Source organism: Lactuca sativa, chromosome 3 (assembly GCF_002870075.4).
Source record: "Lactuca sativa cultivar Salinas chromosome 3, Lsat_Salinas_v11, whole genome shotgun sequence".
Classification (NCBI taxonomy): Eukaryota; Viridiplantae; Streptophyta; class Magnoliopsida; order Asterales; family Asteraceae; genus Lactuca; species Lactuca sativa.
The window spans coordinates 248,498,012-248,570,100 of NC_056625.2; the positions used below are offsets into that span (position 1 = coordinate 248,498,012).

Below are 72,089 nucleotides of genomic sequence, written 5' to 3' on the forward strand. Positions count from 1 at the left end.
CCAGCAACTCAAGTCGAAATTCTGCACTCTGTCGACCCTACTCGCCGAGTGCATAAACCTACTCGCCGAGTAGGTTGAAGATACACATGAACTCGACGAGTCCTCCCCATGGACTCGCCGAGTCCATCAGTCAGACAGCAGAATTTTCGACTTTCTTCAACTTTTAAGCACAAATAACAAACAAACAAGCCTAGGCTCTGATACCACTGATGGGTTTTGAGCATTCTAACACTTCCTAAGTGTACATGCAACCCTAATAACCTTGGATCTATGTTTGTCTAATTATCATGCAAAGTTGAATTCCAAGGTTATATTCCTATCTAGCATACATGGGGAACAATTTTAACTTGAATCATAGATAGAATAACTTACCTTGTTGTTGCTTGTGTTCCTTGAAACCTTGTGAGCCTAGCACCCCAAGTGTGATGCCTCAAATGCTTCACACAACACCAAATGCTCTTGGAAAGACTCTTGAGATAATACACACTTCTCAAAATCGGCCAAGCCCTCTAGTTTCTTATGTCTAGCCGATTTTGGTGGAGAATGGGACTCTTATATAGTGTTGACACATCTAGGGTTACACCATGTAAACCCTAATATGTCATGACTCTTCATTTCCATGACCCATGGGTTTGTAACTCCCATGGAGCATCCATGGAGCATCCTATGGGTAGAACTCAACTTGATAATCCATGGAGCCTCTTAGCCCACTATACAAGATATGAATGATTTACATAATCAACCCATATATTTAATTAGTTATTCTTTGATCACTTAATTAATTCCAAATTAATTCTTTGATCAAACTAATCAAATAATATTATTAATATATTAGAACTTATAATATATTAATAATCTCCAAGTGTTATTTCTCTCATTTAGTCTATCCAATTACATGGTGCCATGCAACCCAAATGGACCATGCCGGGTCGGGTCAAGTACAAGCCCGAAATAGTTATGGACTTAGACACCTTATCCAACACTTGTTAGGTTACCTTCATGGAGTTTGATGCTTGTAGGTCTCCTTGTTTCATGGGAAAGGGGTGATGGGTTTTAGGTAAAACAAATAAACTAGAAAAAAACAATTCCTAAGTTCACATGCAACCTACTTTGGATCTATGTTTTAACTATTGAACATATAACTTTGAATTGCAAAACAAGAACCCTAAAGGAAGAGGCTTGTAACACCCCAAAATTTAGAGCCAAAAATTTCATTTTGAATTAGGTAAGTTATAAAAATAGTAGTCTGGAAACATCATTAGTATCATTCAAATCATATTCAAACCCAAGTGTCAAAAATCAAAACCATAACATTTCATAATAAAACAATATCAGAGTACAATCCCCAAGGATATCGTAATGCGGAAAATCATAGTGTGATTCACTGTGATCAAGCCAACTCCTTTCCTTTTGAAGAAAAAAGTACCTGAAACCAAAACTGAAAACCGTAAGCACGAAGCTTAGTGAGTTCCCCAAATACCACATACCATACATATCAACATATTGCCTAGCATATCTGGGTGTTGGCCTACACCTTCGATCTCTTTCAAACGGATACTATCTAGCATATAAGAACATAAATCACATACTGTCATAGATAACCATGAGTCATATATATATATATATATATATATATATATATATATATATATATATATATATATATATATATATATATCATAATCAATATATATAAGAACATAAATCACATACTGTCATATATATATATATATATATATATATATATATATATATATATATATCAAAATCAATAAAGATGCTATGTGCCGAACATAGTCTTGCCATTATGTCATGGGCCGCCACGTGGTCTTTCTTGCCAAGCCGGGGGCCACCCCCTCGGTCTTACAGACAAGTGCCAAGAGCCACCTCCTGGTCTTCCATGCAAGCATCACACAGACAACTAGCACATATATTACTCTACTTAGCCAATTAGCATATAGTGTTCCAGGAGCCACCTCCTGGTCTTTCATACATAATGCCTACGGCTAACCCCGAGTCTTCCTACCATACACAATAGCAAACTGTGTGCTAGGAGCTTCCTCCTGGTCTTTCATACATAATGCCTAGGGCTAACCCCCGGGTCTTCCTACCATGCATCAACTAAATGGGCTGACATTGGTGCCTTCAACCCATACTAATAGTGAGAAGACTCACCTCGCACTGCAGAAGTCCCACGAATAAATCCCTGGCTACTGGCTGACAGATCCCCGAACCGTCAATCGTGAAAACAAAACCCAATTAACAATCGGGTTCCAATGTGTAAGCATAAGTCCATACTTGGGGTAAAAAGACCATTTTACCCTTAACCTAGCTTAGTCTAAGACCAAGGCCCAAACTCAAATTTCGGAGGCCCAAAATCCAAATAATAACTCAGTGCCGAACATATTGCCCAATTTTCCAAATTGGGCCCAAACCTCTACATGGTCATCATGTGAACTCACCAGACATCCTAAATATTTAATATTAGATATTCAGTCCCCATATACTTCATTGAATTTTAGCTCTATATTGATTTAGAACTAGTTACACCTAAGTTCAATGAAATGATATCTCATATTTATAACACAATGGTTATTCTTCCATATACTAATAAGATGTAAGTTATGATCCATTAAAGCCAATCCATGGATTTTATTTTATGTAAATATATATATTTGATATTTAATTCCTATCATAAAAGTTTCATAAGATTATAACATTTCTATCAATTAATTCATTATTTAATTAGTCCATAGATGATCTCCAAGTCCATTTATACGCTTCTTTGAACATTTCCCTTATCAATTGGATTATTAACATCAGCCCATATGTTAAAATATGAAACCATGACATAAGGCCCATTAATTTGTATTTTTAAAACCTAATACTAGTCGATATACTTCAAAAGATCAAGCATACCTGATTTCTTTTAGCGTCGTACATCAACCCTCTTTGGTCGACGACACTTCTTCTCCATAGCCACAATGCATCTTGTCCATGAGGATTAAAAGGTTCAGCTCGCCGGAGACATAGCAAGGCCCGCACAGCAACACCATAGCGCAATCGTGCCTCTCTACCAAGAGATATCCCTAAATCATGTACCTATGTCGATTTCATCCAATCATAGAACACTAGAGATGGCAATCGTGTCGTGTCGTGTCGAAACACTAAACGGGTTGAAAGTGCTTGACCCTAACTCGACCCATTTAATTAACGTGTCGTGTCGTGTCAACCCGTTTATTTTCGTGTCGAGTTCGTGTCGGGTTTCGGGTTAGGGCTATACCTTGAAATATGTCGTGTCATGTGAGGTTAAAAGATTGATCATGTTGAAAGAGTAGGAGTTTGGTAGGCGGAAATGAAAAACTAATTATGTTGAGGCAGAATAGATGAAGTCATAGCAAGTTTAGATGACAAAATTAAAAGAGTGGGAGTTGGGGAGGCAGATGGCAAGGTCGTGAGGATGTGAGAGTGGTGAAAGAGACTGGGTAATTTGGGGGAGAATGGAAAAACTGAAATGAAATCTTGATCTAGACGGCTAAGTCATTTCAACATTACAAAACAATTCAATTCGAAGGTTTTCTTTTACTTATGCTTTTGGTTTTGTATCTTTCTAGTTTATTTAAATAATTCAAAAAACTTGCATATAAATAAACGGGTCATTTTCGAGTTGAAATTCTCAACCCTAACCTTACCCATTTAATTTTCGTGTCGTGTCAACCCGTTTATTTAAACGGGTTGAAATATTGTACCCAAACCCGTTTATTTCGTGTCGGGTTCGTGCCGGATTTCGTGTCGTGTCAATTTTTGCCACCTCTATAAAACACCAACCAAAGCCTTCTACTTATTCATTGTTTCTAATGTAATTTGAGTGCTTGTGCTTTAATGTATACATTATTACCTTTACTGCGTAGGAGAACAACCTGTACTCGTCGGAAAGACAAGGTTCGTCGGAGTTCGCATATTTCAGTGTCGTCGGGAAGACGGGAAGCAGCCACGGGAAAAGAAACGCATCGGGGTCCATTTACTCATGATATCAACCCCATGAACAAAATGAACACCACATATCCTCTTCCTCGCCGTTATTGTCGGAGAACATAATTGTATCTTTCTTTCTCCCCCTCTATTACCACTAGCAGCCAAGCCTCGCCAAAGACCATGGCTGGACCCTTGAAATCTTGGCACTCTTTCTTTGGGCTCTCACAATGCAGCTCCATTTTACCCTAATCTCGATACTATGTTTATAGATAAACATATACAGCTGGGAATCCTTTTACTTTTAATCGAAAGGAGATATGCAGGTTTTAAAATGAGAATGGTATGACCATAATAGCTACACCATTGGTCGAATAAGAAATCATACATGTTTCATTATTTGGTAGCTTAGGTCCCTGAGGTTCTATCTAATGCCAGTAATTACCCAATCTTGAAATCTCTCCACAAAATCTTCTTTCAACTTAAGTCCTAATCTTACCAAACAACCCCTGACTTCTGAAAATCTTAACAAAATAAATCCCAGAATTACACTTTAACCCCTAAAAATCCAAATTATATCATTTGGCTCCCTGAAACCAACATCTCGCTAAATATTATGGATTTCAAGGCTACTATAAAATAATATAAAATATAAATTTACATCTTGGAGTTCAGGGTTTATTATTTAAATTACTCAATTTCAAATGGAATGTTACCAGGCTATTTTCAAAAATAACTAATTAGGGTTTTAGAATCGCATACCTTTCAATTGTTAAAGTGAACAATTGATAATCCTTTTTGATCTTGATCTTCTTGGAAGCCTAGCCCCATAATTGTAATGTCTCTAATGGAATCTCACCCAAGAGTTAGCAAGAAGGAAACTCGTGAGGAGTGAGAGGATAGGGTATGCAATTTCGGCTTAGGGTTTCTTCAGGAACAGTGGTGGTCAAAATTTGGAGCTAAGAGGCTCCTTAAACAGTTGAGGTAGCTAGGGTTTCAGGGATAACCCTAATGTTCCTTTGCTTAAGGCCCAAGCTAATCCAAAGGCCTTATCCAAAGCTCTTGGACGAAATCATTAGGGTTTCCCCTAAGAATTCCGTCCACCTACTCCAAGGAGGTTCTGGAATGTTCATTCCAACAATTTAACAATTGCAAACTAGTCCCTGTACTTTACAATTAATACAATGAACCCCAAAATTAATTCCACTTAATTTATGGTTAACTATTAATCAAATATTATGATTTCTAATTAATATATTATTTTCATAACACATTAATAAATCATTTATATTATTTATTAATCTTATAATAAATTAATTTCTCTCATTTCATAATTTCCTTGTCCAGTTGCTAGGTTTGAGGGAAATCCAAAAGGATTGTGTTGCTATCAATTCAAGTATATACCAATTATAGTTATGGGATTAGACACCTAATCCAACAAGAGGTAGCCTATTATCAGTATTTGTTGGATCGTCAATGTGGGGAGTACCTTTCTCGCCGGATTTTGTCCAGCGGAGGCCAAGTTCAGATTTGCAGTGTGTCTGTTGCGCGATGAAGCTAGGGTTTGGTGGTGCAAAGTACTTATGGGCCTCGAACCAGGTGTGGTCAAGTATATCACCGCCAAGTTCAAAGAGAAATAGATATCATTTCTTTTCCCACAATATGTAGCTACAGAGGAGATGGTGTGACTCACTACCATTATATATTGAGGATGGAGATCAGAGAGTTCGTAAGCATTTCTGAGCATAAGACTATTTCCTATCTAGTGGAGGCAGACGGGGACAGAGACCTGGAGTTGGAATTCTAACAATAGAAGTGAAATCAGGATCAAGATCGTGCATTAGTATCAGCCATGAAGAAGATCATGGTGACTGACGTTCGGTCTGGAGATCTAGGGATTCACGGGTTATGTGGTGTGTGTGGTTTGGCACACCGGGGTATTTGTGGTGCATCAGTTTCTGGGTGTTTCAAATACGCTTAGGAGGGTCACTACAACTAGGACTATAGTCAGAGGGAATCGAGGGTATGTTCTTTTGCAGTCATCCAGGTCATGTTAAAGTTGATTGTCCACAAAGAGCGGGTGGGATGGTTTTGGATCCAACACCTTTAGTTTGGCAGTTACCGGATGGATGGCATGGGACATTTAGAGTCCCAAGGGATAGGGTTTGAGTTACCTTTCTTCAGTTCGGTGGGGTGCATCATTCACTAGTGTTATCTGTATCATTTATGATCGTTGTTTTATTGTAATCCTGAACGATCTGTTGAATGATATTTATTTTATCGACTTTGGTTCTGCATTGAATGATTGTTTGCGTACGGTTTTCTTTTTGTTGTGTCATTTGGCCCAGAATTTTGAATGGTTATGAAGTTATAGGAGTCTAGTTAACTCCAAGTGGGGGGGGGGGGGAATTGCTTATTCAGGACGCAGGATTGTAAAGTTGCTAGTCATCTTAAAGTTTATATTCAAGGATGGAGGGTAGCATGTTTTTATTTTTGTCAATGATGAAGCTTTTTTAAGGAATGTTATTCACCAATCGGTTTATGACCAAAGAAGAAGATGCCAAGGATTCCGGGTTATCTCGTTGGGAAGACTAGGAGCATCGGTGGTGACGCATGATAGAGTTAGTAATTAGGATTAGGATGAGGGTTGTGTGAGAGTCTCTCTGCCTATTCCTATATTATGAAGGCTCTGGGGTTCGAAACACGACCCAAACACTTGATCAGGTCTAGTAGATTAGGGGTTCGTTTTATGTATGTGTATGTTAGATTATTTTTTTGGTATTGCATGAAAGACCATGGGTGGACCATGGAAGGAAAGACTGCAACTGGGTTGTAGCAATGGAAGTGATTATAAGACTATGGGTGGACCATAGCATTCTATAGAGTCAAAGGTGTTGTGATATACCGATGTCTTAGGTAGTAGTTGAAGTTATGTTTAGGGTGTCCATATCAAAGGTCTACATGACTTCGATTCAATATGTATTTTATCAGGAATTTATGTTGTATCTCTTTTAATGTCGAAGTCCTGATATACTTTTTGTATCTGTCGAGTACACTATAAATAGTGTAGGTACTCAAGTCATTTGTAACTTTTGGTAACATTGTGCTTTCATTTACTCTCAAATGTACTTGTACCTTCTCTAGATAATATAAGCTAAAACTAGATTATATTTACATCATTGTGTTCATATTAACTCTGATTACTCATTCGATTGATTTCGTAACACTTCATTTGGTATCAAAGCAGGAATCGACAGATCGATTGAAGAATATTTTTTTTTGTTATCATTGTTTTGACTCAATTCTTCTGATTCAACATTTTTCGCAAGTGAAAACGTAATTCTTTGATTGATCTTTGTGATCCAGTGATTATTCAATCATTAATCAATCGTTTATATCAGATTTCATTCTTTTCAACATTTTCTTCTATTCAAATCAAATTAAGGGAAATTTTGAATGTGAATACTATGATGAATTTCTTTAGTCTACTTGGTTCATCCATGAAGATTCTAATGTTGCTTCCGGAATACTATGACCAATGAGCTAATCGAATGAACGATTATCTAAACGGAATCGATGAAGGTTTGTGGCGATCGATTGATAAAGATCCATTTCGTGAAGATCGTGTTCAAGTAGTGGGAATAGTAGGTCAAAATGAAGATATGATTGCTTTGGGTAACACGAACAAAGCCAAAGATAAAAGATACATTCACGAGTTGCATGAAGCCTTGCCATCGATTGTATATCATTATATTCGTGGTTGCAAGACTGCACAGGAGATTTGAAAAACTCTAAAGGAGAAATTTCAAGGAAAAAAGCGAACGAAGAAATTTTTGGTAAGTCAATGCTTGTCTGACTTAGCTGATTTCAAGTAGAAGGAAAATGAATATGTCAAATCATATTATGAGCGTTTCAACAAGTTGATCTTCAAGTGCATAAGGTATAATTTTGTTCGTACTACTCTATAGTTCAACATTTCCTTCATATTTGGCTTGAACAAGGAGTGGAAGAATATCTGCTTGATGATCAAAATGCAAGAGAACTTCGACACTTACTCGTTGTTGAAACTCTACAACATACTCAAGGTGCATGAACTTGAGTTGAAAGAGATAGATGATTAGACAAACAAAATGAATTTTGGTGGTCCTTTAGCTTTAGTCTAAAAAACAACCATGAAAGAGGTGTGCTCTGATGGTTAAGTAGATGATAACAAAAAAGTTTTGTTGATGAATTCTGATGAAGAATTTGTGACCTATTATTCAAATAATAGTGTTAAGAAATTTTACAAGAAACCTATTGGTGGAAATTTCAAAAATAGTTCTTTTAAGAAGTCATCTTCAAATTTTGGTGTTCAACAAAAGAGTGTTGAGAAAGTTGAAGAAAAGAAGGAGAAGAAGTTGATAGGAGATTTTGGTTATAATTGTAACAACTACAATGGAAAGAATCATCTTGCTAGAGATTGTATACTTAAGAAACAAGAGGAGAAGAAAGAGAAAGTGAAAGACGAAGCTTATTACGCAATAAAAATCGAAGAGCTCCGGGAAAAATCGAAGAATCTTTCTTTGGTGGCAAAAAATTCAACTGAGGAAGAAGGCACCTACTAAATTTGGTCATCTAGATCAGATGACAAAGAGACGTGTTATCCAACGCATGGTGTCATATTCGCTAAGCATCATGGTGATAATTTGGATGAGAAGAGGGTGTGGGAAGAGTTTGATGATGGAAGTGATGGAGAGAGTGATGAGGAAGAAGAAGAGATGATCGAAGGAAGAGGCTTCGTTTCCACCACTTCAAAGTCTCATATGACTGAGAAGGTATGTGATCTCTTAATCTCTCTTAACATTCCTTTAAATTCTTACAAAATTGTTTTATCTAATATTGATGATACTTATTCTTATTTGAATGACATGTTGATTTCCATGAGTAGTGAATTGGAGAAAACCAAAGCATTTATTTATGAAGCCAAAAAATAAGATTGAATAGAAAAATTATAGGATTGAGTGTTTAGAGCTGAAAATAATAAATATTATGATTGATATGGATTCAATTAGGATGGACAATAGTCTGCTAGTAAAACAATGAAACATTTATTTTAATAAAACAAAATGTTTGTATAGAAAACTTACTCTTCTTTACCATTCTTCTAATATTTGTAAAGAACAACATCATAAACTTCTTCCTTTTATCAACCTTAAAAGAGAATCAGTTGATGAAATCACATATAATTGTTAAGGTAGCTAAGTTTGATCAGGTACCAAACGATCTGTATGCTTATGGAATAGTCAATATTGATGAATGTTTGGATGTTGATAATTTTGTTGATATTGTGAATGATACTTTGTCCAAAAATGAACAAATGAAAATTTTGAACAAAGCTAAATCTTCGACACAATGTTCTCAACAAAATTTTGTTGATATGGAAGATGATTCTGACAATATCAGTGAAATTGAGGAAGAGAAATGTGTTGATTATTTGAATTTGTTTGTAATGAAGATCACTTCTTTAGCTAAAAGCGAAGATAATATTGATTCAAAATCGAAGATAAACAATGATTCATCTTCGACAACCAAAAACAAAGAAACTCAAGAGTTTGTTATTGTTGAAAATATACCAAACAATGAAAGTGATTTGTGATAGTGATTCCAGTGAAAAGGAAATTCCACGAGTGTTTGAAGCACAAATCTTTGAGGATACAAAAGAATATTAAAAAATTTTGAAAGAAAAATGAAAACATTTTCTTGAGCAAAATTTTGTGCTCTATCCACAATTCAAAGAATTTCCAAATCAAGTTTTTGTCAAAAAAAAGAAATGGTGATAAAGTTGATCCAAAGTTGAATGAATTGTTAAAAGAAGATAATTTGAAAGTGATTGATGAGGGTTTTCACTCGAATCAAAATGTTTATGGAAATGGTTTAAATTAAAGATCGAAAACTTTTCAACGACAAAAGAGTCAAAAATCTTTTTCCAAAGAAGATAAAAATGACAAATTTGGTGTTTGGTTTGTGAAAGGAACTCAATCTTCTGTCGAAGCTAAGTCAAAATATGTTGACATGTCTTTAACAGATGACTTGAAGATCAAGAACCTAAGGTTCAAAATGTCAAAAAGGAAGTTGACAAATCGGATTTGATAGAGTCTCTTTTAAAACGAAAAGCTCAGAATAAAGCTTATTGGAAGAAACGAATAGATTCTCAAAAGAAAAAACAATCACAACATAAGTCACCACAAAATCAACAAAAGAAATTTTCAAATTCTTCTAAAATTCATTTTTCAAAAGAATCATCAAAAGTTTCTCACAAAGGTGTGATCATTATTGTTCAAAACAAAAAAAAATGATTTTATTCAACGATCGAAGCTTGATCAAGATCATAAGTTTCAAAATCATGGTCAAAGAAATGTACAAAGGATTTTTTTTCGCAAAATCACATGTAACACGCAAAAATTTCAAGACAAATTTAAACTTTTTAAAACACTTCAAACCATTAAAATCATTACAACTTTGTTTTCAAAGTGTATATTATCAGAGTTTTCCTAAAAACATAAACAAATCACGAGGAGTTGTACGATCATGCCTTCGCCTTGCCGCAATCCCCTGATATACCTGAAACAATAAACAGCAATTGTAAGCCCGAAAGCTTAGTGAGTTTCCCCCAAAATGTCAATCTCATATAACCATAATCATATCACATCCATAAATACAAATCAGCATGCATAATGAGCCTTCAGCCTGACTGGACTGCCTCGCAGGGCCTACATCCTATCTGGACCGCTCCCGAGCCTTCGACATGATTGGACCGCCTCGTAGGGCCTACAGCTTATCCGGACCGCTCATTGGGTATATTGGACTTCAGCACAAAGCAGGATCGCCTCAACCCAACCCCCAATCGAACAAACATGTGCACATAAATATCATACGCTAGCTCATATCATCTAACAGTCAAACCGATCTAACAGATCACTAATCATAACAACATCCCAATAATCGGGATACAGACCTAACTAGGTCACTAAGCATAGCATCATCCTATTGTTGGATTAATGTCTGAGTCCATAACTATAATTGGTAAGACTTGACTCGACCCGGCATGGTCCATTTGGGTTGCATGGCATCATGCATTCGGATAGACTATAATGAGAGAAATAAAACTTAAGGTTGGTTAATATATTATAAGTTCTAATATATTAATAAGGTTATTTAATTAGTCTTGATCAAGAATTAATTTGTAATTAATTAAGTGATCAAAAGGTGACTAATTAAATATATGGGTTGATTGTGTAAATCATACATTCTTATATATGTGGGCTTGTGATCCAAGATTCCTTATGCTGGACTAAGTCCATGGGGTGACGCATGGATAATCCATGGAGCATAAGTAATGGGTAAAGTTATGAGTTACATGGTGTAACCCTAATAGCCACCATATAAAAGAATCTCATGGCTCAAGAAATCGTGCACTGGTGTGAATATGAGGGCCAGACGATTTCAAGGAGTGTTCCATTTTCTCTCAAGTCATTCCATGTGCATTTGGTGTTGTGTGAACCATTTGAGGTGTCACACTTGGGGCACTAGGCACTCAAGCTTCATGAAGACATTCTACATCAAAGAGGTATGTAATTCTAACTTGATATATTCATATGAAATACCTTGGAAAGTTCATATTTGCATGTATAATAGAGAAAACATAGATCCAAGGTACTTAGGGTTGCATGTACACTTAGGAGTGTTAGAATGCTCAAAACCCAACACCTATTACCAGGACACTGACGTAACCAGGTCACTAAGCATAAGCACATCACCATCCTAACTACCAGGATGCAAACTGATAAACATATCATGCCATAACTGAATACAATCCATAAAGGGTTGACCTTGGTGCCTTAGACCCGGTTGATATAATGAGGATGACTCACCTCGCAAGTAGTGTTCAAGTAGTGCAAATCTCTGACTGCTGTCTCCCCGTGAATTCCGCACTATCACACCATAAATAATAAATTATTACTCATCATGACCTTCTTGACTCAATGTCCCCACCATGCTCATAATTTCATAAAATACCCCAAAAGTCCAAGAGTCAACCCTTGGTCAAAGTCAAAGTCAAAGTCAAGTGCCAAGGTCAACAGTCCATGTTGACCTCAACTCGTCGAGTACCCTCAGCTACTCGCCGAGTTGCTTGCATAACTTGCCAACTCGTCGAGTCACTCAACTGACACGCCGTGCCCAAGGCAATCTTCATCGGACTCGTCGAGTCATTCTACTGACTCGCCGAGTCTACGACAATCTTCATCGGACTCGCCGAGTCGACCATGCCACTCGCCGAGTCCCTTCGGTCCTTCATCCATACAGATGTTTTTTAAGCCATACTAAGGCTCCAAGTTGCAGATCCAACTTCCTCATGCATGCTTATCACGTAAAGTTGCAAACTTTACGTGCATGCAAGGTTCTAATGACTCAAAATGCCAAATCCAAACTTGAAATGGGGTTTAACTCAAATGGAAGGCTTCATACATGACAAGGCTAGAAACTTTATGAACCTAGATCCCAAGGAGGGTTCATATCTGAAGTTTCAACTTCAGATCCAGCTCATACTCAACAATAGCTTCATAACCAAGCCAAAAAGCCCTAAACTTCATCCAAAGAGATCTAGCAAGAAATGAGGCCAAGTTCATGAATTGATACCTCAAATGAAGCTAACTGAGATAGATTTGTAGATCCACATGAGTCCCTTGCTGCTAGCTACTTGACCTTCAATCTCCTTTCACAAGTTCCACCTTCCAAAGCTCAAAACAAACACACTCAAATAAAGCTCTCACGCGAAATAGGGTCTGTTGGACTCTCTAGAGGTTGTAAGGGACTAGGGGAGGCAGAAAATTCCTTAAATAGGGTGAAAAACCCCGGAAATTAGGGTTTCACTCTCCAGCTCCAACTCGTAGAGTCACTCTTCCGACTCGGCGAGTTGGTCACTTAAACACATGGCCCCAAACGCGCTGCTACTCGACGAGTCAATGCACCCAACTCGTCGAGTAGACCTTGAAACTTGAAAATTAAAGTCATAATAATAATACCTGAGAATCGGGGCGTTACATCACAAAATTTTTCAACAAGGATCACGTTTTGGGTATCAAAATCAATATCAAACACGTTTTCAACAAACACCACATCAATCTTTTTCACAAACAAGTCAATTAAAACCAGTGAGTGTGAATAAGAAAAATATACCATTTAAACCTGATGGTCCACGATTTCCAAGTCCTTATTCAATGCAAAAATCAAAAGTTTCATTTGTTAAAGGAAAGAATGAAATGAAAACTTTCAATCATTCATTTGAGCATAAAGGAAAGAAGTACCAATCAAAAGAGTTTTCTCAAGAAAAAATCAAACATGCTTATGAGAGTTACTTGAGTGAATCAATGAGTGGAAGTACTTCGTTACAAGAATCATTATCGAAGACATCAAAATGGAAAGCAGTTAAAACAAATACCAAAGTTGAATTTTCTGAAAGTAAGGATGAAAAAGAGAAAATCAAAGTTGATGGTTCGATATTGAATGATTATGTTTCTTTGCACAAATTGATGTGGTTGATTTAATTGATCAACTCAAATCGAATGTTAGAAATTGGATTTTTAACTCTTCACTTCACACCACATTTCACACTAATACACAAGGACCCAAAAAGCCTTGGGTACCTACATCTCTCTGATTGATTGTAGGTACTATGAGATGAGTTATATGATGAAATTTGGTATATCGATAGTAGATGCTCGTGTCACATGAATGGAAGGAAAGAGAACCTACGAGATTTTAGGAAGTTATAGAATGTTGGAGTGGTGAATTTTAGGAATATCACAAATGCAAGGTTAAGGGATATGGAAAAGTGACACATGGAAAGTTTATAGTTAATCGAGTTGCTTATGTTGAGGGCTTGAAGCACAGCCTTATAAGCGTATCTCAGTTGGTTGTTGGCATAGGGAATCAAATTTTGTTTCATGAAGAAGGAGAAACACCATCCAAAGAGATCGTTTAGAGGCTAAATGAATATTGATCCGACATTACTTTGCGGATGATTTAACCTATGGTCACACGCAACTCTGCAGAAGGTGCCATATGAGCAAAGGTTTGTTTATGCGACTTGTTGGTGGCATGGAGATGAATTATCCTTATTTTCAAACAACATGGGATGCAAAAAATCAGAGAAGTTTTAGTGAGCTACAAAATGCACATCAGCAATACGTCAATTAGCGAAGGGTTATAACCCAGACTCGTTAGATAAGTATCTGAATATGTTAGAAAGAACTTCTCGTGAAGCTCTTTAAAATTTTTGCTACGGTGTTGTCCAAATGTATAAGTATCTGAATGTGTAGTATTTAATGTATATATATTAATATTATTAGGTATATAGTACTCTAAATTTATACAACCATAATCATTAGGCTATCCGTTATACCCACCTCTAACCACTATAATGGTGGGTGTCACATCATCACCACTAAGCACCACTAAATTTATGGGATACTTACCATAAACAAACTGTTCCATCTGATTTTAATTAAATTTAATTCAAAATTACATAAAAAAACATATAAATTTTTTTAATACTACTTTTTCATTAAATTAAAATACCACATTACATTAAAAAAAATTACATTCATTAAAATAAAAAAAATATAAATAACAATAAAAAACCTTCAAATACCAAACATAACTAAAATAAAATACCTCATATTCCTACATCGGGCTTGAACAGACTTTTTCATCGCGAGAAAAAGCTCCAAATCTTTGCCTTTGAGTTCGTTCGCTTTCATTTTCAAAATTTTTGTATAAGTTTTTGTTTGAAATGTCACATGTGCCTCTTGAAATGACGTTTGCACTTCAATCATTTATTCCACCCGATTCATAATCTCGACCTTGTTCTCTTGAACTTGAAAATATATTCATATTTGTAGACCTACTCGACGAGTTGGCTGCTCCAACTCGTTGGGTAGAAACTGATCAGACCGCGTGAACTTAAGGACCTACTCAACGAGTTGGAGGACCCAACTCGACGAGTTGAGGCTGTGCTTGAAAACCCTATTTTTTAGGGTTTGCACCCTATTTAAAGGACCTTAAGTCCTCCCTCCAGCCTCCCTTACCACCTTCACGTCCAGAAACAAACCCTAATCGAGCTAACCTCCTATTGTGAGTGTGTGAGGCTAAAGAGTGTGTGTTTGGTGCATTTCTTGAAGAGGCTTGAAGATTGAGAAGCTTGGAACGAGAAGGAGCTTGTAGATCCAACATCTACTTCGTTTTGGCATTCATTAGAAGGTAAAAAGTCATTACCTTGATCATTATCTTGTTAGATCTCTCCATTCAATAGTTTAGGGTCATTTCTAGCTTATTCTTGAGGCATTTATGATGTTGATCACGTTTTGAAGTGAGGAGTTTAGATCTGGACTCCTCTAGGCCCTCATAGACATAAAGTTATCGACTTTATCAAGCTTTGTCCCTTCTCCATGCCCTAAACCTCTTCCTAAGTCTATTTTTGGGTGTTTTAACCTCTTGAGACCTTGCATGCACGTAAAGTTAGCAACTTTACGTGGTAACTACACCCTAGGAGTCTAGATCTACAGTTTGGAGCCTTGGTATCGCTTAAAAGCATCTAAATGAGAAAAGGGTTGAAGGAACTCGACGAGTTGGATAGGGTTTACCCGCCTTCTAGATTCTGAATGAACTGGACGAGTGGTTAAGATGACTCGGCGAGTTGGTTAAGGTTTTCCCGATCATTTAGACATTGCATGGACTCGACGAGTTGTTTGGTAACTCGGCGAGTTGACTCAAGTTTTGGCGGTTTTCTGAGTTTCGAAGGAACTCGACGAGTCTGTAAGCTGCACACGACGAGTTGGGTAAACATGGAGTATTGACCTTGACTGTTGACTTTGACTTTGACCAAGGGTTGACCAAGTTTGACTTCTGAGGGCATTTTGGTAATTTGGGAATTTATAGAATGGGATCAATAGTGGTTGTAGGTGTTTATGCTGGGAGTCGTGTTTCGGGAGTTTGATCTTTTTAGTTCAGTTCTACATTATGAGGTGAGTTCTTCTCACTATATCAACAGGGTCGAAGGCACCAATGTTGGTCCTTCTTTTGGATTGGTATCCTAGTATATAGGATGATGCTATGTTTAGTGACCAGTTAGGTTGATATCCTCAATCCAACGTCCATTCCCCTAATTGGGGAAGTACGGGTCTCCAGGAAGGTGGAAGCCAGCCATAGTGTCTGCACGAGAATATATAAGTGCGAGAAAACAGATAGAATGTTAAAATACTCTTATAGTATTTTATGTCTTATTGTTTTGTTCTTAGACCCTTTTGATTTATAGTTAATGAGTTTTAGATTTGTTGTCCACCTTGACCACTCCTACACATGTTGGTCGTATCTCGAATAAATATAATTGATCAGGCTATATTTACCCTAGATATGATTACATAACTGTCTAAGTGTAGTCACGGTGTCCAAATCTTCTTATTGTTTTCTAATATGCATGTATGTGTATACACTTGGTAAAATAATTATATTTTTAAAGTATACTTTTAGTCAGAGTGTTTTAGTCCCTTTGTATTTATAGTTGTATATCTTGTATGGTTAGATATACTAGTTCACTATAAACAATGCTCTAATACCAACCTGTCACACCCCCGAACCAGGATGGCGGAAACGTCCGGAGGCGGATGACTTCATTGTATTGTATCATCACAATTGATAATTGAAAACATAGCAACCAACACCATACATTAACGATACCAACATACATTGTTTACAGAATTGTATTTGTTCACAACTTTACACAAATGTGACAATAAATATGATGTTCCAAAAATGTAGTAAATATCTAAAATCCATAGTCCGGGTACCTGCTCACTGAGTCACTGAGAATACAAGTCGTTTGAAAAGCATCAACTAAAAAGTTGGTGAGTTCATAAGCATATTTGTATAAAAACTGTGTAACAACTTTGATTTGTAAGAATTTGTAAAACTCCAGAAAATCTGATATTTCCTGTAAAAAAAATTTGATTGTAGTCTTGTTCTAAAATTGTGGATAATTGCATGTGTGTTCCTTGTTTTCTTTTGCTCGTAATTGAAAAGATTGTGAGTTCCCATAAAATCCCATATTTCTTGTTTTATAAATGTGTAGTCTTAAAATCCTAAGACTGGAGTGGTAGTAGTAAAGCACGAGAGTGATGTTTATTTTATATTTTTATAAAACCAATGAAGTGTATAATTTCATAAATCCAAAATAACATTGTTAATCCCTATGTCGGTCGTTACAACCATGCTTGATACAACTAAAATGTTTGTCATGATGTTCTTCATTCGTCGGTTTCGAGAAGATATTTGTCACCCTAGACTGGCCTAGTCTAGTTGTAGCGAACAACTCAGGTGTGGGGGTGTCAACCCCATATAGATCTATACACAATTACCTCGTTCTCCCTCCAGCAGACTCTAACTATAGGACTTACGGGGTACGCTAGGTTGGTACGGCGAAGGAGAGTGTCACAAGTGCCTTAACAAGTTTACGTGAAATTTTCTATCGTAAAACTTTTCGTTTGTATACCGTTTTAGTTCAGTTATTTATAACGCTTTTTATAAATAATCAATAATGAATTAGTCTAATAATATTATACGTTAAGTAAATAGTATAATCCCTTAAGTATTCAACTAGTAACATATGACGACATTTTATGACTATTTTACTAATAAAAATAGTTTTTATGTAAAATATTCAAGTTTTATGGTGGTTTTAACACATCAACATTTGTTTGAGTGTTTAGTAACACAAAAATATTCTATTTTTGTTGTGACTAGAACATGTCACAATTTTCACAAGATTTCATAATATTCTTGAAATTTATAAGGTTTCAACATTTGCACAAGTATTAGTGGTAAAATTATTTATAATAAAAAATTTAACCATTTTGGATGTAACTCTCATATTTTCACTATCTTTTAAGATTTTACAACCAAATATGTTATTGCATTTTCTTTGATCTTTAACACATACCAAAAAAAGAATCATTTTTACTTGGTAACTTGTTTCTTCTTCAACATAATATCGAAATATGTGAGCTTATTCAAAGATAACTTTACTCTAACAACATGAGATTTATAGAATCTCGAGTTTATGGAGTGTTAGCATGCAAAAATCAACATTTCAACACACATAGTCACATAATCATACAAGTACATGCAAATATTCAAAGATTTAAACAAGACTTGACTTGTATTCCCCCACCCCCCCCCCCCCCCCAAAAAAAAAATGAAAAACTCGAAAATAGGGGGTATGAAGCTCACCTTGGAAATTTTCGAGATGTAGAGGAAGAAGGAGAAGAAATTTCGAGCCTAGCTTGTGTTCTTGGTGAGATTCTCGAAATGATGGTGCTCTAAGGGTCATATACATGAAAATGAGAGTGTAAGTGGTATGATCTTGGCATAACCATGAAACAAAACATTTAAATTTAACCTAAAACTTACCAAGAAGCCTTGAATCCGATTTTAGATGAGGATGAACTCAAGATTTTTGGAGAGAATGAGAAGGATGTTCTTGAGACTTAGAGAGGAAATGCTTGAAGAGTGTTGGGGGAAAAGGGTGGTTTGTGGCCGAAAATAGAGAAGGAGGGGAGAAGTAGAGGTTGACTTTTCTAAAGGTGATGGGAGGTGCATGGATGTATGGGGGCAATAGGTCTTGTTGTATGTGAGATAATTGTGAGGTGGCAATGCACAATGATATTGTCCATTCTTTTTCTTTTCTTTTCTTTTCTTTTCTTTTTTTTGAATAACCCAACCGCAAACCATAGGGTTTGCGGCCATAAACTCCTCAAGAAGGGGGGGGGGGGGGGGGGGTTTCGGTTGTTGAGAGTGTGACCGCAAACACCCTAAATCCAATGTGGGTTTACAATTTCGAAAGTTTAAGGGCTTTTGGGTGTAATTGGGTCAAGCTAAAAGGAATTTTCAGCCTTATGGGAGGTCCAAAAGAGGTTTTCGGTCCCCTAAAGCCTAATGAAAATATACCGGCCCAATAAGGCCTAATGAAGAAGTCTTGGTCCAATAGGGGTTTTGGGCTGAGAATCTTTGGGCTAAGCCCCAAAATTGATTGAACTTGGCTATTGGATTGAGTTTGGACTTGCATGGGGTTGTTTCGACTTGAATCATAATGTATAGACGTATGAACTTAAATAACACTGTAGTTTGAATTTCACTAAATGAAATGTTGCATAGTTACATGGAGGAGATTGTCTTGTACAAGGATCAAATCTTAACCCTAATTTGCTAATTGTGACAGACTTTAACCAAGAATTGACCAAGTTTGACTTCTGAGGGCATTTTGGTAATTTAGGAATTTATGGAATGGTATCAATGGTGGTTGTAGGTGCTTGTGTTAGGAGCCGTGTTTCTGGAGTTTGATCTTTTCAGTTCAGTTCGACATTGTGAGGTGAGTTCTTCTCACTATATCAATAGGGTTGAAGGCACCAATGTCGGCCCTTCTTTTAAATTAGAATCCTAGTATATAGGATGATGTTATGTTTAGTAACCTGTTAGGTCGGTATCTTGGTATATAGGATTAGGGGTGTTGATCGGGTAATTTTTTTCGGGTTTCAGGTAATTCGGGTTTTTCATGTTAAAAAAATATCTGTTACCCAACCCAAATTAAATTCGGGTTTGGGTAATTCGGGTATCGGGTCGGATTTGGGTAATTCATGTATTACCCGAAATATATAATTTTTTTTTTTGAATTTCACCTGAAAATAAATTTAATGAAATAAATACGTCGTGCTTTATTAGTCTTGTTTATATAAACAAACGAGACATAAACGAAGTTACTCAAGCTTTGAACATTGATATTTTTTAGTCAATAATACCTGAGATATCAAGTAGTTTTTTAACAACTTAATATAATCTACTAAGATGTTAAAAAAACAAATACTTAAAGATCATAATTTAAAAGTTTAAAATGTTTAAGATAACTGTAGCTATAAGTTTTGCCATGTTCTGAAATTTCGTCAAGATAATGAGTTTGTTAGTTGCAATAAAAACTATAATCTAGAAAATAGTTAAGTTTTAAAGAGCATGATGATATATAAACAATTACTTTTAATATTGTTAGTATCACACTGTCATAATAAAAGAGATTCATGTTCTACAATAATGATAGTTAGTTTAAGCGTGATCAAATCTTTGCTACAGAGTACAAGCTCTACGAAAAAAAAAAAGAATTTTTAAAATAATTTGGGTAATTCGGGTATACCTGAAACCCAACAAACATACCCTTTACCTGACCTGAAAAAAAAATCGGGTTACCCATTACCCGAAAATTTTTACCCGATACCTGAAAAAATCGGGCTGGTCATTCGGGTATCGGGTATTTTCGACAGGTCTATATAGGATGATGCTATGTTTAGTGACCTGTTAGGTCGGTATCCTGGTATATAAGATGATGCAATGACTAGTGATCTGTTAGATTGGTTTGACTGTTTATACATGCTAGCATTTGTTATCTATGTGTTAATTGTATGCTTGGGGTGGGTTGAGGCGGACCTGCTTTGTGCTGTAGGCCAACATACCCATGGCAGCCCGGATAGACTGCAGGCCCAATGGGGCATACCAATCAAGTCGAAGGCCCGGAGAACGGTCCAAACAGGCTGAAGGCCCAGTAGGGCGGACCAGATATACTGAAAGTTCTGAGAGTGGGTCAGACAGACTGAAGGCCCAGTGTGGGCGGTCCAGTCATATTGTAGACTCTATATGCATTTTGTTTGTTATGATATGGTTATGGTTTGTATGGCATTATTTTGGGGGAACTCACTAAGCTTCGGGCTTACAGTTTTGGATTTTGTTTCAGGTACTTCGGATTATCGCGGGAAGGCGAATGCTTGATCGTGCACCTCCTCGTATATGATTTTAATTTTTGGGATACTCTGATATGAAACTATTTTGAAAACAATTTGTAATAAATAATGGTTTTTGAATGCTTGAAAAAGTTTTTAATTTTCATGAATTTTATGGATGTTACAGTTTTTTGGTTGGGATCCATCTTTTATGGTTGTGAAAAGCTTGTGTGTATTTTGTGTACAGAGAAAGAAAAGAATGATGTAAGAAATAAGAGTTAAAAGTTTGGTATTTATAGGTATAAAATGTTTGTTTAAAGATTTTTTTTTTAAAAAAAAAAAATAGCCGTTCAACGGCTACATCCATTCCAAAGCGAGGGAGAGGGCCTGATTGGCCATTTGCTTTTGTCGTCCGGAACACGACCCACAACGAGCACGCACGACCACTAATGGCCGGGGTAGTGTGTACGACTCATTTTCGTGACCACATATACCACGATGGCCCTCGTCGTCGGTATACCGTTTGGTCTTAGTTTACAACACAAATCGGTTGAAAATGCTTCAAATAAGTTCTTTATGTTTGACAATAAGCTAGAAAAATAAGGAAACTATCGAAAAAATCAATAACCAGATAGCAAGTATGATTTTCTAATTTTTAGGACCCATGCATCTTCACAAAATGTGTGTTTCTATTAAAAATATCATTACCAACTACCAAGTCATGGATGCTTAAACTAATAGGGCAATAAATACTTAATATCGTATGCATCGAAGCATATGATTTACATAACCATTATAGCTACACAGATTCCAAGCTCACAACCGTCCATTTGTCTTCTCCAATGGGAAGCATTACAGTTCCATTAGGCAACACCGTAGTAGGAATGGATGTGTGCACTCTCACCTTATTGCATATCAAGTAACTCTCCTTAAACTTTTTCGAATTAGTCTCCTTGATTGAAAGGGTTGTTTCACTAGGAAGAGATGCAGTTGCCATGGCTTTTTCTTCTGGTAAAACCGGCAAACATAACTCGCTATTCTTGCTTAACTCTCCTGAAACAGAACGAAAGAGATTAACCACTATAAATCGAACAGTTATAGATCAAAAAGAAAAGATAGATGAATGATGAATGTAATTAGGGTATATGGAAATAGAAGGACATACGAGAAGAAGTTGTGAAGTGAGAGAGAGCTATTGCAGCTACATCATTGTGAGCGGATTTGGAAGATTTGAAGAGGGATTGGGAAGTAAAAGTTTCACCATTGACGAGAACAGAAGCTTTGAAAAGTGGTGTATGTTCTTGGCCATCTTTGATGCAGGAATACTTTGGGTTTCGCCATCCGTTCTTCTGGCAGAATTCGTTGAGCTTACTCTTGTACATTGTTGGTTGTTTTCCTTCAATCTCTCTGTGTTTGAAGAGAAGGAAGAGACAAGTATAAATAGAAAGGGGAGTCTTGTGTAGGTTAGTAGAGAGAGAACGCCATTGGAGGAAGCTTGAATGCTTTTCCGCGTGAATGTACGATTCAGTTTAGTTCACAGCAAGCCAGGAAGCTATTGGAATAATATAAGTTTGAATTGTGGATGATTGGTCAATGGACCAAAATGGATATATATTTTATGGGTTTTGTTGAATATATCGGTTCATATATTTTAAACAAAAACCTGAAATGAGAAAAAGGCTAGTAGGTAGTTTTTTTTATGGATGATAAAAACATGCTAAAATTTTAATTGTGTTAGACCTTTAAATCAAAATTTGAAAGTAAGAGAAATGGAAATCTAATCAACTCCTATCCTGGTCTCCATTTCTTTTAAAAGTGTTGAAAAAATCTTTTTTTAACAAATTGAAAATGTTTATAATTGATGATGTTGTTGGTAATCGACATTTGGTGTTGGCACTATAAAAGCTTTGAACATATCCCTCATTATGAAATGGTGGTGGAAACTTAGAACCAAACCTGGTCAATTATGGGCAACAGTCATATACAGTGTGCATAATCTTCGTTCCAAACCTGATGTATGTTACTCGATGAAGACTTTACCCGGGGTTTGGAACAACATTGCAGGTATAAAGAATGACCTCACGAAAAAGAACATCCTCGTGTGTTGGGTGCTTTCCAAGCATCAAGATCCCACAGGTGAAAGCTGGAAATGTAGCTTAACTCCGGATGGTTCTTATTCGGTGTGCGCCCTGAGGAACAAATGGGACTATAGACCCCCTACTATTGGTTCTAATTCTAATTTTCAATGGCTTAAAGAAATTCCACTGAAAGTATCATGCTTCATCTGGAGGGTGCAAGCGGGCAGAATTCCAACTGTAAGTGAACTGTCAAAAAGAGGAGTATATGTGGAATCATTGACTTGTCAGATGTGTGAGGAGATTGAAGAATGTCCAGACCATTTTCTTGTGGCATGCTCGTATGCAGCGAAGATCACAGAAGGGGTACTAAGTTGGTGCAAGGTGCAAGGTGAAAGTTTTCATAAGGTAACGAAATTCTAGATTTTGCTGCCAAATGGGGATCATATTCCAAAAGAAGAAGGACGTTTATGGTCATTTGTTACTGTATGCTATGGTCCATTTGGAAAGCAAGGAACGACAAAGTGTTTAACAATAACCGGCTGCCCCCTGATAAAGTCAAATTGGTCTCAAAGCCCGTTTTCTTAACATGTATTTTTCCATAGTTTGATGTTGTTTTATTTTCGTGTTGTTCCCATTTCTGTTTTTCGCCACTGTTTTTTGTCGCTTGTACTGTTATTTCCCTGTTTTTTTCTTTATAATATTAATCTATTGGTCGGTTCCAAAAAAAAAAAGTTGATTTTATTTAGGGAAAATACCACAAGGTCTTAAGTTTGGCAAATTTTAACACTTCTACCCCGACATCAAACAAAATTTGTGTGTAAAATTTTGAAATTTGAGAAGTTTTTTTCATTTATAGCAATTTAAAGGTATCTCTGGATAGCCAACATAGCCGTGACTTTATAATTACAAAGGGAAGAAAAGAAGAGGATTTTTTTATTAAACTTACTTCCATACAATTTAGTTAGAATGTATATATATATATATATATATATATATATATATATATATATATATATATATATATATATATAGAGAGAGAGAGAGAGAGAGAGAGAGAGAGATAAGTTCATATACATCCAACAAACATTGTGTGAATGTAAGGACCAATCACAATTTAAGAAAAAAGAATAAAATATTAATTAATATGGTTATAGTTAACTGTAAAAAATAATTAAAACATTTAATTTCCCCTTAAATGAGGGTTATCAGTTACGTATTAGCAAGCGAAATAAAGTCCTCATTCATTATCTATATGAAAATCAATATTCAATCGGAAAAAGCATACTCATTGTATTCTTCAAGCACTCTTTTAATAATACTTGAATTCTTTAAGAATTCTTTTGTTGAATAAAAAATCTGTTGTGCTACAGACCTATAAATTAATTTTTAGTCTTCAATTCTCCAAGAATTTTTTAGAACTCGATACATTTTTAATTGACATCGATCAGAGAAAGTGAAAACAGGAAAAGTTTTAGACATATTTTTCAAGCATTCTTCAAGAGTGATTAAATTCTTCAAGAATTATTTATTTGTATATCAAATTTGTGGTGTTACAAACATGCAAATCCACACAATCAAACCAAAAGAATGAAGTTATTCTAAAAGAAAATTCTAATGTTTTATAGTATATATTCTTAAAGATTGCAAACGTAATAATCAACAAAATCAAACCAAAAGAATAGAAACATTCTTAGAGAATTTCCAATATGTAGAATTTATAATACTATATTCTTAAAAAATGCACAAACAATAATCGACTTAAAAAAACACTGATCATATTAAAAGATTAATAACTAATTTAAAACTTAAAATGTAAAATATATAATTTATATTATGAAACATCGGTTACTATCCTTACTTTCCATAAATTAGTGTTAACCAATTTTCCTAATTTAGTCTTATAGTTAATTAATTGTAGTTATATTGTACATGTTACCACATGTTAATAATATATAACCTAAGATCATAAGTTTTCATTCTTTTTAATCCAATGGACCAATATTGGTCATACATTCATATAATATTTGGAGTTCACATTTAATCTTAACCCTATATATATATATATATATATATATATATATATATATATATATATATATATATATATATATATATATATATATATATATATATATATATATATATATATATTAAAAGGTATTTTTAAAAAAAAAAAAAGAAACCTTACTAGTATGCATATAAAAAACTTACTAATAGTCTAATTCACATAGAAATACATTAATATATGTTTTACAAAAAATATATTAAAAAACATGGGCTAAAAATATGCATATATGTATGATTGTATGGTTTTAATCTAAAATACATTTATACATATTAATATATAAATATGTTACATATAAAGGTACGCATTGAATACAAAAATACAGGTAAAAAAACTTATAAATATGCATATAAAAAACTTATTAATACACATATAGGTCACAATGGATTAAATACAAAAATAGGTATTAAGGGATTAAATAGAAAAATAAAATAAAATAAGTTCACGATGTACAATTGTACATAATATATTTAGCTTGCAAGGGAAGAACACAAAAAACCCAAGCCGGGATGTCGTGGGTTCAATTACCATAAATGAAAAAAGTTTCTCAAGTTTCAACTTTTACACACAAAAAAAATGATGTTTAAGCAAAACTATTAAAATTCTGTTAAACTTGTAAAGGCTTGTGGCATTTTCTCCTGTTTTTTTTTCAACTTATTTTGACTTTTTAGTTGAGGCATTTCTACGTTCTTATTATATATAACGTAATAGGATCACAGGATGCCATGTGAGAATATTGATGGTTTTTATAAATCATGAGGAGATGTGTTTGCGTGTGTGTGTGCTGGTTTTGTTATGCTGGATGAATGAGAGAATTGAAATTCTAGAGGTGATGACATGTAAGTTGCTTCTACCGTATTCATAATCTCTACTTATTATTTATGTCTAAAGGAGACTGTGAGATAGATGATATGGGTTGCAACTTTCAACCTAGAGAGTAGAAATACAGTCATACAATAACATGTTCGTTTGTGGAGAACGTACTAATTTGAGTAATTTCAAAAAGTTAACCCATTTGTTCAATTGTTCGAACTTATCATGCATGTGCTTAATGTTGTTGCTTATTTTAATTGGTATTGTTTATTCAAACTTTATGAAATTTTATTATAACAAAAAAAAGAACAAAACAAAAAATCCAAACAGTTAGTTTATTATCGATCATAACATGTTTACACAACCCCATCCAATTGAAAGCCATTTCACACGCATGCAGTCACGAAAACAAGAAGTCTAACTTTCATGTCATGTCACAAAAGAATAACATGATACATCGCTTGAATACCCCACTTCACCCCATTGTTATATTTACATTAAAAAAAGGTCCAACTAAGGAAACCCATACAAAAGAGACTAGAAATGTTTTGTAGGGTGTCATGGGATTGACAACACACATAACAAAAAGCCCAACTTTTGAGCAATTAAAAAAAAAAAAAAAAAGGAAACCTTACACTTGACAATTACTCAGGAAAATTTCCAATTTTTGGTCATTTCTTGGAGTATATTAAGTAGGGGTCTTGAGCGATTGTTAGCACATCAGGTCTTTCTTCTTGGTTATATGTTAAGCATCTCCGAATAAATTCCTGCAAGAAAAAACAATATAGAAAGAAAACTGAATAAATGAATAAATGCCGTAATATATTGGTAAAAAGAATTATTTAGTAAACAATTTTTATTTAAGAGAAAAGAAATTTCTAAAAGGAAAAAAAAAAATACTGACCTTTGCTTCATTTGAGACAGAAGGTCTAGAAGGGAAATCAACTTTTCTAGCTTTGATTATTGTATCTTCACGCAATATGCGCTCTTGCGTCTGATCATGTCCAAAAGGTCGTTTCCCAAATAGCATTTGGTAAAGTAGGATACCAGCTGACCACACGTCAACCTATTTTCATTTTTCATTTTTCATTTTTCATTTTTCGCAACAAGTCATAATGAATAATTAAAAAAAAAGGAAGAAAGGAAATTTTTAATATTTGTTTATGTATGAATGACTAACCTTTGATGAAATGAGGGGGATCTTACTTAGCTCAAAGCATTCTGGGGGGAGGTACCTGAGAAGTAGGAAACGAATTATTATTATTAAAAGTAATAATAATAATAATAATAATAATAATAATAATAATAATAATAATAATAATATATAAGAAAAAATAAAATCAATAAAAGCTCTGACCAATATGTTCCAGCTCCCTGAGAAGTAAGCTCCATGCCTTGGGATCCAACATCATCCTCTACAATCTTACTAAGTCCAAAATCAGTTACTTTTGCAACACCAAATTCATCAAAAAGGACATTTCCAGGCTTCAAATCATAATGAATAATCTTCTGGTTTCTTTTGTTCAAGTAAATAAGTCCTTGAAATATTTGATAAATAATTATCCTAGCTTCCTTCTCAGGCAATATAGGGGTTGCCTTAAGAACAGCATCAAGATCTTTACCTGTATAATATAGATTTAGATTTGATGAGAATGAGAAGGGCATTCACGTCTTTTTCAATTTATCGTTTAGGGTTTTAGGGTTTAGAATATATATACCACTACAATAGTCCAAAATGGTGCAAAAAGTATTTTGATCAATCTCAAAGATGTCCCATAGGCGAACAATGTGATGATGAACCAAAGTTTTATGAATATTGTATTCTCTTATTGCATGACGTATGTAGCTTTGCTTTTTATCTTCACTCCATTGGGCGTTTAAACCATGAAGCTTACATGCAACATATCTATACTCCACCAAATCAAATGCCTGTTTTTAAAAATAAAAAAAAAAAAATGTTGGTTAGGTGTTGTCATGTGTTTTTTTATATGTGTATATAAATTACATGATTAAAGGAAAAAAATAAATAAAACTGACCTTGTAAACCTCACTGAATCCTCCTTTTCCAAGAAGGTTTAAGAGAGCATATCGATGATTAAGGATCTGATAATTGTTAAAGCGGGACCCATCTTCATCTCTTATACGTTTCATTTCACGTATAAGTCGTCCTTTTTCTAGTTCATATCTATCTCTTTCACGCACATAGCTTTCCTCTTCCTGTTGTTATATTTCATCAAATTTAAAAAGTGGAAATTAATTATATTGGAAAAAAAATATGTAGTAATAATTAAAAAAAAAAAAAAAAAAAAAAAAAAAAAAAAAAAAAAACTTACACGTTTAATGCTTGCGAGGCGGGATTTATAAATTTCATCCTGGATGATGATGTCTTCTTCTGTAGATTCGGCTTCTGTTCCTTCGCCTTTATCTTCATATAAAGATGAATGGCTTTAAACTTGGTTAGAAATTAGAACCAAAATATTAAAATCTAGGAAATCATGTTCATGTTGCTTCTTTCATTTATTTGTTTATTATTTAAGTGACTTGAAAAAATAAGAAACAGATTAACAGATAAAGATTTACCTGGTTGCTTTTTCTTTAGTGATTTTCGTTGCCTCTCAACAGCCTCCCTCAATTCTAACAAACGCCTCTAGAAATCACAATATGAAATTGTAAGTAATAATATACATGTCATAGATCATAGACAAACGCCTCTTTATTTGTTTTTTTTTCAAATGTTCTTTATTAACATAATGGAAACATGATTAAAAAAAATTAAGCAACAAATAGAACAGACCAGATGAGCATTAAGATCCTTAATGGCTTGCCCATCTTCCCAAGTCTCAGATATGACTGTTCCAGCTCTGTAATTTTACCAAAAAAGCAAAGAATTAGATATCCAAAAGAGTAATTTACAAAAATGGTCCCTATTCTTTCTGGTTTTACCGTGTTTAGTCCAAGATTGAAACTTTCCTTTACTTTTGCTCCTTATTTCATGGTTTCTATTTTGGTCGTTATTGCAGGCTTGATATCATAATATGGGAACTTAAAAATAAGGACAAACACTGAAAAAGGTTTTGGTTTTAGACTAAACACTGTAAAAATCAGAAAACACAGGGACCATTTCTGTAATTTATTAGATACTTTCTTTACCTGATAACACCCACGTTGCCAAGTCGCAAAGAATCTTGTCTTACTTTTGTTCTTGCTTCTTGTCTCTCAGCTTTAGATACAGATATCAACAGATCAGATATGACTTTCATTCTCTGCAATACAGGGTCATAAATGTAATTATCTTATTACACAAGTAAAAAAAAGTAGATTTTCTCAAATGGATATGTATAGGAACAATTCTAGAATGTGTTGGCCTACTTTTGTAGAAATTCTAGTTAATAAAAAATGAACATACAGTATAACATATAACAAAAAACTCACTTTTGGTTTCACCTGCTGTTCATTATTTTTAAGCTCCTTAAGCTCCTGTAAATCACAAGAAAAAACATAAATATGAAATTATATATATATATATATATATATATATATATATATATATATATATATATATGGAATAGTTGTAAAGAGAATAGAGTAAATAAGTACCTTTTCCAACTGTTGGCATAGATGTTGATATTCTGAGGCCTCTTGGCGAGCTTTTTTTAAGTCTTCCTCTAGGGTTATTATTTTGGCACGTAGTGATGTAAGTTCCTCCTAATTTGTTTTTTTTTTAAATAATAATTAGGTTAAAACAAATAAACAATAATGATAAATGCCAGTAATTTGTTTAGTAAATCATACATCTAACAAAGCACGTTCATTTTGTCCAAGTTGCTCTTTTAGCCTACTACTCTCCTGCGAATATATTTAGAAAAAAAGAGGTGATTATGAGTTTATTACACAATAAAACAAAAATGGTGATGATGTTATTTTTAAAACAAGAGTAATTGAGCAATGTAAAAATAAAAAAGAAATTTAACATTTTATAGACTTGCATATTTCCATAAGATAAATAAATTAAGGGGAGATTCAGCTTCAGACATTCAGAAATGATGAATTTATTCTTTTTAGTTTTTATATATAGATTTGTTTCCTTTATCTACCTTATAATGTACTCTACACAAAATCATGGTTTTCCTCCATATTTGCAACTTTTATATTTTACATAAATGACAATATACTTTCCTCAAAGTTAATAATACTGTTTTTATATATATAGTAATTTTAGTAGCCTTTCAAGTCATAAAAAATTACTCTACTTTCCACTTTTGAGATGACTCATAACATATCCACAACCATGATTCCTTTTATGGAAGTTTACATGTTAAAAGTACCTATTTCACATAAGTAGAATTGAGTTTTGTCTGTAAAATTTCTCATTGTTAAAGGGCATTTTAGACATATGACTAACAACCAAACACTTACATTCAGTCATGTATAATAACCATAAAAATCATACACAAACGACTTGGTAGTTACTTCAATGTGATCAATGCAAAACAAACAAATGTATGTATGTATGTATGTATGTATGTATGTATGTATGCATGTATGTATATATGTAGATATGTATGTAAGTATATATGTATGTATGCATGTATGTATGTGTAAATATGTAAGTATCTATATATGTATGTCTATAAGCATGTATGAGTTATATGTATGTATATATGTATGTATGTGTAAATATGTATGTATCTATATATGTATGTATATAAGCATGTATGCATTTATGTATGTATGTAACTATGCATAAAAACTTTACCTTGTGATGTGAGTTCTCATGAAGACCATTTGATGATGTAAGCAATTGAGTAGAATTTTGTATTCTTGTTTGATCATTGGAACCACGTCCTCTGGCTGGAGTAGAATTTCCCTTACCACGTGTTTGTTTCCTCTTATTTACATCTGTGCCACTCTTAACCTCCACTGCTTCCACAACTTTTTGCCTTGCATCCACTGCCACCTAGATTTTTCCCGATCACAAAAAATACTCTTAAACCAATTATAAAAAAAAGGCTAAATGTAATACATAGCAACATACTTTTATTTATTTATTTATTTATTTATTTATTATAGCACCAACTTTCATTAATTTCCTTTACAATATTGTATTCTAGAATCATATCCAATTATAGCATCATGTGTTCAACTTTTTTCTTATTAAGACATTATCCTTTGAAAAATCTACCCAACTGAAAATTGCTTTGAATTTGAATGTAATTGCTATAATTGGGTGGATTTTCTGAAGTACAATGTTGTAGCACAATAATGAAAGTAGGGTAGCAACCCATCATATTCTTAATAAAAAATTAAGAATATGAAAGTTTGAGATATAATGAAAATGAAATGAGGATAATATGGGTTTTGTAGTAGTAAAACTAATATTAATGATTTAAGCAATAAATCAACCTTAATCTGTCCAGATGCAGCTGAGTCAGCATCATCTGCAAGCTTTCTACGCTTCTGAAAGTTAGCTTGTATGAGAAACTCTCTCCCATTCTAGCAAAGAAATGAAGATTAAAGATTAGTTAATATGAAAATCTAACTGTTTTTGAACATATAGCAACTGTTTTAGATCTCATTTTTATTAGTTATATGGTAATTTATATGTTGATAACTTGATTCGATATTTTACTCCTTATGTTTTACTTTTGCATTTATTGGTTATATGGTTGGACATTTGAACAGTTTGCACTTTGCATTATTAATGATGTTGAGATTACAAATCATTGAACTCATATCATTATATCATATATTATCATATATAAATATTTTCTAGATAATTTATAGGTTCACATGTTTTACCACTTTAAACTTTTCATTCACAGCATTAATCAAACAGCCATTGTTCATTCAGCACTAGTTTCTTACATACAATTCTTCACATAGGGGTAAAATGGTCATTTAATATAATTCAAACTGTTTATTCAGCAAACAAAGCAAGCAACAATTTTCATTAACTGTCTACTCTAGACAGACGTCATTTTCCAGACAACACTTAATGAGACAAAATAAACAACAGATTCTTACTCTAATGTATGTCTAGGTAGTATCATACTAGCAGGGTTAATTGCAAGAAAATGGCAATGTACTTCCATTGATTTGTTTATTATAGCATCCTACTTTCATTTCTTCAACATTTACTTTGAAAAATCCACCCAATTATAGCAAAGGTCATCCAAATACAAAGCAATTTGACTGCTATAATAAGAAAAAAGTTGAAATGTACAATGCTATAGTTGGGTAGTTTTTGTAATAGAAAGAAATGAAAGTAGGATGTTGTCATGTTGTAATAAACAAATATATGAAAATACATTAGTGCTTCTTGCATTCAGGCTTCAGCCCTATACTATATGTACATAGAAGGATTAACAGACAAATTTAACATCTCTTGTGGATTTATGGAGCCAAGAAGACGCTCGTTCTATACAACCATGTATCTATATAACTTCTTTAAGCTCATAAACTCATGATTTGCAGTTGATTGTGGATCTTGACAGTGATCTATTGTTTATGTTTGTGATCAGAGACAAATAGTCACAAACAAACACTTCTAGGGAAGAGTTAACAAGCAAATAAGAAGAGATTGAAAGTATAGTACCAAAAGAAACTTATGGTGTTCGAACAAACATTTTGGTCGTAGTGCCTAAAATGAAACTAGATTTTCTGGAGCTTGCACCTATAAACCTATCACGCCTAAAGTCTCTGTGTAATGCATGCTCAGTGGTGTTTGGATATGAAATTTGAAAGTGATTATCACATTATTGCAACTAGTGTTTGGGTAAACTACTTATGCTAAAGAGGGCATTGACGTGACTTCTACATTGAAATCAGAATTTGTCGTTGTTATCAAATCATACTTAAAACTAAAGCATATGCAAAGTTATGCAAAGCAAAAATTATGTCATGTTTACAAAAGTATAGATGATTTTCAGCAGAGTAAGTTCAAAAGACTCACACTATCATCCTCTTCCGAATCGCTAGAATCCAATGATTCAGCATAAATCTCACCAGCAGCATTAGCTCCGAACTTGGCGGCAGAAGAAGAAGAAATTGAGGACCGCGTTGCTGCGGCTTGGGCAGCAGGAAGCTGGAGAGTAGACACCACGGCAGTGGAGGTTTTACCCACCATTCTGGCTTCGAGTTTTGCAATTTTTGATGGTAGAGACTGATCGGATTGATTAGAGGAGTTTGAGGCGAGGTGTAGAAGCACGTCCTCTGACATTGTTGATGGACTAGGCTAAAGAAGAACCCTCTTCAACTAACAATTCGAAGAAAAACCCAGAAGCTAAAAGCAAACTGATTAATATAAACAGTTGAAAATGGTGTGGTAATGAGATCTCATGCCAGAATGGAAGCGTTTCTGACAAGGATCGAAGGTTACGCTGACTCGGGAATTTTGGGAGGGAGTGAGTTTTGACAATTAGGGCTTTTTGTTTAACAAATTTTCCGATTTGTGGTGTCGAGTGATGACGTCTAGGTGGTAAAAGGGGAGCGATAAGCGGAAACGAATTTGAAAGTGCTCAAGCATTCTGCTTAGTTAAGGGCCTTAGGGCTGTTCTTTCTTTTTTCACCCAAATCACACAGAATAATAGGGAAAATGTCCTTTATACCAACAAACTTACACATTTTGGTTTAAAAGCTCTCTTATGTTATTTTTTTGGTAAGCGCATGAATTAACATTTAACCGGTTAATTTGGGATTTTGACCCAATTCAACCGGTTTCCTTGTTTAGTCATCATCCAACTAAGTTAGCGAGTCAACTCACCCGACTCGGATTACACGTCAACGACTCACGACCGAGTTAGCTTGCTTGGGCCCTAAGGGTTCAGTGGTCCCTACTATATAATTGAAGGGTCTGCTTGACAAAACCCAAAACTTTTGTTACCACTTCCAGCCAAACACTAGCCAACAGTCGATAATACAATACTGGCTTTGCCCTTAACTGTCTTCCATGGATCCTACCCCACCACCATCACTAGATACTATAAATTCCAATAACTCGATAAGCTCAACAGATGGGCTTAACTTAAACGATTTGCACACGACTACCCCACCACCATCATTAGATACTATAAATTCCAATAACTCGAATAACTCGATAAGCTCAACAGATGGGCTTAACTTAAACGATTTGTACACGATCTTTTTGTGACTGTGGTGAAAAGATAGTTGAGCAAAAAGGTCAGGTGGAGCGTATGAAGGAGGAGATGGGTCGCGATTACCTTCATTCCAGGGTGGATGTCCTCAACATGCAGCAAAGGTTTGTAATTATTGAGAAGTAGATTAAAGTGATTGCACTGTTGGTTGTGGGTGTTGTTGTCGTGATGCTCCTGCTAATGATTTTCATCATTCACTTGATAATCAACAAGTGAATCTCATGGAAGTGGTTTGTAGTGGTATGATAATCAAGTTCCTGTAATCCACTGTTAGGTTTAATGGTGTTTCTTTTCATATATGTTATTAAGAGTATGTGTGTTCGTTTGTGTTAGTGGTAATCCCGTTTGTGTAGGTAGTGGTAATCCAGTGGTTGTTGTAAAGGTGATTTATGGATGTATTTTGAAGTCTTGGTTACATGTAACAGGTGTTTTGGTATGATCTTGATGTAATGTAAAGTGATTGAATGGGTTATAATTTGTTGCGTTCATTGTTGTTGATTAAGGGTAACGATTTGGTTGCCTTACTTAATGACAATTAATTGTGTTTGGTGCACCAACTATGACAGATGTGCATGAGGTCAAACAAAAGGGGTATTTTCGTCAAGGGGTATTTTCATCATTTCCTCTTTATAAGTACTTTACTTCCTTACTCGGCAATAGCTTTCTTTTTCCCTGTGATTGTTTGCATTCTGAAGTAAAGAGCTCTCGGAATTAACGAAGCGAAAATGATGAAATGCTCGTGTGAATGTGCCGCCATAATACGAATGTCTTCCACTCCCTCCAACCTTGGAACCCTTTTATGCTTGCCCCACTAAGGTGTGTGCTAGTTTGTTTATTAGGCGCCTGTAGCCCTAATTTATTAGTTTGTTCCATTCTCATCTTCTCACTCGAAACTTGATTTTGTTAGGGACCTCGTAATGGTTTTATATGTTGGATAGAAGAAGCAAACACTAAGAATATAAGTGTTGAAGCAATTATGATTGCAGGTTTGGCTAGGTCAAAAAAGAAGCTTGAATCAAAGATTTGGAAGCTGAAGATGTGTTTAGTTGTTAGTTGGATTGTTTTCTTTAGCATAATTGTTTACAAGTTGTAATAGTTAGCCATTGTTTATTTCCTTTTAATGGAAATTACTCTATTATCCATGTAACTTTATTTTAATTTAATTATAAAACAATGGGAAGTTATATGGGATCCCAAGTTAGATTCGTAGTGTATTTGTTGATAGTGACATTGGATATAACTTCAACTATAATAAATGGGACCATAGTGAACTAGAATAAATGGGACCATATGCATTTTGTCTTAAACTATTGTCAATAATGGACCCCAATACCATGCACGTCCACAACCATAACACACAATCATAGCCACATTGAAACCATGAACATTATTTCGCAAACATAAGGATAATCATACAAACATAACACCAATCATAACCACATTCAATACATAACAACATTCAATAGATAACACCAAACATCCAAACTTGTTTCGCAACATCACAAATACATAACAACAAACATTCACATAATCCAAAACATTCTCTGCGATCCTAAATAAGAAGTACATAACAACAAACATCCACACTTAATCTGAAACTGTCATTGAAATTTAATACCTATTCAAGTTCCATTGGCTTGTCAATAGTGCTGCATTCCCCATTTTTACCTCAACCCGTGTAGCAAGTTTTTTCTTGATTATTCTTTCAGACTTCTTTCTTTTCTTGATAATTACCTTCTTACCCCTACCTCCTTTCTTATATTTACCATCCATTACCTTCTTACCACCTGTAACGCCATAAAATTTCCAACTAATTTAAACCTTTCAAAAAACAATCCTTATCCATAAATTATTACAAAAAGGTTTTCAATTTGTTTATTATCAGAGTCTCCCATAAACATTAACATAAAAATGAGGAGTGATACAATCATGCCATTGCCTTGCCACGGTCTCCTGAAGTACCTGAAACAAAACACTGAACTGTAAGCCCGAAAGCTTAGTGAGTTACCCCCAAAATACCAACCACACATAACCACACTCATAACATGGCACAAAATAGAACAACCATGCATATCGGGTCTACAGTATGACTGGTCTACCCACACTGGGCCTTCAATCCACCTGGTCCACCCTACGAGTCTAGCCATGTATATCGAGTCTACAGTGTGATTGGTATGCCCGCGCCGGGCCTTCAATCCACCTGGTCCACTCTCTGAGTCTATAGTACGACTAGTCCGCCCGCACCGGGACTTCAGTCGGCCTAGTCCACTCTTCGAGCCTCAGCACGTCTGGTCCGCCCTCTTGGGGCCTTCAGCCTATCCGGACCGCTCGTTGGGCCTTCGGAATATCCGGTCCGCCCTGGGTATGTTGGCCTACAGCACAAAGCAGGACCCGCCTCAACCCAACCCCAATCAAACATCCATGTGCACATAAAACAATTAATCACATAACAATCCTCAACCAGACAGACGTCTAACAGATCACATAGCATATCAACATCCTAACCAGGATTCCGACCTAACCGGTCACTAGCATAACATTACCCTATATACCGGGATACCGACCTTAACCAGGTCACTAACATACTACCATCCTAAATATCAGAATGCAAATCTAGGAAATCAATAACATAGCAAATAATACCCGGATTTCCATCCGATAAAGGTCCGCCCTTGGTGTCGTAGACCCTGTCGATATAGTGAGGTTAACTCACCTGAATCTGCCGAACCGAATTACGAGAGCTAAATCCTGAAGCACTGCCTCCAACTCCAACACCTAAAGCCATCAATGATCCATTGTCATAAATTACCAAATTACCATAATGCCCCTGAAGGTCAAAGTCAAAGTCCTCAGTCAAAGTCAACCTTCCGATTGACTTGACTCGCCGAGTCACCCCATGACTCGTCGAGTCCAACAATCTCTGAGTCCCAATATGTCCAACTCACTGAATCACCACTCAACTCATTGCTCTGAGTCTTAACCAGATGAGGTCGGGGGCTCTGCGTCGTGACTCGCCGAGTCCAAGAACAGACTCGTCGAGTCCATGACAATCTTCATCAGACTTGTCGAGTTGTTCTTCAACTCGTCGAGTCCAAGCTCATCATCATATGACTCTCTGAGTCACCCATGCGACTCGCCGAGTCACTATGCAACTCTAAACCTGAACCCTAGCCCAACTCGTCGAGTCATCTCCCAGACTTGCCGAGTCCTTACGTGCATTCCCATAATCTTGAGTCACAGAGCTACTCCTTTGTTCCAAACAATAGATCTGGGTCTCTAGAGTCCATTAGCAACATAAAGTTGCTACCTTTACGTGCTTCATGTCCCATAATACCAAAAACCAAGCTAGAAAGGAACTTAACTCATAGGGAATGGCCTTTGCATAGCAACTAAAAGGGCTTTCTGCATCTTTGACCCAAAAAGAACTCAAATCTGGAGTTTCAACTCCAGATCTAACTTATGCACCAAGTTCTCATCATATTATCTCCAAACAAACCCTAACTCCATGAAAGATGGATCTAGAAAGGAGAAAGCCAAGGATAACGATTCATTACCTCCAAAACGACCTCTTACTGAAGAGTAATCCGAATCTCCACAAATCTCCTGGATCCAAGCTTCTTGATTTTCAAGATCCCTTCACCAAATCACTTATCACTCACGATTCTAGGGTTTCTGGATCTCAAAGGGGGCTAAGGGAGCTGATGGGAGGACATTAAGTCCTTTAAATAGGGTGCAAACCCGAATATTAGAGTTTTCCTCGTCCAGCACTGACTCGTCGAGTCCATCCGTCGACTTGGCGAGTCAGGTCACTTAATCACGTGCCTGGCACCCGCTTCGACTCGACGAGTCAAGAGACCTACTCACTGAGTCCCTTCCTTTATTTTCACCCAGCACCCTTCAACTTCTTGGTTCTGAACTTAGGATGTTACACCACTGCTTCCTTCCCCAACCTTACCATTACTGCCCTTATTAACCCTAGTTCCTTGCTCATCTGTTACATCCATTGCCTTTTTACCACTGCTTCCTTCCCCAACATTACCATTATTGCCCTTATTACCCTTACTTCCTTGCTCATCTGTAACATCCTTTGCCTTCTTGCCACTGCTTCCTTCCCCAACATTACCATCTGCTCTTTTCCTTTTCTTTACCTTGAGTTTTGTTGGTTTTTCAGCTTGAGAACATGTAACCTTGTTATGTCCTATTTGCTTGCATACACTACACATAATTTTTTCCCAACCTTTGACACAATATGTCTTGCACCCCTTTCACTTGCATCCTATCTTATATTAACTTTTGGTCTACCTGACATTTTTCTCTTCAATGGTGGCAAAGGTGCAATGAATTTAGTAGGTGGCCACATGTTGCTACCATTCATCCCACGCATTGGATACTTTTAGGTGTTCTTATAAATTGCTTCATAGTACATTGGATCCACATAATTACCAACATCACTGTTAAGGTATGAGATTGTTGCAACTGAATGCACACATCCATACCCATTTATTTGCCGCACTCTACATGAACAAGTCTTCTTATCTATATCCACAACATAAGACTCTGCCAAATTTCTTGTTTCAAACTGGTTTAAACCAGTTGGTAAAATCTGCCAATACCTATTTCAATTGTATACAAGTTAGTATATAGTGTAATTATTCAATTAAAATTCAAACATAAAGGTAATACCTTTGAGCTCGTTTCAACTGATTCAGTAGGATTGTAATAGCTGGACATGGTTTATAATTAGCCCATGAACACCCTTTGATGGCCAGATTTAATTGTCTCTCCATAACATACAACCTAATTTCTTCTAACATCGTGATTATCGTTTTTTCCTTGCATCTCTAATAACATTGTTAAAGCTTCATATAATCCATTTTCAACTGCATCACACATCCTCCCCTCTTGAAAGAAAGCTCTACACCATGATTTTGGGTTCTTTTCCATAAGGTAATCAGATGTTTTAGGATTAAGTAGTTGTATTTCCTTCATGGCTGCATTTAATAAAGGCTCAGTTGATGCCTTGCATGCCTTCCAAAACATCCTCTCATAATGCACACCACTGAATCTTTTCCTAAAGTTGGCAAAAATATGCCTTACACACTGTCTGTGTTTAGTAGTAGGCAATACTCCCTTTACAGCCTCCAATAGCCCTTACACAATTTAAATTAATTTGTTAAGAAAATATAAATTCATTAAGAAAAAACATTAAGTTTTATAGTAATTGATATACCTTATGTTGATATGACATCAAGGTAATACCAAAACCATTTTCCATTTGTAGATCATCTTTAAGATTCTCCAAAAACCATTTCTAATTTTCTTTGTTTTCCACACAAACAACTACACATGCTATTGGGAAAATATGAGTGTTAGCATCTCTTCCTATGGCACATATCAACTCTCCACTACATAATCCCTTTAAGAAACAACCATCCAGGTTTATTACTCTTCTACAACTGCCTTTCCAACCTTGTTTCAGCCCCTCAAAACATATATAAAACTTACTAAAATATGTCTTCCCATCAGGCATACTGTTGACATCCATTTTGACAGTTGATCCTGGATTAGATCTTCTTATCTCTTCACCATATGACCAAAGCTTGGCATAATGCTCAACTAGTGTGCCTTTAATTAGTTTAGTTGCATATTTCTTTGCTCTTCTACACTGTCCCATACTAACATCAATTCCAAATTTTTGTTTTACTTCTTCCTTGAGTAGCCTAACACTCATTTTGTTTTTGTTTTTGTAAGAATTGTGTTGTGAAATGGCTACCAATCCATGCATAGTTTACAATTGACCCAATTTTAAAATTTCTTGCACAATTATGCTCATCTATAAGAGACTTAATCTGGAAAGATTTTTCTTCACTCATCCATGAAGCCTACAGTCTAAACTTGCATTGCCCTGAACAACATTTAACTAAAAGCCTCCTACTATCATTTTTTGTAGCACAATTGATACCCTTTAGCAACAGCATAACTACACAACATATGTTTTAACTATTTAGGACTTTCAAATCTCATTCTTAACACAGGTTTTTGCTTTTTCCAATGCACATTTTCATTAAAAGTTGTTACCTCCTCATGAATTGGCTCGTTTTCATCCATCTGATCATATGGATCCTCATGAGATGGATCCTCATGAGGTGGACTGTCTTGAGTTGGCTGCTCCTTGGGGCAGAGCTTGTTCAAAAATGCATCATTCAAGGTCTTGTTCATTGGAATGCAATCTCCATCTTCAATATTGTCATCCAAATTACCTTGCACTTACACTTCATCTAGGTCAATGGCTCCTTCTGTCTCAGCATGCAACTCTTCTATTACTTCATCTACACCAGATTACTTGTCCTCGAGGAGTGCACACTTCAGCCATCTCATCAACAATCCATTGATGAACATTAACACCAACATGATCCATGTACACAAAAATTACACAACCAGAATCATACCCTATGTGAATCAACTCCTGGTAGTCTTTTTCAGTTGCTATTATCCTTAATCCTTCAGGGAACTCAATATTGGGCATGCAAAAGTACACATCAACACATGTCTCATTTGAGAATCTTTGAATGAACAATACAAATTCGTTTTTGTCCATTCCAGTAAAATCCACATCCTCAAACCTTTGCTCTACTCCATCTGAGTAACTGATCACCGGATACCTCGTAAACAAACCAACAAAATGGAGATCGATCTTCATGTAGACAGCCATAGCAAGAATCCAAGATATTTTTTTTCGATGAACAGTAGAAGAAAAGAGAAGAAAAGGGTAGATGAAACCGAGTAAAGAACATTATTTCTTGAAGAGGAAGGGTTGGTCTCATTTATCGATACATTATTATGTGGCATGTGATTTAGACATATGAGGTGGCTTTTTTTAATGGCATGTCATAGATAACCTGCTGATTGGGATGGCCAAATTAGCCGGTTAAATGTTAATTCATGACCTTATAAAGCCAAAAAATAACATAAGGGACCTTTTAAACCAAAACGTGTAAGTTTGTGGGGCTACAGTGACATTTTCCCAAAATAATATAGCAATGTATTTCTTTTATTTTTTAATACAAACTTAGGGGGTGTTTGGATTAACTTATTAACTTATTGCTTATTATCTTATTTGTGGTGGGAATAAGCAATAAGTAAGGGGGAAGATTAAAATTAGCTTATTTAGCTTATTTCTAACATAATAAGTTGATTTTTAAGGATTTTATCCAAACACTTAAACTTAGCTTATTGTGGTGGGAATAAGCAATAAGCAATAACCACCCTATTTTTTTCCTATCCAAACACCCCCCTTAAGGTCTATTTCTTTAAGGGTTAACGTCACTTTAACACAACAAACTTTTCATGTTTGTTTTAAAATGTCACTTAATTTTAGTTTTTTTTTATTTTTAAGAAATGAAGTATGTGTTCACTCGTTACTAAGTCATTTGACTTGTTACAAAACACCACCTATTACCAACCTTATCTCTCCATTACAGTCAATCCTTCACCACCGTGAATCATCCTTATTCCACCATGAATCACCTTGACCAATTATCCACTTTCATCATATTCACCAAAATCAAGGGTAATATTGGAAGGTTACCACAAATATCATAGGCGCTTACATCAACCACAATAAATAAGGGTAGTATGTCAACCGGAGACATTAACCCTTTTGTAAAATTCCCAATTACTTTAACTTCATCGGAAATCCTAGAGCGTCGGGTAGGAGCGTCAGGTCGGAGCGCCGGACAGGGGAGGCCTCATGGAGGAGGCGTGTAACGCTCGTGTTTCTGGGCTAAAGCATTAATGATGAAGTAATAGTCTAGATCAACCATTGTAACTCGTTTTGAAGTAATAAGAATGAATTATGTGAATTTATGTGTTTTATACTTAATTATTATGAAATAATAATAAAGGATAAAAATAAGCATCAAAAATAAATGTTAGATAAACCCGTTATCTATGAAGAAAGTTGTAGTGGTCGAAACAAGGATTCAGGAGATACAAAGAATACCAAAATCCGAGTTATAATGAAGAAGTTATGACATCTCAAAGTTTCGCGACAAAACCGACACGACACTGTGTGACGTAAAAAGTGAGTTTACGATAAAGTGCTTTTTAGCCTTAGCAATCTAAATGAAAGTCTTGGTACACATTAAATCGATAGCATACATAAAAAGAATGTCCAAATCTGACTTCGTATGAGGAAGTTATGAATTTTCTAAGATTTGGCATAGCAGTATGCAGCTCGGAACTCGAATTATAGATTGAACGATTTTTAGCTGACACAGTCTAAACGAGAATCGAAGATCTCGTCGATAGTAGTTTAACGGTAAAAAGACAGACAAAAACGGACGTTGGATGAAGAAGTTATGAATTTTTAATGGACTTTTCTTGTCCCGGCCTGTTAAAAATATAATATTAAAAATGAATTCAAAATTAGCCGACGGAGTCTAAACGAAAGTTGTAGAGTATAATCTCACCTACGCGTGGATATAAAGAACATAAAAAGTGGAGCCTGTATGCGAAAGATATGAATTTTCGAAGTTTCAGACACAAACTTCGAGGAAGCAGTACGCCCAACGTACTCGAATTATGCCCTGCGTACTCAGACTAGGTCCGGAATCAGCCACATCGCCTTTCCTTCGCATGCAGACATGCCCGATGCCACGCATCACTCAATGCGGAGCGTACTCGGTCTACGCCCAGCGTAGAGCCTTGCAAGGCAGTACGTCGTGCGTACCAGGAAGTTATGCCCAACGTAAAAAGGGGCCTCGGCCACCTATAAAAGGAGTGCGAGGATACCCCGAGTTATGTTACAAAAAATTTCTATTCTTCACCCTTATACTTCCTTTAAGCCGCAATAATACTCCCAAACCTAGGATACCTTCCTAGCATCATAAGAAAGCCCCGGAGAGCCCGAAGTCTCCAAGAAAAAGAGTTTTTTGAGTCGAAACTTTGCCCGCGTAAAGCCCGGTTTTTTAGAAAACATACCGATTTCATCGAAAAAGGTTGTTTTAAGGGACGAAGTGTTGTCCAATCATCGTCAAATCATGTGAGTGTATAGTCACTTTCATCTTACACATAAATATGAAGTATTTTATATAAAATACATGTTATGAGTATATATATTGTTTGTTTATTTGAGATGGATGTTGAATGAATGTTTTATACATGTTTAGAATGCTTTAAATTGTATATGTATTTTTATCTACAAATATGTTGGGTATAACATGGGTAGATGAAATAGTTGAGGTGTGATGAAATAAAATGATGAGAGGTCTCAATGTTGACGATGTTCCAGTCATCTAGCGGAATATAGATAACAACCACGGACTTTTCTAGACAGCCTAGTGGAACGTTAATAGGCTCGTAACCTGTAGGTGTTTTTAAACTATGTGTTCATTAGGTATTTTTGAATTATGTGTTCATCAGGTATTTTTGAACTATGTGTTCGCTAGGTATTTTTAAACTGAGTGTTCACTAGGTGTTTTTGAACTAGGTATTCATTAAGTATTTTTGAACTAAGTGTTCACCAGGTATTTTTGAACTACGTGTTTACCAGATGTTTTAAACCACGTGTTCACCAGTTGTAATTTAAGAACACCGATAGCGATGGACTCCGTGCCTATTCCTTAGGAAGATCCTTATGAATGAATGAATGATTGAAGGACAGATGATTCTTAAGATCTTTAAGAACAAAGAAGATAATGGGGATGGGTAATTGGGTTGATTGTTTGATGATTAAAATCAATAAATTTATTTATTGTTTGTTGAAAACCCTATGTGCTCACCAGTCTCCCAAGCCGTACTTACTCACCTTTCTATATTACACGTAGTGGAAAAAGAGCATAGTTGGACGATGACGAGGGATTTTGGATTATAGGCCTGTAGATGTAAATAACTATTGTAAGGCCTATATTGTACTGTTTATGCTTTTGATTTGTATCGATGTGGACATCCCGAGTTTTGTAATGAAATGAAAAATACATTTCTTTAAGAAGTGCTTTGATAAAATTTTATCATATTTGTTTTGGGGACAAATTCCGCAACACTTTTTGAAAGATTACTCTGATTTTATTTTAAAAGCATAAACGAAATCGGTCTTTTCTGGCCGTGAAAAATGGGGATGTCATAGTTGGTATCAAAACATTAGTTTAAGCGAACTAGAAATTTGTAGGATTTCTAGACTTAAACTTAGAATGTTAAGTGATGATCATGAGATGAGTGTCTATAATATTTTAGACACGAGCACTAGTATATTTTAGGAAAGATACCTAAAATGTTTTTATATGCTAAATGCTATATGTTTTCCATATATGATATTAGTTGTACAGATCTATGGTCTGTTGCCGACCGAATCTGAAAACCTTATGTGTTCAGGATTCTAAGCGTATGACTACGATATTAGAAGTAGAATGTAACGTTTCAGAGTGATAAGAAGAAATTAATTAAATATCTATCGTGAATAAAGATATAAATTCGCCTAATTTGGTGTATAGATCATAATGGCAAGAACCCGAAGTGGAGCTAGAAATGCGAATAGGAATCAACAACCTCAACCCCAAGTGATTGAGCAGGTACCTATAGTAGAAGTTGCACGAAACCAATCATAATGGCTGGAGTACAAGCCATGATTTAGGCTATGATGGTTGAACAAAGGAAAGAAATCAGACAACTGTTGTTGAACAACAGGAGTGAACCTTCAATTCCTATTGAAAAACCTGAACTAAATGACAGTCAGTCAGAGGAAGGAAATTACAATAGATATGTTGGTCAAGCTGAACTGCCTGTGGTTAGGAGGAATAACCAAGAGGACGGAGTTGAGAGAAATGGATGCAAGTACAATGACTTTATAACTTGCAAACCGTCAACTTTCATTAGAAATGAAGATCCCGTCAGAGTAATGGATTGGATCTCGGAGATGGAATTAGCCTTCATGACATGTGGTTGCAAAGGCAAGCTACAAACCACATTTGCAGCACGTCAGTTTAGAGGTGCCATTGTTCGTTGTTGGAACACTCTGGGGAAGACCCTAAGCCCTAATGAGCCACTGCAATTGACTTTGGCAGAGTTCTTAGTGCATTTCAAGCGCAAGTACTGCTCGACCCAAAATCTGCTTGAGCTAGAGAACCAATTTCTGACATTGAAGAAGGGAAGCATGTCCATCGATGAATACACCGATAACTTCACAGACAAAATGGAGTTTGCTTTGCGTATTGTCCCAGACGAACTGACAAAAATCGACATGTACGCATAGGGACTTCCATCGGAGTACGCGGTGCCAGTACGTCAGACACTTACTCTGGAGGCAGCTATAGGGGCTGCCAAGTCTGTTGAAAAGATGATCAAGGGAAGAGCCGTCAGAAAGGTTGAAGTTGACGAGAAAAGAAAGTTTGAAGGAACTTCAGGGTCCAACGAGAAAAGAAAATTCTCGAAGTCTGGAGGAGGAGGAGGTGAAGCAAGATGGTGCGATAAGTGCAAGAAGAAACACTTTGGAAAATATGGTGAGGAAGTGACATGTTTCAAATGTGGAAAGTCTGGGCATTACGCCAATGAGTGTACATCCAGCAAGAAGGTGTGTTATGAATGTAACAAAGGAGGGCATATTTCGAAGAATTGCCCAAGGAAGAATGAAGCAGCAAGGCCAAGTGTACCGCCAAAGCCAAGGGCATTCCAAATGATCCTCGGTGAAGCAGATAACAATGCAAGGAATCAGGAGTAAGGACTTTATATCCTAAAAATCAAGATATGAAGTGGCCAATAGAATCTGGTGGTGTAGCCTATAAGAGGCATAATATAGGTTAAATTTGAACGTTTATGTAATCGTTTTAGGAATAATATAAAGCTTCATTTTGTTATCTAAGGTGTCAAATGATTTTGTGAAATTTTTGAATGGTGACTTGGAAAACTACGAGACAATACTTGGGACGAGTATGAGTAGGTGTGAATAGTAGTGGAGGCCTATACTACTGGAAGCACATGTGTGACAACCCGATATTTTGAGACAATGTAATCTAAACCAATCAAATTTAGGTCAAAATATAACTTTCCTAAAATCTTATTTGGGTTAAATAAAGTAGTAGGAATCGTATCAAGGTTTTCGTACATATAAAGAACCCTAAAATCCGAGTTATAACGAAGAAGTTATGACCAACCGAAGATTCTCGGCAAAACCGGCATCAGCGATTAAACGTAAAACGCGAAATTTCGATGCAATAGTTTTTAGCCTTATGTATCTAAATGAAAGTTATAGATAACCTCAATCTATGATCGTGCATAAAAAAACGTCCAAATTTGACTTCGGATGTGAAAGTTATGAATTTTAGAAGAAATTCCTTAATCGCGTCATTTTATTTAATAAATAATAAAAATAATTTTGGAATTTGCCAACGGATTCTAAACGAAAGTTGTAGATCTTGGTCTCACCTTCGCGTGGATATGAAGAACGTCAAAAACGGAGTTCGTATGATGGAGATATGAATTTTAGAAGTTTAATTAAAATAAATATAAATTTAATTGTAAATTCCCGGTATTATCCGAAGGGGAGTCATCGGATAGGTCCGAAGTACGCCCTGCGTACCTTCGTACGCCCCGCATACTGAGATCAAGGGCTTCGGATCGTCCACGTCGCCAATATCCGAGGAATCCGACCCGTCCGACCCGTCCGAAGCTCCGACCCGTCCGACCCGCTGTCCCGTCTGACCCGCCGTCCCATCCGACCCGCGTACCCAGCAACCCGTCCCATCCGAACCGAGGCAGTCGAGGCTTCGGTCACGCATGACGTACGCGTACGCGCTGCGTACGAGCGTACGCCCCGCGTACGGAGGCGGTTCAGCCTTCCTATAAATAGGATGCGAGGCTTTCCGAAAAAGTTGCTCAATTCTCTCATTTCTCTCTCGATCTTGCCTCGTTTTCCGTGCCCGTTATAACCCGAAGCTCTGGTCTTTTTGCTCAAGTCCCGAGGGTTGATTTTACTCCCGAGATTCCCGAGAATCCCGAGAAAAATCCGTTTCCCGAGACGAAACTCTGCCCGGTTTTCCATCTCGCTATCTTCAAACTTTCATGTGAGTTCATACCCCTTAAATGATGTTTTAAACTACTTTTAAATGCTTTATGGGGGGGGGGGGGTACAAGTAGAATCATATTACTTATTACATCAATCACATGTGATTAAATTACAACATTCAAAAGATTTGGCTATTCATTAGCCGGTTTACCAAACAGTTTCCTTCTAATGATTTTTATAAACATTTTATATGTTTTAAACTCCTTATTACACTGTACCTCTTACTCTGTTTATCATATTTCAAACTTATTTACAACTGTGTTTCAAACAAATGTTCCTTATACTTATATTGTTTTATCAAACTTATGCCTTCAAATTGTTTTATAGATTGACATCAAGTCGATCTTTCCTTAAACTAATATTTATGTTTCAAATGTTTTACCAAACTTATTTATGCTTTTATATTATAAATTGCATGCCTCTATATGTATAGTTATATAAGAAATGTTTAAAAGACTTAGGAAGGCTATTCACCCTATTTCCTTTTTCTCGATTTGAATGTGGTCTGGTGGGATATTGGATACTCATCCGAAGGTCGTTTAAATATTAGTTATATATCATGTGTACACATAAAGTCATAAAAGGTCCTTCCAATTCATCCTATGCCCTTGGGTAGCAGGGGTATACATCCACGTCCATACGTACCACTTAGATCACTAGTAAGCTACCATATGGGTAGTTCAGGAAGATACTAGAACCATTACTAGAACGCGATATCATACAACGAGTCAGTTCATTCATGAGTCAATACTTTCTAGAACATTGCTGTAGAATACATATACATCTATACTAGGACGAGAACATATACAATTATACTAGAACGCTTACATGACAATACTTGCTAGATAGAGAGAACACACATTACAGCTAGCACACGTAGAACATTTCAGTACACCATAAGTACAATTACATGATCACACTTACATGAGTACGCTTTCATATACATAGGATAGACGTCACTAGGGGCTATAGCTCAGAACCAGTTTAGGATCTAACTATACTGATAAAACACACTACGATTGTGATTGTTATATCGAGTATACATGATCGCAGGTAATGTGATGCTCACGGCTTGCATTCATGCAGGGGTCGTGTGTAGGTCCTAAAATCCCTTTGATAGGGGAGCAAAACAGTCTGGGATCTAGACATCACATTATACCTTATCCATCAAATAAGGCAAGTTGAGTATCGGTGTATTGATATATATATATATATTTATATATATCCAAATACTGTGGTACTTGGTAGTATTACCCTAGATTTAAGGTAATAGGTACGGTTGTAGTTCGACACTACACCATAGTACCATTTCTTTCCCATTGCATTCACTTCGTGAATTTTTCATAGGAAGCGCGGTAATGTAGATGCTATTTGTTGATAAATAGTAGCCCTTTTAGAGCTACGATTTAGTACTACGTTAATTTTTCCAGTACATATTTTAGTGATAACCTCACTTAAACATAAATATACAATCTATATTTTGAGTAATGATAGTTATACTTTGGAAAAATACATACTCTTACAAGACACACACACACACACAGAACAGTTAAGTCTTGGTAGAAGACTCCTTTTGTTACTAATAGAAATCATAGGGATTTCTAGGGATTTTCAAACATATACAGTTGAGCTACAAATATTTTCATACTTATACTCGTTTTCTTTCAAAGCAATGTCAAGTCTTAGAAATTATAAGTTTTCACAAATTAAGACACATTAATACTTATGATCTCACCAGCTTTAAAGCTGATACTCGCTTTCAAAATTACTTGTATCCTCAGGTCATCTTAGACAGGTACCGATGCAAGGAAAACGGAAGATGGAGCTTATTCAAGACTTATCTTTCATTTTGATTTATGCTTTAGTGTTTATCAAAATTTGTCAGAATACAATTGTATAATAATTATTTTATTAATGCAATGGATGATGTTGTTGCTTGTTTACTACTTTACATTGTTGTTGATATTATACATGACGTTCTCCGCCCCAGAACGTTTCCGCCGTTCTCGGTTTTGGGGTGTGACAGATTGGTATCAGAGCATTGTTTATAGTGAATTGAGTATATCAACCCATAAAAGATATACTAACTATAAATATAATGGGATTAAAAATACTCTGATTTAGAGTTTATACTTTAAATAATAAAATATTTAAGTAAGTATACGTGCCTGCATTCATACTAAAATCAGTGTCACTAGGACAGTACAAAAGAATTACGATTGTTGGGCAACACAAGTGTGCTTAGAGACATATGGTCAAAACTGGGAAGATATAGCCTGATCACCTATATTATCCGAGGGTTGACTAGCATGTGCCTAAGTTTAAGTGTGTGGTTGCAACAATGCTAAAATCTTACCAACCCTACCACAATGAGAACAATAGAACATAACATAAAAATTTAAAATACTATAGGAGTATTTGGTGTTACTATAAGTACTTTATACTTGAGAATTAAAACGGAATCCTCATTACTAGGTTGATAGTTGCTAAGTGGATACACTAAGGCTACATGTAATTAGGATGTTATAGACTTAGAATCAGTGGTAATTTTGCCTTACCCCTATTCAGTGTGAATTTGGAAATAAGGTCACTTATTCGAAGGTCTATCCTGTTTAGATTACACATAGCTGGTATGCACTTCACAATTAGCGATGTAACTAATGAAGGATTTCTAAATAATTATCTAGATAGTTCGTCTAATAATTATCCTCTTACCCTAAGTTCTCGCATAAAAATCATAGCTGGACTCCATTCCCTTGACAACCAGTACCTTCCGAATGAATTCATAGCTGGTTGGTTTGGAGAAGAACCAGAGAATGATCATCCTATCCCCTTGGATGATCACCGTAATGAAGACTTTTCGTACGATGCTAACCCCGAGCCAGAGGTTGAGAACCTACCCCGAGTAGCTCCCGTTTCAAATTCCTAACCCTCTTCCGGCTTTTCATGGCCTGACCCTGAGTGAGTGGAATGCTTGGAAACATGGAGCCAAGAACAAGATCAGCCCATGCCATTTATTGGCAACCGAAACTTTTACGACGTGAGCAATAAGGGCTTAGCAGATATAGTCTTGCCAATCTTGGTCCGCAGAGAGGCCGGAATTGAGATTCAAGGCAGGACAGCCTACATTAGAATTCAGAAGAAGTCGCCTATGCTAGAATGCATACCCTCCACACCCTTCTTCTAGAGGATGCTCATGAGAGATCAGAGAGAAACCACGAAACCCTGCTGCAAGCACTAGCTGAATCACAAGCCGAAGTCATAGGACTCCGAGTACGCCAGATGGTGTGCGAAAGACACCTACTTGACAATGGAACGTCAATTGGTTGAACTAAGAGTGCACCAGAGGGATGACCGTCGCCCGTAGTAGACGCTTTACTTATTTCCCTTATAAAAAGGAATCGTTTTCTGTCTATGCCCGATGTGGCATTTTCTATGAAATTATCTTGTTCAGTACGAACTTTAGTTAGGTCTTTATGCTGTCAGGAACTACCTTCTGGGGATATGATGTGAGACCTTTAAAAGGCCGTTTTCCAAAACCCTTACATCGTGAATATCAAAGATATTGACAGCCGGCTAACTGTTGCGTCATTCTTCATTTCAAGTACTTTTATCTTACTTTCATTAGAGTCTATTTAAATCATACTTTAGTCAAGTCATTGGACTATAGTAATTTATCTCCGGAGACACTTCCAAGTCTCTTTCTGTGGTTGGATCTTGTTATTCACCAACCCACGATACCTCAGTTCGAACGACAAACGTCTTGAGACCATTCTACGAACATACTTCCATTCCGTACCAGGACTGCATCATAGGGATGTAGGTCAAACTTCAGAGATCATACTCTTATTCTTTTCATGAACAATCTAAGTACATCAGGGTCAACCAGAATCGCTTACAAATCTTTACTCTTTCATGTTACAGAATCATGGCGTCATCCGGGAACAACCAGCCAAGCAACGAGACCTCTACTTTTCCGATGGACGCCGCCACCTTTCAAACGGCAGTTACAGCTGCCGTAGTGGCTGCCGTAACCGCGGTCATGGCGCACCGTAGCACTATCAGCACAGTCAATGCTGCTAATGGGAATAAAGTTTCCAATCGCGATATCCATCTGGGAAGTCGTCCAACAGTAACAGCCACAGGCTCGCAAAGCCAGAAAGCAGAGAACAAGAAAAGAAAACCTCAAGCCAAAGTGGAACGCAAACAGTTTCAGAAAATTGCCAGACAGCAGCCACAAACCTCTGCCATCCCAGTACCGAGCAGACCATATAAGGGAACACTCCCGAAGTGCGACCGGTGCAATTTCCACCACGAGGGAATGTGCCGAGTCTTGCAGTGCGTGAACTGCAACAAGAAAGGACACATCGCCCGTTTCTGTAGAGCTACCTCCACCACTAGGGCCAGCCTAAATTGCTATAACTGTGGTGAGTTTGGGCACTATAAAAGAGATTGCCCAAAGAAGGAAAACAAGGAAAGCACCCGTGTTCCCATAACTCCTACCCGACACTTCACTTCCTCCACTGATGTGGGTACTAGCCAGTCATGCCACCAATGCAGTGAGATAGGGCACTTCAAGAAGAATTGCCCGATAACGCAGAACTCTGGCGCAGACGGGAAGATTCTCAGGATCACAGCTGCAGGAGAGCCTGCTCAGGAACCACGTTAATGTATTTAAGGTGTTTCGTTGTAACAGACTTATAAACTATCTAGAACTAGTGCAACTAGAGTCTTACCTTTTGCGAGATCCTGTCTGTATAGGAATTCTCGTGCTGCGTATACTTGTCTTTTGTAGTATATCTTATTCGCAGCGATAGTCTTGTGGTAAACCTAAAGTACTGTAACTCTGTTCATGGTTGCACAGTTGTGTTTTGTCTGTAATCGTCCATGTTTAATTCTAATGTCTTTAAAGTTTCTGTATGATTCCGACATTATCATACAATCAGATTCAATTTGATCGACGCGAAAACAACTTCATACGTACGTCCCTATCTTCTAGATCACTTTTCCAATGAAGCTGTCTTATCAGAACGCCGAAGTGCTCATTCCAGGATTACCTCTTAGATAGTTTCTTTCCAAAGGAATCCTCGATGTACCACTCGTGCAGTACGTCAAGTTCAATCTAGGAAAATTCATACGGATGATCTATCATTGAGGATGGTATACATAAAAGTGATATATAATCAAGCTTCTACAGGCTTAGAATTGATGATTCCACTTTAACTTCTTTTTCCCCGATGGGATGTGAGCTTACAGAAGTATTAGTTATTCGACTACCTTTTCAACCTTAATTATATGCAACTCGTATACCCGAAAGTGTGATGGTGATACCATGTATGAATTCTAATATGAACTTCAGGACGGAGAAACTGCCTAAGTATACGAGTAATCACATCGTCATGTGAATAAACTTAGAACCCAGTACAACTCCCGAAAACAGATCGCCCTATAGTTTAAACACCCACGGAGATACAAGAACAACACGAGCAACTTGACGAACCACACAGAAATAGAATTAGAAGACTAGGTTTCTCACCCTAGAGAACCCCGGTCAGATTCTTCCAGAGGTCGATGGATCGCATCGTAGGTGCCTCGGTTATCGAGGAATCCGTCAAGATTTTCATAGAAATCGTTATCTCTGCCTCACATAGACAAAATGGTTGAGCAAACGTAAGAAAAGAATCTACTTTCAGAAATGGGTCTGGAATCCGAATATCACCAGTTCGAGTGTTAGGGGAGGATGTCCGGAAGACTATCTCCTGAACCCGATACGGACACTTCGGGTTCGTAGTGATACCTTTCGGATAGGACCAGTACGCCTATGGTTTTCATGAGTTAAATGAAGGGTTACGTCTTTCTTACTTGGATCAATTCGTCATTTTCCCCATGAGATGACTTACTTATCTACCCTCGTAGTAAGAAGAAAGCCCATGGTAACAATCCTACAGTGGAAATTTTAGCAAAGTTCTCTAGGCACGAGTTTTGAAATTGAAGAGTCAAATTTCTAGGACACACTGATAGTAATGTGAGAAATTTTGAGTACTCTCTCAATTTGTCAAAACCGTTGAGAATTTATCAACAACAGAGACTCCGACAGTTTTTCGCCAGATTCTAGGTCTTACCGACCTACCGCATTAGTTCATTCAGAACTCCTCGCAAGCTACAGAAACTCGTACGACTTTGACCCAGCAAGGGGTGGCCTTTGACTGGGAAGTTACGTAAGAAAAGGAACCTTTGAGATTCCAAGTGAGTGACCAAGTTCTTTAGGATAACTCACTCTGGGAATGGCTTAATACACTTCGTAAAGCGTGGAAATCTAAATCCAAGTTAGACAGGACCTCCGAGATTCTTATCAGAATCGGTCCTGTGCCTCACACAAACAAGACCTACTCCGCAAACTCAGTAACGTACTTTCTACTCTTCGCATCTCGATCGTGAAACCATACCTTTCCGTTAGGACTCTTGCAAGTCCACTCATCGAGATCCTCGCCTTCGTATTAGAACCGTAGTGACCCTCGACCGAGAGGTCAAGCGGACGAAGAAACGCCATCGCCAGTTAGTGAAGGTTCGTTGGAATGCCAACCGAGAACCCGTTATCACTTAGGTGCGCTAGAACCAATCGATTAGGAAGTTTCCTCCTCACGACTCGATCATTCGTGCATACTTCCTTGCTTAAATTCTAATTTTGAGACGAAATTCCCTTTAACGGGGGGATGATGTGACAACCCGATATTTTGAGACAATGTAATGTAAACCAATCAAATTTAGGTCAAAATATAACTTTCCTAAAATCTTATTTGGTTTAAATAAAGTAGTAGGAATCGTATCAAGGTTTTCGTACATATAAAGAACCCTAAAATCCGAGTTATAACGAAGAAGTTATGACCAACCGAAGATTCTCGGCAAAACCGGCATCACCGAATAAACGAAAAACGCGAAGTTTCAATACAATAGTTTTTAGCCTTAAGGATATAAATGAAAGTTATAGATAACCTCAAACCGTGAGCGTACATAAAAAGAACGTCCAAATCTGACTTCGGATGTGAAAGTTATGAATTTTAGAGGAAATTCCTTAATCGCGTCATTTTATTTAATAAATAATAAAAATAATTTTGGAATTTGCCAACGGATTCTAAACGAAAGTTGTAGATCTTGGTCTCACCTTCGCGTGGATATGAAGAACGTCAAAAACGGAGTTCGTATGATGGAGATATGAATTTTAGAAGTTTAATTAAAATAAATATAAATTTAATTGTAAATTCCCGGTATTATCCGAAGGGGAGTCATCAGATAGGTCCGAAGTACGCCCTGCGTACCTTCGTACGCCCCGCGTACTGAGATCAAGGGCTTCGGATCGTCCACGTCGCCAATATCCAAGGAATCCGACCCGTCCGAAGCTCCGACCCGTCCGACCCGCTGTCCCGTCTGACCCGCCGTCCCATCCGACCCGCGTACCCAGCAACCCGTCCCATCCGAACCGAGGCAATCGAGGCTTCGGTCACGCATGACGTACGCGTACGCGCTGCGTACGAGCGTACGCCCCGCGTACGGAGGCGGTTCAGCCTTCCTATAAATAGGATGCGAGGCTTTCCGAAAAAGTTGCTCAATTCTCTCATTTCTCTCTCGATCTTGCCTCGTTTTCCGTGCCCGTTATAACCCGAAGCTCTGGTCTTTTTGCTCAAGTCCCGAGGGTTGATTTTACTCCCGAGATTCCCGAGAATCCCGAGAAAAATCCGTTTCCCGAGACGAAACTCTGCCCGGTTTTCCATCTCGCTATCTTCAAACTTTCATGTGAGTTCATACCCCTTAAATGATGTTTTAAACTACTACTAAATGCTTTATGGGGGGGGGGGGGGGGTACAAGTAGAATCATATTACTTATTACATCAATCACATGTGATTAAATTACAACATTCAAAAGATTTGGCTACTCATTAGCCGTTTTACCAAACAGTTTCCTTCTAATGATTTTTATAAACATTTTATATGTTTTAAACTCCTTATTACACTGTACCTCTTACTCTGTTTATCATATTTCAAACTTATTTACAACTGTGTTTCAAACAAATGTTCCTCGGTGAAGCAGATAACAATGCAAGGAATCAGGAGTAAGGACTTTATATCCTAAAAATCAAGATATGAAGTGGCCAATAGAATCTGGTGGTGTAGCCTATAAGAGGCATAATATAGGTTAAATTTGAACGTTTATGTAATCGTTTTAGGAAATAATATAAAGCTTCATTTTGTTATCTAATGTGTCAAATGATTATGTGAAATTTTTGAATGGTGACTTGGAAAACTACGAGACAATACTTGGGACGAGTATGAGTAGGTGTGAATAGTAGTAGAGGCCTATACTACTGGAAGCACAGGACTTACACTTGGATTAGGGAAAAGTCACAAGGTTACCAAGAAGCTAGTAATTGATTTCGTTTTTGTTTAAGTATGTCGTTACCATCGTTTCGGTAATGACTAAGAAGATGATTGATATTCCGACCCTAAAGGTCATATTGAATAGAGTCCGACTAAGATGAGTATGCTACGTGGTTCGGGGAAATTTGAGTCAAAGGTTTATTAGATCGTTTAAAATTCTTTAGAGGATTGGGAACCAAGCTTACAAGCTAGAACTACCAGAAGAACTAGATGGTATTCATAACACTTCCCACATGTGTTACTTGAGGAAGTTCACGAGAGAAGTTCCTGACAAAATTCCAATTTCTGAATTAAGGTTGGATGAAAGCAAGAGGTTAATTGAAGAACCGGAGGCAATTGTTGACTTTAAGACTAAGAAGTTGTGATGCAAGATGATCGAGTTATTGCTTATGCGATGGAAACATACGAATGGACCAAATCTCACCTGCGAAACGGATAGTGACTTGATGAGTCGCTATCCGCATTTGTTTGCTGATGTATGATTACGGGGACGGAATCATCCTAAGGGAGAGAGAATTGTAACATCCGTATTTCTGGGCTAAAGCATTAATGATGAAGTAATAGTCTAGGTCAACCATTGTAACTCGTTTTGAAGTAATAAGAATGAATTATGTGAATTTATGTGTTTTATACTTAATTATTATGAAATAATAATAAAGGATAAAAATAAGCGTCAAAAATAAATGTTAGATAAACCCGTTATCTATGAAGAAAGTTGTAGTGGTCAAAACAAGGATTCAGGAGATACAAAGAATACCAAAATCCGAGTCATAATGAAGAAGTTATGACATGTCGAAGTTTCGTGACAAAACCGACACGACACTGTGTGACGTAAAAAGTGAGTTTACGATAAAGTGCTTTTTAGCCTTAGCAATCTAAATGAAAGTCTTGGTACACATTAAATCGATAGCATGCATAAAAAGAATGTCCAAATCTGACTTCGTATGAGGAAGTTATGAATTTTCTAAGATTTGGCATAGCAGTATGCAGCTCGGAACTCGAATTATAGATTGAACGATTTTTAGCTGACACAGTCTAAACGAGAATCGAAGATCTCGTCGATAGTAGTTTAACGGTAAAAAGACAGACAAAAACGGACGTTGGATGAAGAAGTTATGAATTTTTAATGGACTTTTCTTGTCCCGGCCTGTTAAAAATATAATATTAAAAATGAATTCAAAATTAGCCGACGGAGTCTAAACGAAAGTTGTAGAGTATAATCTCACCTACGCGTGGATATAAAGAACGTAAAAAGTGGAGCCTGCATGCGAAAGATATGAATTTTTGAAGTTTCAGACACAAACTTCGAGGAAGCAGTACGCCCAACGTACTCGAATTATGCCCTGCGTACTCGGACTAGGTCCGGAATCAGCCACATCGCCTTTCCTTCGCATGCAGACATGCCCGATGCCACGCATCACTCAATGCGCAGCGTACTCGGTCTACGCCCAGCGTAGAGCCTTGCAAGGCAGTACGTCGCGCGTACCAGGAAGTTACGCCCAACGTAATAAGGGGCCTCGACCACCTATAAAAGGAGTGCGAGGATACCCCGAGTTATGTTACAAAAAATTTCTATTCTTCACCCTTATACTTCCTTTAAGCCGAAATAATACTCCCAAACCTAGGATACCTTCCTAGCATCATAAGAAAGCCCCGGAGAGCCCGAAGTCTCCAAGAAAAAGAGTTTTTCGAGTCGAAACTTTGCCCGCGTAAAGCCCGGTTTTTTAGAAAACATACCGGTTTCATCGAAAAAGGTTGTTTTAAGGGACGAAGTGTTGTCCAATCATCGTCAAATCATGTGAGTGTATAGTCACTTTCATCTTACACATAAATATGAAGTATTTTATATAAAATACATGTTATGAGTATATATATTGTTTGTTTATTTGAGATGGATGTTGAATGAATGTTTTATACATGTTTAGAATGCTTTAAATTGTATATGTATTTTTATCTACAAATATGTTGGGTATAACATGGGTAGATGAAATAGTTGAGGTGTGATGAAATAAAATGATGAGAGGTCTCAATGTTGACGATGTTCCAGTCATCTAGCGGAATATAGATAACAACCACAGACTTTTCTAGACAGCCTAGTGGAACGTTAATAGGCTCGTAACCTGTAGGTGTTTTTAAACTATGTGTTCATGAGGTATTTTTGAATTATGTGTTCATCAGGTATTTTTGAACTATGTGTTCGCTAGGTATTTTTAAACTAAGTGTTCACTAGGTGTTTTTGAACTAGGTATTCATTAAGTATTTTTGAACTAAGTGTTCACCAGGTATTTTTGAACTACGTGTTTACCAGATGTTTTAAACCACGTGTTCACCAGTTGTAATTTAAGAACACCGGTAGCGATGGACTCCGTGCCTATTCCTTAAGAAGATCCTTATGAATGAATGAATGATTGAAGGACAGATGATTCTTAAGATCTTTAAGAACAAAGAAGATAATGGGGATGGGTAATTGAGTTGATTGTTTGATGATTAAAATTAATAAATTTATTTATTGTTTGTTGAAAACCCTATGTGCTCACCAGGCTCCCAAGCCGTACTCACTCACCTTTCTATATTACACGTAGTGGAAAAAGATCATAGTTGGACGATGACGAGGGATTTTGGATTATAGGCCTGTAGATGTAAATAACTATTGTAAGGCCTATATTGTATTGTTTATGCTTTTGATCTGTATCGATGTGGACATCCCGAGTTTTGTAATGAAATGAAAAATACATTTCTTTAAGAAGTGCTTTGATAAAATTTTATCATATTTGTTTTGGGGACAAATTCCGCAACACTTTTTGAAAGATTACTCTGATTTTATTTTAAAAACATAAACGAAATTGGTCTTTTCTGGCCGTGAAAGATGGGGATGTCATAAGGCGCCAAGATGGCGAGGCTACCTGGTGGAGGCAACAGGCAAACCGATGTGTCAGGCAGACAGGTCTACCGAATAAACATATGCATATCACATTGCATAGTGTGTAGTTTATAATATTAGAGATTTATATTTGATCTACATTCTTACACCTAACTAACCATGAGCTAATTTTACTTTCGTACACTTTAAACTCTCTATTTTGGAAGAACGACCCAAGAGTTACTGCCTATTTACATATGCCTTAATTTTAAATTGCATTCCTAACCTTATTTTGTTTCATTATACACTACAAACATCTATATGAATGTTGTTTTCCACATCTATATATCAAACATCATTAATATAGTTCAATACTAGAGTTACAGTTTGACTCGCATCATCAAATTAATAATCCTCAATATTATACACCAACATACTATCAATATCTTCACTATATTGTAAGTTAAGGTCATTAAATACAAAGTCGTTGTCTACCTCATATCTATTTTTATTAGGAAAAGGAAATGATATATTAAGGGGTTGGCCTCAAAATTACCAAAAATATCTACAAAACTAGTACTTGTAGGTGGAAGATCAAGATTCATAATGATAAGTATATCAAAATGTAACTGCATAACAAATCATAAGACAAAACACAAATTATGATGCTTGTAACACCCATTTCTAGGATTATCTAACTATCGAACTTAAGGATTTCGAGTTGTAGGTTTTAGGAAAAAGCCTAGTTCATGGCATGAAGTTTAAGGGCATCTGTGTGACCACGTCAGCAAATATGTGATGCTACTCTTATGTATCTTGTGGTGTAGTTTCTATTTTAAACAAAACCCTAATTTACATGATTTGTGTAACACCCGCATATTCGACTAGTCAATTTAGAGATAATAAACGTTAAAAATGGTTTTTTTGATTAAAGATTATTTAGGATAAAGAATCTAAAACAAAGTTATAGTATATGTCACAAGAATTCCGTACATATAAAAAAATGTTGAAATCCGACTTATAACAAAAAATTTATGACACGTCGAAGTTTCGCGATTAAACCGGCACAACGTCGCGTATCATAAAAAGTAAATTTTTGACAAAATAATTTTTAGACTTAGCGATCTAAAAGAAATTTGTAGTAGACGTTAAACCGAGAGCGTGCATATAGAGAACGTCCAAATCTTACTTCATTTGAGGAAGTTACGATTTTTCTAAGATTCAACGTAACAGTATACATGTCGGAAATTGAATTTTAGATCGATCGATTATTAACCGACACAACCTAAGTGAGAATTTAAGATCTTGTTAATATGAGCTCAACGATATAAAGACAGTCGAAAACGGATGTCGGACGACAAAGTTATGAATTTTTAACGAACTTTAACTATTTAAGCCTATTAAAATATAACTTTAAAAACAAAGTCAAAATTAGCCGACAGAGTCTAAATGAAAGTGGTAGATCACGTCGATATTTACGTGTGGATATAAAGAACGTAAAAAACAGAGCTCGTATGCAAAAGTTGTGAATTTTACAAGATAATTAATTTTCAGATTAACCAGAAAGTGACATGTGGCATGATCTAGCACCACACCTTCTTCCCTACAGCTTGCCACCAAAAGCTAACACGTGACCCCATTATACCCAACGTAACTCGAGTACTCCCAGCATAAACTGTGAGTACGCCCTGTGTACTTGGCATTTCCAATCTATAAATAGAAGTCGAAAATCACTTATTTCCTCACACCTTTCCACTACATTCTCTCCCAAACCCCCTAATTGATGGGTTTTGGTCATAAGACATCCTATGTGCTCATACAAACCCTAATGCTTGGATCTAGGTTTCTCTATTGTACATGCTTTGAATCCAAGACTATAAACCCTAATTCTAGCTTATGGAAATCGATATTAACATATAATTAGGTTTAAGATATTACCTTGATTGTTATGTAGCAATAACAATCCTAATTCCTCCTTGAATTGACTTTGGAAGGCTTAGAGTCACAAGTGTCACTCCTCTAATGGCTTACAAACACCAAGAGCAAATGGAGAAGTTATAAAGAGAGAGGAAAGGTATAAGAATTCGTCTCTAGGACCTCTTGGGAAGGCATGGACGAATTCATGAGCCTTAGGGGGTTTATATAGGTGTAAAGATTAGGGTTTTAGTCCTTATCCTTATCTAGTTGCTTGCCCACCAAGTAACCAAAAGATAAGTCTTAGAAACCCTCATCCTAGTCGAATTCTAAGGCCTTATCACCTTAGATTCTTCCAACCCATTAATAAGATAATCCTTACCTTATTTTGTAACTATCACATAATTACAATTCAGCCCCTCTAGTTTAATTAATTACACTTGATCACAAAATTAATTCTTAATTAATTATTGACCAATATTAATTAAACAAATATGATTTCTCCTTTAATATATTATTCTTATAACATAATAATAAATCATAATAACCTCTCTCTCTTTATTTATTTCTCCAATCAAGTTGCTTTGGTGAAGGCAACCCAAAAGGACCATGCACCATCGAGTCAAGTACATACCAAAATAGTTATGGACTTAGACACTAATCCAACAGTCTCCCACTTGGATACGTCTAATAACTATTATGCGTATGATTTCAGATCCTTATCTGCAATCGTAGCTTTCCAAAGCCGCTGTCAACTCTGATCCTAACAGATACGCGTGTCCTTAGATAAGGGATCATATATTCCTCCATTCTAGATATCGTATGAGATATGATTTCAAATCATTCTCGTTGTACTATATCTCGATTTCCGATTTATGACGACTGACTAATTGAACAAATCAAATTAGCCCTAGCCTGGCCGAGCATTTACGTTTGTCATCATTAAACCATCGAGGGGCCCAAAAGATATCGCTTTTATCCTACCTTGGATAAAAGCAACGGATAAACTTTGATACAATGCTTGCTTGCACTCACTAACCAAATCACACACAACAATATGTTTTATAACACCAAGTTACTAGTGCGTTTACATATTATCAATGTGCAACCGATTCGCAAGATACAACTCACACATCTCGGTTTCAAGAATATAAGATGTTATCGTCTCACCAATCACTCGTGATACAATTCATGGAGTGATCCAAGTGAGCGTGGGTTTGATCTAATGCTCAAATTCATATTCATAAGCACTCATGAACATTGCAGCAAACATTTGCTTATGTCTAATTCTCTTTAGACAATCCACACACCAATTCACGACAGTCTTTATTCATACCTACTTCCAACGTATGAATGACTGTGGCCCGTTCGAATAATTCGATTATTTTTAATAAACTCAATTATTCTGGAAGTCAAAACATGCAAAGGTGAAACACAAGAATAATACTAATCTCATATGACCTCAAACCTTTGAGTATAAATAAAACACCTTTTATTTATCACCATATCGATTACTCATTATTTGTCGTTTTGGTTAATCAACTTCTTACTTGAATCACAACACTTGTCCCATGCTCCTAGCATGCACACAATGTTTACTCATGGTTCTTACTTTGTGAAATAGATCACATTGAACACATTTCCAATCATTCTCATTTCACAACTCCAAATCCTTTTTCCATAAGTGAAAGAATATCAAATTTTTGCTACTTATAGAATATGCTAGATTCTAACATTCTATGCAATTTATCCTTTCATAATGTCACTGCACCAAAGTCACAAAGACTATTGACAATGATATTATAAAGTCTTCTATCGGAGATTGTTGCAAGACAATTCCTTAGATATGATGTTTCTCACTCAAAGTACATTCCTTCGAACATCCTTTTGCATAAAGGTTTCTAATCTAGTCATAGATTTTTCAATATTCAATTCCCAATATGGACACGCTTCCATATTTTCCATATGACAACTCATTCTTAATAGAATCTTATCTATTCGTAATGATGTCGATATGGTCCACCCAATATGGAAACATTTCCATATTTTCCAATACTATACTTCCAACTACTAACAAGCGACCAATCCTCGTCGAACTTTGGATTGTCCTTTGATAGTTGTTTAATCATTTTAGTCAAAACTGATTCTAGTCCTTTTTCCCTCTAAATGCGCTAGACATTTGGAAATTTTAGAATGGTCAAACATTAAGGCATTTGCAATCGATCCTATACCTGAAGCGTATGGGACACAATGCATAATGTTTTATTTGCTATGTTCTCAAAATTCGAATTGTGAAGAGGAATGTCGTCATCATAATCGAAATTTTAAGAACACACTATGTACCTTTGACTAAATTTATTAACATTTCTCAACCTAAGCCTTTAGATTTGAAATGAAGCATAATATTCTCTCCCTTAATTATAGCAAAACAACTTTATAACCCTTACTACTTTGCAAGGTATAACTCTTGTTTTCTATAATTAATATTGCCAAATTTGTAATACGTGCCTTAATAATCATACAATCATAAAATTTATGCTCCCACTATCATGATGATTATTATAAAACATAACACTTATGCTCCCACTAGCTTCGACATGTATTCATAAACATCTTAACTTCCAGAAAGACAATACCTATTGAATTTCTTAAGCCCATGTTTCTAATACTTAGTGCTTTGATAATCTTTTATCAAGGCTTCTTGAACATATACACCTTTGCCTTCGATAGTTCATATGTGTGTCTAAACACTTAAGACTAATTGCCAAACCTCACAATTCAAATTATGGAAAGGGATACCGTAACCATAATTGAATTCGAGAATGCAATTTTACAGTCACTATCTTCTTAAAATCTTTCTTAGTGAAAGCATTTCCTCACAATCATTTTCATGAAGGAGGAAATCTTATGACACTTAGATTTTAAACAGTGTATGTGTTCCTATCTATGTGAATTTGTTGAAACCAAATTTTACAACAAATTCAAACTCATATGGACCGAACTTTCTTAGTCTTGATTTCTTACCTTATGGTAGCACAGCTGCCCACCATGTCTTCCAAGTAGTTAAGCAGCTCACCCTTTCCTATCAATGTACCTTTCATTGATTAAGGTGCTTTGCCTTTTATGCGTTCAAAATGAGAACTCATAGAACTCTCATGCATAATTAACTCGATTGGATTGGCATAGAATCAAAATAATGTCATCACGATAGGCTGTAAACCTTAACTCGTGTGCTAGTGATGATCGATAAGGTTTATTTGATTTGTTCTTGAAACCTTTCAAGACCATTAAGACTCCCACTGACTCCTTGACATATAAGATTCTCTTGTCATTAACCATTTCTTGACAAACAAATATTCAAGAGTTAGTGTAGCTTTTATCAAAACACTTCATAAATTGGTCCTAGTTGGTCTTTGTCTTATCCAAGACATCACAACTTAATGAATGTTATAAACCTTCTTAATACTTTTTCACTCAATGTCACAATCTTAACTTTAAGACTTGTTTTGGAACGAAGTATGATTGACTTTTTGATTTAACCATTTCTTCAATTCTTGATTCCTCTTCTTAAACATACAATTGTACTTAGAGGATCAATTGAAATATGGTTCTTAATCATTAAGACCTATCATAAAGCATAAAAGGTACTCTCCCTTCTTCTTAGAATGGAGAAACTTTTATCTTTCTGCCTACTTGATTCTTGTTATTCGTTCTACTATTGATTTAAACTTTTTCAATCAATTCAGAATTACACTTAATCTTATAACTATAATCATATTTACTAAACCTTTAGTAAATTATGACGAATATCTTGTTACTATTATGGTGGACTTTGATCAACACACAACTTTGTGTACTCGATCTCCTAGTCCTTCACTTGACACTTTGTCAATGAATTAGTCTAATTTCCAATTACGAAATTTCTCATTCATCGTGCATCCACGTTGCATGATTCCAAGTTTCTGTCCAATTGAAACTTGGGCGATGAGAAACTCTCCCTATTTGGTAAATTGTCGACTTTTCCATAAACACCATAAATAAGAATCATATCCATTTGTTGTAGAAATATGCAAACACCAATTTTCATAACGATTTCATTGCAAGGAAATAAATAAATAAATAAATAAGTCAAACGAAAATTTATTTTATTTATAAAAGCAGCGGAAAACATTTGTCCTTACAATGCAAAATCCATCGAAAACTATGTATTTCAAAAGAAAAATTTTAACAACTTTATCATAACTATCTAAGCTCAAAATCTAATCTTCAAGTCCATGCGATCAAGATCCATTCCTTGTGATTAGATTCATCTTGTTCTTTCACCAAGCTTCCTTTCTTTTCACCGATCCTGTAAAACATTCAAATGCAATCTTATCACATTATGTATTAAGAATTAATGAATAGGAACTTAATGGAGTTAGATAGTGGATTTTACCTGAAGCGTAGCCTTACTTTTTGACTCTCCCATCTTCTGGACTCTTCAGGCTCTTTGGGCAGACTTGTATCCAACGCCCTTTCTTTTGGCAGCAAACGCAGGTCGGTTCTCCTAGAACATCCTCGGAAGCATGGTCGGTTGACTTTCCCAACAAATACGCTCCATTGCTTCGCCAAATCATTTCTGATTCAGCAGCAATGAACATGTATGTTAGGTCAATGAGGTTGTCGTCATGATCCATCATATAATACTTTCTTTTGAACTCATTATATGATTCAGGAAGTGACTGCAAAACCCAATTCACAGCCAACTCATTCGGAAATGACACACCCAACATTATCAACCTATCAATGTGTGATTTCATTCCTAGAACGTGGGCACACACGGGTTTACCATCTTCATGTTTCATTTCCAATAGGGCTTTAGTGATATTGAACCTTTCAATTCTTCGATCTTGTGGGTTAGGGAAAACAATTGGAGGAGGAGGAGGAAGTGAAGCATGATTTCTTGTTCCTCGATTGAATTGTGGAATACCATCTTCATGTGGAATGCTTGTTCCACGGGATTTGGGAAGACCATAGTTGTCGAACTTTGACATCTACAAAACGGGAGAAAAATGAATTCAAGTTAGTTGATAGATTGAGTCCTTAGTAAATCACCCAAATGAAATACTAAGGCTAGGACCCAACACAATATTCCACAACTCGGGAGAGGGATGCCGTAACCCTAATTGCAGAACATTTGAAGGTAAGTGAATGACGATTCACTAATTTCCACCATTAAAAAACGAAAAGGAAATTTAAGTTTTAAATCTATGAAAACTCCTAGATCCTATGAGATTCATTGAACTTTTAATGGCATGTTTAAATCTCGATATGCCCCTCTTGTTTGTGACTGGGATGCCGAGGATTACAAACGGGGTGTGAATAACCATGCAAACTTACATGGTGTCCTCACATGTTACAGTCACCTATTCGATGTGCCGGTAAACCACACACGCTCCACCGAACTATGACAAACATTGAGTCACCCTTTGCTACCTTTGCTTAGAACCAATTAGTGTGCCGGTAATCCACACACGCTCCACTAACGTCTTCGCAAGGGCACAAAATGTAATTTCATGGAATTGCATCAATTCACTTTTGCCTTAGTAACTAAGATTGGGAATTTTATGAAAACATTTAGTTACTTTATTATACTTATAATGGAAGGTTTCGTCCTATCCTACCCATTCGGCTAACGACCCTCCACTAGTCAAGAGTGCGGTGGGTAAGAGTGGATACCCATTCAATCGCCATTTTATAGGCAATTTCCTTAAACACCCCTTATAGACTAGCTTCATGAATGAGGCCTACTAACGGTAAGACTGACTTTTACTCATACATATATATAATGTTAGACTTTTAATGTTATATATAGTATAAGGTGTATTTTATACTTTCAAAATACTAGGTGGTCTAATTTAACAATTATACTTTTAATTCAATTAAATTGTAAACCTAAACTTTTATGGATTTATTAAACTTCTTTTAATTATACACCTTAATTAATTAACAAAACCATAGGGGTGTGATTTGAACTTTTTCAAAACTATACTAGAGTTTTAGAATTTAACATTCCTAATTAAACTTTTAATCAACTTTTAAATTCCAAAACTTGAGGGTAAGTTTTGAAACATTTCAACACATTAGGGTTTAGAATTTAAATATACATCAAAATTAAACCGTTTAATCAAAATTTAAATTCCAAAACTTGAGGGCAAGTTTTGAAACCTTTTTCAAAACATTAGGGTTTCAACTATTTAAATTTCAAAACAACAAAACATTTGGGTTCAAATTTAAACTATAAAACCTAAAGGGGAAAAATATGAAACATTTCATAACAACAAGGATCAAATAACAAGTAATTCAAATTAACGTTTAATCACATAATTATCCATATTTGATTTATTTAATGATTTCTTGCAAAACAATTTATCAATTTATTCAAAATAATTAATCAATTATCACATAAGGAAACAATTATCTTATTAATTGATAAATATCTTCAATTTGATCAAAATTATAGTCAAATATATCATATAATCGGATTAATATTAATCTAACATGATAAGGTAACTATCCATAAGCAAAAACAACAAGAAATCCCGGATATACCTCTGTCTGACGCACCGACTCGCCGAGTCACCCTCTGGAACTCGCCGAGTAGGGCTGACTCGCCGAGTCCAAGAGTGACTCGCCAAGTTAGATCGAACAAGGAGGCCAAAACATGTTTTTCAGTTACATCAAGCATCAATACAATAGAAACCAATCAAGGCTCTGATACCACTGATGGGTTTTGGTCATAAGACATCCTATGTGCTCATAAAAACCCTAATGCTTGGATCTAGGTTTCTCTATTGTACATGCTTTGAATCCAAGACTATAAACCCTAATTCTAGCATATGGAAATAGATATTAACATATAATTATGTGACAACCCGATATTTCGAGACAATGTAATGTAAACCAATCAAATTTAGGTCAAAATATAACTTTCCTAAAATCTTATTTGGTTTAAATAAAGTAGTAGGAATCGTATCAAGGTTTTCGTACATATAAAGAACCCTAAAATCCGAGTTATAACGAAGAAGTTATGACCAACCGAAGATTCTCGGCAAAACCGGCATCACCGAATAAACGAAAAACGCGAAGTTTCAATACAATAGTTTTTAGCCTTAAGGATCTAAATGAAAGTTACAGATAACCTCAAACCGTGAGCGTACATAAAAAGAACGTCCAAATCTGACTTCGTATGAGAAAGTTATGATTTTTCCAAGATTCGGGTATAGCAGTAGACAGCTAAAAACTCGAAATAGAGCTCGAGATACTTTTGACCAAAACAACCTAAATGAGAATCTAAGGTCTCAACATTAGTAGCGCAACGGCGAAAAGTCTGACGAAAACGGACACCGGATGAAGAAGTTATGGATTTTTAACGGAATTATCGCGTCCCGGCCCGTTAAAAATAAATAATTAAAAATAAAGTCAGAATTTGCCAATGAAGTCTAAACGAGAGTTGTAGATCATGTTTTTAGCTACGCGTGCATATAAAGAACGTCGAAAACGGAGCTCGTACGCGAAAGTTATGGATTTTACAAGTTCGGGGTCCAAAATCCGAGGCTGTCAGGCCCCCACGACGTGGCACAAGCTTGCCGCGACCCGGCAGGTGACTGAGGGCGTCCAATCAATGGAAGAGGATAGGTTTGACTCCCCACGACGTGGCCATCACTTGCCACGACGTGGCACACCCCAAAAATGCCCTATAAGTAGATTTCAAGGGCTCCGAGCTCCATTGCTCAATTCCTTTCTTTCTAGTGCCGAAACTCTGCGTTTAAGCCCCCGAGACCCTCCCAAAGACCCGATTTTCACCTTCAAATCCTGAAGGAAGGTTTTTTTGTTCTCGAGATTCCCGAGATTCCCGAGAATCCCAAGATTTTCCCGCATTTTCAACTCTTCCTGTCGAAGTTCTGCTCGATTCTTCTCTAGACTATTTCAAATCATCCACTTCAATCAAGTCATCATAGACAGGTACCGATGCAAGGAGAAAGGAAGATGGAGCTTGTTCAAGACTTATCTTTCATTTTGATTTATGCTTTAGTGTTTATCAAAATTTGACAGAATACAATTGTATAATAATTATTTTATTAATGCAATGGATGATGTTGTTTCTTGTTTACTACTTTACATTGTTGTTGATATTATACATGACGTCCTCCGCCCCAAAACGTTTCCGCCGTTCTCGGTTTTGGGGTGTGACAGATTGGTATCAGAGCATTGTTTATAGTGAATTAAGTATATCAACCCATAAAAGATATACTAACTATAAATACATAAGGGATTAAAAATACTCTGACCAAGAGTTTATACTTTAAATAGTAAAATATTTAAGTAAGTATACGTGCTGCATTCATACTAAAATCAGTGTCACTAGGACAGTACAAAAGAATTACGATTGTTGGGCAAGACAAGTGGGCTTAGAGACATATGGTCAAAACTGGGAAGATATAGCCTGATCGCCTATATTATCCGAGGGTTGACTAGCATGTGCCTAAGTTTAAGTGTGTGGTTGCAACAATGCTACAATCTTACCAACCCTACCACAATGAGAACAATAGAACATAACATTAAAATTAAAATACTATAGGAGTATTTGGTGTTACTATAAGTACTTTATACTTGAGAATTAAAACGGGATCTTCATTATTAAGTTGATAATTGCTAAGTGGATACACTGAGGCTATATGTAATTAGGATGTTATAGACTTAGAATTTGTGGAAATTTTGCCTTACCCCTATTCTGTGTGAATTTGGAACTAAGGTCACTTATTCGAAGGTCTATCATGTTTAGATTACACATAGCTGGTATGCACTTTACAAATAGCGATGTAACTAATGAAGGTTTTCTAAATAATTATCTAGATAGTTCGTCTAATAATTATCCTCTTACCCTAAATTCTCGCATAGAAATCATAGCTGGACTCCATCCCCTTGACAACCAGTATCTTCCGAATGAAGTCATAGCTGGTTGGTTTGGAGAAGAACCAGAGAATGATCATCCTATCCCCTTGGATGATCACCGTGATGAAGACTTTTCTTATGATGCTAACTCCGAACCAGAGGTTGAGAACCTACCCGAAGCAGCTCCTTTCCAATTCCTAACCCTCGTCCGGCTTTTCATGGCCCGACCCTGAGTGAGTGGAATGCTTGGAAACAGGGAGCCAAGGACAAGATCAGTTTATGCTATTTGATGGCGACCGAAGCTTTTACGACTTGAGCAATGGGGGCTCAGCAGATAGAGCCTTGCCAATCTTGGTCCGCAGAGAGGCCCGAAATGAGATTCAAGGCAGGACAACTCTACATCAGATTACAGAAGTAGTCGCCTATGCTAGAATGCATACCCTCCACACCATTCATCTAGAGGATGCTCACGAGAGATCAGTAAGAAACCATGAAACCCTGCTGCAAACACTGGCTGAATCACGAGCCGAAGTCATAGAGCTCCGAGTACGCCAGACGGTGTGCGAAAGACACCTACTTGACATGGAACATCAATTGGTTGAACTAAGAGTTCACCAGAGGAATGACCGTTGCTAGTAGTAGACACCTTACTTTATTTCCTTATAAAGAGGAATTGTATTAGTCTGCCTATGCCCGATGTGGCATTTTCTATGAAATTATCTTGTACCGTAGGTACTTTAGTTAGGTCTTTATGCTGTCAGGAACTATCTTCCGTGGATATGATGTAAGACCTTTACAAGGTCATTTTCCAAAATCTTTACATCGTGAATATGAAAGATATTGACAGCCGGCTAACTTCTGTGTCATTCTTCATTCAAGTACTTTTATTTTACCTTCATTCGAGTCTATCTGAAACATGCTTTAGTCAAGTCATTTGGACTATAGTAATTTAGCTCCGGGGACATTTCCAAGTCTCTTTCAGTGGTTGGATCTTGTTATTCACCAACCCACGATACCTTAGCTCGAACGACAAACGTCTTGAGACCATTCTACGAACTTACCTCTACTCATTACTAGGACTGCATCATAGGGATGTAGGTCAAACCTTTCGCAAACATACTTTCATTCTGTACTAGGACTGCATCATAGGGATGTAGGTCAAACTTTCGAGAACATCGTCGTACTCTTTACATGAACAATCTAAATTCTCAGGATCATAGCTGCAGGAGAGCCTGCTCCGGAACCACGTTAATGTAATTTAGGCGTTTCGTTGTAACAGACTTATAAACTATCTAGAACTGGTGCAACTAGAGTCTTACCTTTTGCGAAATCCTGTCTGTATAGGAATTCTCGTGCTGCGTATACTTGTCTTTTGTAGTATATCTTATTTGCAGCATTAGTCTTGTGGTAAATCTAAAGTACTGTAACTCTGTTCATGGTTGCACGGTTGTGCTTAGTCTGTAAACGTCTTATGTTCAAATCTAATGTCTTTAAGCTTCAGTATGATTCCGACATTATCATATGACTCGATTCAATTTGATCCTCACAAAAACAGCTTCATGCGTACATCTCTTTCTTCTAGATCACTTTTCCAGCAAAACCGTCACATCAGAACGCCGAAGTACTCATTCCAGGAGTACCTCTTAGTTATTTTTCTTTCCGAAGAAATCCCCGAAGTACTCATTCCAGGAGTACCTCTTAGTAATTTTTCTTTCCGAAGAAATCCCCGAAGTACTCATTCCAGGAGTACCTCTTAGTTATTTTCCTTTCCGAAGAAATCCCCGAAGTACTCATTCCAGGAGTACCTCTTAGTTATTTTCTTTCCGAAGAAATCCCCGAAGTACCACTCGTGCAGTACGTCAAGTTCAATCCAAGGATTTATACGATTGATCTATCACTGAGAAATGCATGCATAAGAGTGATCTATAATCAAGGTTCTACAGGTTTAGAATTGATGATTCCACTTTAACTTCTTTTCCCGGATGGGATGTGAGGGTAAGGAAGAATCAGTTATTCGACTACCTTTTCAATCTTAATTATATACGACTCGTATACACGAGATTGTGATCGTGAAGCCCTGTATAAATTCTAAAATGGACTTCAGGACGGAGAACTGCCTAAGTATACGAGTAATCACATCGTCATGTGAACAAACTTAGAACCCAGTACGACACCCGAAAACAGATCGCCCTATAGTTTAAACACCCTCGGAGATACCAGAATAGTACAAACCGCTTGACGAACTACACAGAAAGAGAATTAGAAGACTAGGCTTCTCACACTAGAGAACCCCGGTCATATTCTCGCGGAGATCGACGGATTGCAACATATGAGCCTCGGATATCGAGGACTCCGTCAAGATTTTCATAGAAATTGTTATCTCTGCCTCGCATAGACAAAATGGTTGAGCAAACGCAAGGAAAGAAACTACTTCCAGGAATGGATCTGAAATCCGAATATCACCAGTTCGAGTGTTAGGGGAGCATGTCCGGAAGACTATCTCCTGAACTCGATGCAGACACATCGAGTTCGTAGTGATACCTTTCAGATAGGACCAATACGCCCATAGTTTTCATGAGCTAAATAAATAGAGTTACGTCTTTCTTACTGGGATCAGTCATCATTTCTCCATGTAATGACTTACTTATCTACCCTCGTAGTAAGAAGAAAGCCCATGGTAACATTCCTACAGAGGAACTTTTAGCAAAGTTCTCTAGGCACGAGTTTTGAAATTGAAGAGTCAAATTTCTAGGACACACTGATAGTAATGTGAGAAATTTTGAGTACTCTTTCAATTTGTCAAAACCGTTGAGCATTTATCGACACCAGAGACACCGACAGTTTTTCGCCAGATTCTAGGTCTTACCGACCTACCGCCTTAGTTCATTCAGAACTCCTCGCAAGCTACAGAAACTCGTACGACTTTGACCCAGCAAGGGGTGGCCTTTGACTGGGAA

General features: G+C 36.3%; 2 protein-coding genes across 2 annotated transcripts; both read right to left on the reverse strand.

The window, feature by feature from the left end:
- Positions 1-21,624: 21,624 nt before the first annotated feature.
- Positions 21,625-22,207, reverse strand: LOC111918452 (double-stranded RNA-binding protein 1). The gene is made up of 2 exons (XM_023914119.1): positions 21,991-22,207; positions 21,625-21,905 (listed from the first exon to the last, which is right to left on the reverse strand). Exons 1-2 carry the CDS (start codon positions 22,205-22,207, stop codon positions 21,625-21,627), a joined length of 498 nt encoding a protein of 165 aa, XP_023769887.1.
- Positions 22,208-26,181: 3,974 nt separating this feature from the next.
- Positions 26,182-33,351, reverse strand: LOC111918461 (serine/threonine-protein kinase TOUSLED). Its single transcript, XM_023914125.3, has 16 exons — positions 32,734-33,351; positions 31,185-31,274; positions 30,538-30,738; positions 29,574-29,627; positions 29,379-29,486; positions 29,214-29,258; positions 28,932-29,044; positions 28,576-28,642; positions 28,362-28,428; positions 28,115-28,206; positions 27,819-27,998; positions 27,500-27,710; positions 27,139-27,403; positions 26,962-27,016; positions 26,686-26,847; positions 26,182-26,548 (listed from the first exon to the last, which is right to left on the reverse strand). Exons 1-16 carry the CDS (start codon positions 32,998-33,000, stop codon positions 26,453-26,455), a joined length of 2,073 nt encoding a protein of 690 aa, XP_023769893.1. The 5' UTR covers positions 33,001-33,351; the 3' UTR covers positions 26,182-26,452.
- Between the last annotated feature and the right edge of the window lie 38,738 nt (positions 33,352-72,089).

Coding starts and splice junctions, on each gene's coding strand:
- LOC111918461 (XM_023914125.3), bottom strand. CDS start 33,000: ATGTCAGAGGACGTGCTTCTACACCTCGCCTCAAACTCCTCTAATCAA. Junction 30,739..31,184: donor CTGCATCTGGACAGATTAAG/GTTGATTTATTG, acceptor GGAAAAATCTAG/GTGGCAGTGGATGCAAGGCA. Junction 27,017..27,138: donor CAGGGAGCTGGAACATATTG/GTCAGAGCTTTT, acceptor CCTACTTCTCAG/GTACCTCCCCCCAGAATGCT.
- LOC111918452 (XM_023914119.1), bottom strand. CDS start 22,207: ATGTACAAGAGTAAGCTCAACGAATTCTGCCAGAAGAACGGATGGCGA. Junction 21,906..21,990: donor TCACTTCACAACTTCTTCTC/GTATGTCCTTCT, acceptor TTCGATTTATAG/TGGTTAATCTCTTTCGTTCT.